Here is a 72,089-nt window from a genome sequence, read left to right as displayed (position 1 = left end):
AGCTCAACATGGCAAAGAGCAAGGAATTGCAATTACAAGGAATTGATAGTGGACTTCAGGAAGACCAGGAAACACTTGACCCCTGTTTCAATCCAGGGGGTCAGTGTTGACATTGTGGAGGACTATAAATACCTTGGAGTACACATTGACGATAAACTGGACTGGGCTAAAAACACCACAGCACTTTACAGAAAGGGCCAGAGTCGTCTCTATTTTTTGAGGCGACTGAGGTCCTTCAACATCTGCCAGAAAATGCTCAGGATTTTCTAGGAGTCTGTTGTGGCCAGTGCGATCCTCTATGCTGTCGCATGCTGGGGGAGCAGGCTCAGGGTCGCAGATGCCAACAGACTCGATAAACTGATCCGTAAGGCCAGTAGTGTTGTGGGGATGGAGCTGGACTCCCTCAAGGTGGTGTCGGAGAGGCGGATGTTGTCCAAGATAAAGACAATGTTGGATAACACCTCCCACCCACTCCATGACATGCTGGTCAGTCACAGGAGCACGTTCAGTGAGAGACTGAGATTACCGAAAAGCACCACTGACCGACACAGGACATCATTTCTGCCTGTGGCCATCTCCCTGTACAACGCATCCACTTAACACACTGTTTACTGCAACAGCTACACCCTTTTTGCACATGTTCTTTTTCAGCTATTTATTAAAAGTGACTTTTATGTATATATCTCCAAAAGTTCTGTTCATCTGGACGTAGCGTTTTGTGGGAGAAACGTTTCGTCACTCATCCAAGTGACTTCTTCAGTCTCAGCTGACTGCAGGTTTCCCCAATCTTATAAACAGTACATTTGCATAATGACTGAAACCAGCCCACAGAAGGAACAATGGGCTGTGAGGTCAGTTCCTTAATCATAATTATGCAAATTCCCATGACCATTGATCAACAATCACCGACCAAAACCCACTGATCAAAGAACACTGATCAATGGCCATGAGTCCCATTCACAGAGAGTTGGGGAATGGCTGCAATCACAGCATTGTAAGATGGCGAAAGATGTACCCTTAGCCCCTCCTCGATTCAGAGATGGTCTTTCCTTTTCACGTAAATGGCCTCCTTGACTCAAGCGCTCAAACCAGCGTTCCTCCCTGTCCAGGATGTGTACATCCTCATCATTGAAAAGAGTGTCCACTGGCCTGTAGGTGTAAATAGCCTGCAGAGTCCTGGCCTGACGAGGTAGCTCTTCTGTGTTGTGCCATCCGCTTCGCTAGAGGTTGTTTGGTTTCCCCGATGTATAAATCCTGGCAATCCTCCTGGCACTTAACAGCGTACACTATGTTACTCTGTTTGTGTCGGGGACCCGATCCTTGGGTGGACCAGTTTTTGGCGCAGCGTGTTTTGGGGTTTAAAAGCCACAGAGACCCAGTGTTTAGAAAAATGCGTCTCAACTGTTCCGATACTCCTGACACATATGGGATCACTACAGGTTTTCGCCTGGGCAGCGGTTGTCCTTCTCTCCTGGATCGGCTGGAGCTTTCTTTAGGTGCCTTCCCAGCTTTGACAAAAGTCCAGCTGGGATAACCACATTTACTCAGGGCCTTCTTGATGTGCTGTTCTTCTGCCTCCCTGGCCGCTGTGTCAGTGGGGATGGTGTTCGCTCTGTGTTGTAGCGTCCTGATGACACCCAGGACTTTGTGCTCCAATGGATGATGAGAGTCAAACCTTAAATACTGATCCGTATGTGTAGGTTTACGGTACACATCAGCTTTTAGATGTCCCCCATTACTGATGGAAATCTCACAGTCTAAGAAGGCTAACCTGCCACTTTTCATATCCTCCCTGGTGAATTTGATGTGTCGGTCCACCGAGTTAATGTGATCCGTGAAATGTAGGACGTCCTGAGATTTGATTTTCACCCAGGTGTCATTCTCCCACAAAACGCTACGTCCAGATGAACAGATTCAACTTTTGGAGATTTACTTTCCTGGATGATTGAGAATGCATCAAGACGTTTATGTATATATATGCCGGTATATATTGTGCTATTCTTAGTTAGTGTATTTATTGTCTGTCTTTGTTAATACGTCTGTGAAGGTTCTCAGTCATCCAGGTCATCGTAGCCTAAGGAGCTTGGAAAGAAAAGTGTCTGGTTTGTTAATGTGTGTTTATAATGGAGCACTGTAACGAAAAAGAATTTCCCCTAGGAATCAATAAAGTATTTTGATTCTGATTCTGATAGATGTATTATATATAAGAGACAAATATTGTTCTTTTATTATGCTGGCATTACTAAATCTGTCTGAACGCTTACATATATGTGTAAAAAGAAAATTTACAGGCTGTGATAACTGTATGTATATTTAACAATCAGAGGGAAAGAGAGAAGGGAAACATGCAGGATCAGGTTTGTACACTCTTACAACAACACAATAGAAGGAGTACTTCCTTTTTGTGTTTTTAGCAGTACTAAATAAGTAGAGAGCTGTGTTTAAGCCCAGTGTGATTTAGTTAGTACCCTGGCCAAATCTGTCTCCTGTGAATAAACTGACGATTTTTTAACTTGACTGAACCGTCAGCTCGTTTCTCCTTAAACAAACGTCAGTTTGACTGAACACCACCAACAGAACCAGCTTAGTTGGCAAAATAAACGATCACACCACCGTCAGTGTAATCGCTCAGAAAGGCCAGAGTTATATTTTCATGCTCTTCCTTATTGGGAACATTTGTATTGCTTCATAAATAAGTGACATAAAACTCACTACTTACTTTGTCAAATTAACTTTGGCTGTTGGCAATTTTTAGAAAAAGGTTATCTACTATGCGTCTGGTCCGTCACATTATAGTGTCCCTAGAAACACTCTTTCTGGATTTTTTTTTCTTTCAGCTTTTCTTTTTCTGAATTCTTTTTCTCTGCTTCTTTCTCTAAGTTGGGAAACCTTTTCTAGTTTTTGTTGTGTTTTTGGTGCTTTTGCAGCATCTTTCTGTTTGCTGATGTTTTCTTCTTCTGTTAATCGGAGAAGTGACTTCCAAACTAGGTGAGTGACTCCAGCAGATCCCGGGAACAACATCAGAGATCTCTGTCCAGAAGAGCGCAGTCCTAGGAACAGCTAAGATACTGCGCAGGAACCTCAAGCTCCCAGGTCTCTGGTAGAGGACCCAAACTTGAAGGATAGACCACCCGCAGGGGCCACTGGGGAATTTTTTGTATGTACCATGCATCAACATAAATATATGAAATTATATTATGATGGAAATATGCTTCGTAATACGTGCAAGTGTAAACATGGTGGTGGTTTGTTTTCTGCTATAGTTTTCTTCTTTGTTTCATTTTTCCTTTGTTATGCAGTTTGAATCCGACCCTCTGCGGACATTCGTGAATATGGTCAATAAAGTTTTAAGTTGCTGCAGACACTCAGAGGGAGGTGGGGACACCTAGTGGCTGCGCGGAGAACATCAGGGTGTCATTAAAGTGACCGATAGTTTGAAATTTCAAAATACAGCCCTCCACACAAAAACATCGCACACACATGATAAAACGATGACTTTCAACATAGACTCTGACCCTCAGCTGTTCCTGATGGGATGAAGGTGAGTTCACATGATCCAGCAACAGTCCACAGTAAAGTCGACTGTAAAGACACTTTAACTAACTTCTTATTTGAGATGCAGCAAGCAGAAGACACATGCAGCTGTATCAGAGTCATTACAGCTGATTATTTTACACAGCTGTTCTCCATTTACTTATTTAGGCTCGAACTCTTTCATGGCATGCATTTTTAATTTCCCTTTGCTATTTGGGCAGATTGAGACCTGATGAATGCAAAAACAACAAATTACATGATTTTTTTTTTCCTGGATTTTTATTTCTGAGAAAAATTAAATCCACATATTAGAACATTCCTTTTAAATTTCGATAGAACAGTGGCAGTATAATGTCCTCGCAAGTGGATATCAGGCCCTTGTAGAGCAAAACTTAGTATTTTGGTCTAGACAACCCACAATGTGATGTCCACATATGTGCACGCCAGGTCCTAGGAGTTTAAACCAGGCATGGGGAACTCCAGGCCTCGAGGGCCGATGTCCTGCAGGTTTAAGATGTGTCCTTGATCCAACACAGCTGATTTCAATGGTTAAATTACCTCCTAAACATGTCTTGAAGTTCTCCAGAGGCCTGGTAATGAACTAATCATTTGATTCAGGTGTGTTGACCCAGGGTGATATGTAAAACCTGAAGGACACTGACCCCTGAGCCCTGGAGTTCCCACACCTGCTTTAAACAGTGCTTGGTGTTAGTTCAGTGTCTGCAGCTGTCATTCTTACTTGGATTCTCAGGATTTTCTTAAACCTTAAAGACCTACCATAGAATCAAGTTCGCCAGAGCTTACTTTATATTTTTACATGCTGTAGTGCCATTTTTGGGAGCATTTCAAGTTGCTATACATCAATACAACTGTTATAGCCCAAATTCTAATAATATGTATGCATTAAGTCCATAGTAACTACATAAATTGTAAAAAAGTGCAATAAACTACAAAAAAAAAATGACACTCGTGTTTGGGTTTCTTTTTACATATATTTCTAGTTAGAAAAATTTAAGAGGTTTTTCCCTCAAAACTTTACTTACAAAAAAGTTGCAAAAAATAGTTTACAACAACAGGAAATTTATTTTGAATGTCTTCATAGTTTTATTTTTGAGATACACCAATTTTTTTATACTGCAGAAAAAATGAAAAACAATCCTATAATGCAAATTTGCAAAGAAAACAGCATGTGCATCAAATTATACTATTTAAAGAAGTGCAATTTGAGTTCTAAGCATCCCAGAAACTATTCTGAAAAGCATAAAGTCAAACATGACTTTTAAAAACACCAGCATAGGCTTATAAGGCCTACAAGTAAAACAACTACATTTTCCGCGAAAATGACATCACTTCCGGTTTCGAACAGGTAATGGCGGACATGGGATAGTTCGTGCTGCCGTTTATTTCAATGTAGGAAGTGTTATGAACAGCTGATCGGATCGGCAAAGCGTGTTTCTGGAATATTGTGTTTTTGTTGCTGCAAGTGCTTTTTATGCAATTTTTGCAAATCTATATGTGGAAGGAAACTGTGACCTAGGACAAGCTGATAGCATAAGATGTAAGTACAACTCCTCCGGTTTCATATGTAAAAAAAATTATTGCGCTAGCTTTTGTGGTTCCAGTTCCATGGGGATTTAAAAATTGTTACTGATAAATGCCACATTTAAACCACCACCACCAGTTTTACTCAGTGATGGAGGACAGAAACAGAGTTTAATTAAAGTTATTTTGTGTCATTTTGTGATTGAAAGGAAAAAAAAACATGAAGTAGCTTTAAAAAGAATGAAGGAACTAGGTCAAAGAGGAGGACAAGTGATGTGGGACACAGGTAAGATGGGACATAAAGTAAAAGAATACATTTTATGATAACAACACTGAGCAGTCTACTGAGCAGAAGAAACCCTGTATTAATGTTCAAACTGCCTTAGTAAGTCCATGAAGGACAGTTCTCATAATCAAAGTGCATCATTACAAACACAGATAATAAATCAATAATATATGATCAAATCATAAACGGCAGTATATCAGCACTGAGCTGAGATGATCAGGTATTAAAGCCAGCTGGTCATCTCAGTTTGGACCTTGTGATGTTTTCAGTTAAACACAGACTGTTTGTTCTAACAGAGTGAATGTAACATCATATTATGATAATAAAGTGATGTAACACAGACAGAGTGCAGTACTAGTAAACTGACTGATGATGAAGTCAAATATAGACTGTAACACATGTCTGATTACGAACTTCTGTGTGAGTGGATCATGTTTCTGATGGCTGGGCCACCTCGTCTCATGGACCTGATTTTCATCATCATGATCAGTGTGTTTAATTCAACCATAGTCATCTCTACGTCCTGAAAGGTCTTCTACATGTGTGCTAACCATGACATCAAAGAGTAACAGTGAGTTTCCCTAATAAATATTCTAATTTTAGCTCTCTGTTAAACTGAGCAGCTCAAGCCTGGACATCGTGCTGTTCTTGATGCTAGTTTTTTGATTCATTTATGGAGGATTTCTTTGATTTCATCATCTGTCTCAATTTTACATTCTTCCGTTTTCTTTTTCCAACCAAACATCAAGTGATGAGTTTGCTGTAATACTCCACCACCAGCTCGTCTCCAATGTCGTGATATTTGATACTATCTGCAAGAGACATATTTCACCAGTTTTTTTTTCAGGATTGTGTTCTCATTTTGTCCTCCTGTTTAAAAAACGCTCCCACAGAAAACAGAAAAGAGAATTGTGATCAGATGAAGTTTTACTCATTAAGGAGACAAAACATTGTTTCCTTGCTGACACACAGTAAATGTAACAGGACTGGTGGTGCAGAGGCTTTGATCAGATCAGCTGCTTTAAAAGACTCTCTGTGTTTTTAGGCACAGCACAGAGCTCATCTGCTAACATAGTGTGGCTATGGACGTGAAGCTGGTCCTCTCTTTATGTGGTGGTGGTGGTGCATGTGTGGAGGTGTACCTGACTATTTATCTGCATTTCTGAGCATGGTGTCCCTCTGAAACAAGTGCTCTTCATGTGTTCATGTGAGAAATGTTCCCAAAGCTGTTATTTACACCACAACTGACTAATGTTATAGTTTACAGATAAAATACACACAATCATTCAGATAAAACTAGTTTAAAGAATGATACACCAACATGTTGGTGTCTATAGATAATTTCCACTGTGGTAACTATCATGATCTATGTGTTATACAAAGCACAACGTCACCGGTAGGTTTGTTGGTGCTAATAGACTTGCATCAGTATATGTTAGCTAACTAGTGACAGAACTCAGTGAAAACAAGGACTGTAAATGTAAAATCCGTCCAAGGGGATCACTTTTGTCATGCTGATGAATGTGTGTAAAAACAAGCATATACGGCGTACTTTACCTTCTGTATCATCCAGTGCTTGAGATTTTGTCTTGCAACTTGCACCTTTTACGAACTGGAGGAGAGAAATAGAAGTTAATAAAAGTTACTTTGTGTAATTTTGTGCTCTTAATTTACAAAATCTGACTGAAAGGAAACAGGTAAACTGGGACATAAAGTAAAAGTACACATTTTATAACAACATGATGTTCTTCATCATCATGAATAGTGTGTTTAATTCAACCATAGTCATCACTGTGTCCTGAAAGGTCTTCTGCATGTGTGCTAATCATGACATCAGAGAGTAGCAGTGAGTTTCCCTAATAAATATTCTCATTTTACCTCTCTGTTAAACTGTGCAGCTCAAGTCTGGACATTGTTCTGTTATTCAGACTTTAGTTTTAGTACTAGTGTATCGAGGATTTCTTTGATTTCTTCGTCTGTCTCAATTTTATATTCTTTCTTTTTCTTTTCCCAACCATTTAATAAAATCTTTTTTTCCTCCTCAATGATGAATTCGCTGTAATATTCCACAAACAGGTTGTCTGATGGTATTTCATAGTATCATCATCAGACACTGAATTACGTTTTTCACTACATGTTGCTTGTCGACCTTTTTGGAATTTCCTTGTTAAGTTGGGAAACCTTTCTGTTTAAAACAATCAAGCAAAAACCTGAAGAGAGACTAATGATGAGATGACATTTTACTCATTAAGGAGAGAAAACATTGTTTCCTTGCTGACACAGAGTAACTGTAACAGGACTGGTGGTGCAGAGGCTTTGATCAGATCAGCTCCTTTTAAAGGCTCTCTGTGTTTTTAGGGACAGCACAGAGCTCATCTGCGAACATAGTGTGGTTATGGATGTGAAGGTGGTCCTCTCTTTTTTTTGGTGGTGGTGCTGCATTTGTGGAGGTGTACCTGACTATTGATCTGCTTTACTAAGCATGGTGTCCCTCAGAAACAAGCGCCCTTCATGTGTTCATGTGAAAAATGTTCCCACAGCAGTTATTAACACCACAACTGACTAATGTTATAGTTTACAGATAAAATACACACAATCAGTGAGATAAAACTAGTTTAAAGAATGATACACAAACATGTTGGTGTCTATAGAGAATGTCTCCCATGGTAACTCTCATGATCTATGTTAAACAAAACATGACGTCACCAGTCGGTTGGGTGTAATAGACTTGCATTAATATGTGTTAGCTAACTAGCAACAGAACTCAGTGAAAAAAAGGACTATAAATACAAAATCAGTCCAAGGGGATCACTTTTGTCATGCTAATGAATGTGTGTAAACACAAGTATATATGGCCCACTTTACCTTGTTTGTAGTTCTGGAGTACGATTTGTAAAACTGGAAGAAAGAAAAATAAGTTAATAAAAGTTATTTTGTGTAATTTTGTGCTCTTAATTTACAAAATCTGACTGAAAGGAGAAACATGAGAAAGCTTTACAAAGAATGGAGGAACAAGGGTCCAAGAGGAGGAGGGCAGATTGATGTGGGAGACAGGTAAGCTGGGACATAAATTAAGAGTACACAATTTAAAATAACAACACTGAATCACTCTACTGAACAGAGATACCCAGTATTAACGTTTAAACTGCCTTAGTAAGTCAACGAAGGACAGTCCAAGTAATCAAAGTGCATCATTACAAAGAAAGATAAAATATCAATAATATATGATCACAGGCACATGCTTGAGCACCCACCCCTTTCCTCCAGGATGCCTGAAGTGCCCCTTTCTTGAGTTTTTTTTGTTTTTTGTTTTTTTTTAATGTGTATGTGCGTATAGAGCCCTGTGTTTGCCCCTCAACAATAAAATGTAACTATTAATCTCCATCCATCCATCCATTCGCTTCCGCTTATCCTTCTCAGGGTCGCGGGGGGCGCTGGAGCCTATCCCAGCTGTCATAGGGCGAGAGGCGGGGTACACCCTGGACAGGTCGCCAGTCTGTCGCAGGGCTAACTATTAATCTCAATTTTGCTAAATAAAAGGATCTGGCTTGCATCAGTCACATGACTACCATTAACCAATGGTCACCCTTGAGGGCAGAGCGCGCTCATTACGAGCCGGGTACGAGTAGGGATGGGTACCGGTGGTTCTGACATAAACGGTAGTAACCAGACTGAAAAGCAGCAAGGCAAGGCAAGGCAAGTTTATTTATATAGCACAATTCAACAACAGGGTGATTCAAGGTGCTTTACAGAAACATTGAAAACAACAGATAAAAAACATGATTTAAAATTGATTAAGACGAGCAAGCAAACAAACAAACAAACAAACAGTATATAAAATCAAAAATCAAAACAGTAGATAAAATCAAATCAGTAGATAAAATCAAAACAGTAGATAAAATCAGGACAGTAGATAAAATCAGTAGTTAAAATGTAAATTTTGAAATTTAAGCTTAAAAGTGTGGATTTGGTGTTTTATTCAAATGCAGCTGAGAACAGGTGAGTCTTCAACCTGGATTTAAATAAACTGAGTGCTTCAGCTGATCTGAGGCTTTCTGGGAGTTTGTTCCAGATATAAGGAGCATAAAAGCTGAATGCAGCTTCTCCGTGTCTGGTTCTGACTCTGGGAACTGATAAAAGACCGGATCCAGATGACCTGAGAGATCTGGAAGGTTCATACTGGGTCAGGAGGTCACTGATGTATTTTGGTCCTAAACCATTCAGAGCTTTATAGACCAGCATCAGAACTTTAAAGTCTATCCTCTGACGGACAGCGCACATTTTGGTGCTTTTTTTTCCTGAGATGTCATACACTTTGGATTCTAGCCAATCATTTTACATTTTGTAAGATTTAAAGAAATTAGTTTACTGCTGGACTGTATATAACCATCATCCTTATCATTGCATTAATTATCATCTCATCAAAGCATTCATTGAAGCTGTTGGCATTATGTTATAATTTGTATTACAGGGGTTATCATAATCAAATATTAACATGTTTATTACAGGTGCAGTTATAACCACTTTAAAATGATTGAGTTAAATATATATATATCAAAACTCATATGCTGAGTATATTGTTACAGTAAAATAGTAGCTGAGCAAAGGCCTGAATGTATTCAGCTTCTTGTTGCATTTGAGTTTGCCTAGTTACAGGTGACAGAAGGAGGACAAGTCCATGGTGACCTCAAAGGCCTGAGATCATCACCATATTCGGAAGAGGATGCCAGAAAGAGGAACTTCTGTGTCTGCATTTATCTCTTAGAATTGATCATTATCTATAGAGGAGGCAAATAATGTTCTTAAGATGCAAATTATGTGACTGTAAACTAGGGGTGCAACGGATCAAAAATTTCACGGTTCGGATCGGATCACGGTTTTTAAGTCACGGATCGGATAAATTTTCGGATCAGCAAAAATAGAAAAAAAAAGACAAAAATTCTACTCGCCATTTATTTATTTAAGTATTTTTTGCCTATTAAAAAACATTCAACTGAAGACTCATTCCACGCACTTATATAAAAACAAATTAAGGTGCAATATGGACATTATGGACCATGCTGGGCAGCCTCTGCATCCTCTGCACACGGCCATAAACAACCAGAGGAGTCTGTTCAGTGACAGGTTGCTTCTCCCAAAGTCAAGGACCAGCAGACTTAAAAAGTCCTTTGTCCCACAAACTGTTTAACTCCTCACTGGAGGGGAAACGGGGACAGAGGGGGGGAACAAGTAGCTGTAGTGCCTTTTCACTGTGCAATAGTTTTTGTTAATATCCAGCGGTGTAATAGACTTACAATACTTAAAATGTATGCGTTCCTTGTATTCTTATTCCTATTTATTCTATTTATCCCTTTTGTATTCTCTGTATTTATAAATGTGTATATATGGTATATTTCTGCTCACATTCTGCAACTTCTGTCGGTGCTGTGCTACTGGAAACTGAATTTCAGTTTGAACCCACCCGAGGGATAAATAAAGTTTCATCTAATCTAATGTAATCTATAGGGCAGTGCAGGGCTTTGTAGCTACCACTCCGCTGTGATATAACGAGGGGTCACGGTCACGTGGCTTTCCGTTGCCCTGGAGCTCCACCCATTTGTAGTTAGAGCAACAGAAGATGCCTGGGACAGTTCAGCCATAACTTTAAACTTCTCCTGCTCATACATGCTTGGAACGATCTTGTCACTGAAGTGGACGCGCAACGAGATATCATAGCGTGGCTCAAGCACGTTCATCACAGTTTAAACCCCTTGTTTTGCACAACGGAGTACGGCCTCCCGTCTGCAGCTAAACACCCCATTAGCTTTAGTAATAGCTTTAGCCCGGTCGGACTGGGCAGCAAAGGGCTGCTTAAGTGCATAAACTCCTCTGCTCCGCTACTTGGACCGCTAGCGCTGACCATAACTACCGCTTGACAGACCCACCGCGCACCATACGCATACTTTTTTTTTCTTTTTCGAATCTTCGGATCACATGCGTACCGAACCGTGGAGAGGGATCGGTTCGGATTTCGGATCAACCGTGATCCGTTGCACCCCTACTGTAAACGCAAGAGGGGGCGTTACAATACCCTGATGTTATAAAAGCAATCTGAAGTGTATTTTGGAGGGGGATTTACAACTGATGGTTTCCAGTGTACGTCTCCCCACGCTGCGTGTATTCATTAAAATCAATTGTTTGATCGACCTCTTCTGGACCATCATTGTTTTACTCTCGTCCTCAATTTCGGACCCTTAACATTTGGTGCATTGGCCAGGGTTGAGGGGAGAGAGAGTTGGAGATTGAGACCGAGAGGGTCCGAGGCACTCGAACGGGCAGACACGAGTCAGTGGTCGAAGTGAGTGGACATAAGCCGGCTTATTCAAAGGTAAGGCACTACCTGTTGAATTATTTCCAAAATGTGCCAATTGGATATCACAAAATTAAAAGTTTACTCACTGAAATTACTGATAAATGTCTGTTTTGATTTTGGTGAAAATCTCATGAGAATTGAAGTTGAAGTAATGATAATGAAACGTTGAAAATAAGTAAAGAGTAAAGAGAATAAGTGTATTTAAAGCAGTTGGACTGCAGAGTGAATTTAGAGTTATAGGTTATTGGCGAAGAGTTTGTGACAGTTAAGTCTCAATTGAATATAAAGCCGGGCTTGGACATCAATAACATTGCTTGTGTAAGTTTATGGGGTGTCTTCAAAAGTAATTAAATTTTTGTAGTACGGGATTCTGGGAATTCTAAGAAGTGCATTGTTCGGAGGTGACGCTCCAAATTTCCTGACGACGGTCAGGATTTTCCTTGGGAAGGGATAGTCCGATTGGCAATCGTGGGCAACTGAGGACGGCCCAAAATAGCTACTGACTAGGTCAGTTTACCGTCCGGGGCGGTGGTTTGCACTTTTTTGGTCAGTAGAAACCGGGTTTCGGGCGTGTAACTTTAACTTAAAACTTCAGGGAAGCCTGGGATGTGAAATGCCCCAAAATAGAGCTTTTCGGCAGGGGTTGAGTTGGTTGACGCTTTTAAATTGTGTTAGGGTCTTAGATATGTGACCACGGTCCGGGGCCGAGACTGGTTAATCGATCGCAAAAAACTTGGAGTTTGTCCCTTGGAGGGTTAATTTAAATTTGTCAAAATTCTGTAGGTTGTGCAATCTTAGGCCTGATAATCTCTGCAGTTGTAATTATAAAGACGTCTGTGTAAAATTGTGTGTGAGAGGAGTCTGTGAGTCAGGCTGGTATTATTTTTAGACTGTGTGTGTGTGTGTGAAAATGCAAATGAGGCAGCTGCGAAGTCCCTAGAGTTTTAGGAAGTTCATAGAGACTGTTACACATTGCTGAACGCCTGTATTTAAGACGCTGGTTTTGTTTATTACAATACTGTAAGTAAAGTTTTTATTTCTTGCCATGACTGTATGACTTTTTGCTGGGTTTTGTGATAGGATACATAAACTGTTGATACTTAGGGTCGTTATTTGGGGCCTGAAAACTGAAATTGACTTTGAAATAATTTCATTAATAAAGATGTCTGTAAGTGATGTCTCTTTTGGTGTGTTCAAGTAAGATGTTTTAGGATTTTTAGATGGGTTTTGTTTTAGTTGAGCTAATATACACAGTTACATTTGGTGTTTCTAATGTATTGTTGACTTTGAGTGATAAATATAGGTGTAAGTCATTTGACTTTTGTTGGGCAGAGGAGGACTTTAGAAGATTGTAAGTGGTTTTTTAGTCCGATAATATATAGGTAGTTAGATTTGACAGACTTGTTTACATTTTGGTTTTATGTTAATATACGTTGCAGCGGGCACAGAGGAAACACAGCACAACATCTTAAGGGTTTAAAATAATAATAAATAAATGAATGAAGTTTCTTAAGGGTTTTTGTGTGTGTTTTTAGGGATAGTTTTTGTGGGTTTTTAGGGGGAGTGTGTGTTTGTGTGTGTCAAACGGAGATAACATGAAAACAGAGGAATTAGAGACTAGAATGTCCTAGAAGGCAATAAAATGCAAATTAAGAAGCTGTGAACTGCTTAAACCACAGTTGGTTTCACAAGTACTGCTGCAAACATTGTTGAATGCGTGTGTTTAAGACGCCATTTATGTTTATTAGAGGGTTATAAATAAAGTTTTGAGTTGCTGTAGTGGATGTATAGTCATTGACTGAGTGTTGACATATGTATATAGATTGAGTGTATTGTACAGTACCTAAGACCATTATATATTTTCATGTAGTAACCTCTCTTGAGCCATAAATGGTGGTGTGTTTTATTTTTTCAGTTATGTGTGTGTGGTGAGAAGCTGTGAGGATGATGAGAGGTTTCAGTTTTTCTTTTCTCTTTGACTTGCTCTTTCTGATTATGGAAGGCATGTCCAAAATACTCGTATGAAAGTGTATTTTCAGTGATTTTAATCGTGTGAATGCTGTCACTCAATGTCTCTGCGTGATTTGTCTGAGTGAGTGAAAAGGTGGGAGTTTGAGAGAAAAGGTAGGGTGTGTGAGACGATTCATGTCTGAAAGAGGTTAGAACGTTTAAAAAAGTGTGTATGAAATAAAGGTGTGAAATATATTTCTTTTGTGATGTAAGGTAGGATGTTTGAAAGTTTGAAAGTGCTTTTAATTCAAGAAACGCATGAGTGATGGTATGAGAGGTTGAGTTTCTTTTTCGTTCAGTTCAAAAACACATAAGTGTATACTAATTATATGCTTTAGTGTGCCAATACAGGAGGACTTCTCTCAACATGGGAACCTTGAGTACAGCGGCATAACAATAGATTAACAGAATTGGGAGAAAATAAGCCAGTCTTTGGCTCGAAATTGTGCGGCTTGATCTCTCACTTTGTCCCTGAAACTGAGAAGAAACTCAAAAGGACAGTCAATCTCCTGATGAAGACCGACAGAACATCGTGGACTTGAAGAATTAACTGGAGCTAAAAGACAGTGCAAGCGAAAGCAGTAACACTGACTGATGAGTCCAGCAGTATGAAAGAAAGCACGTGATGCAACATGCATGCTGGTGAAGAACAGTGTGATGTGTCTGCTTGAAGGCACTGACTCTCATATTTGCCAAGCTTGGAGCAATCTTGGAAGAGAAGACTGAAAAGATGAATGGAGAAGAAAACAGAACAAATGATAATAAGACTGAAGGCACTGAATGTGATATTTTGCCATGCTGGGACTTAACCTAAAAGAAAAGACTGTAAAGAAACAGAGCAGAAGACAACAGCTGAGTTGAGACTGTGTTTGGTGGAGCTTTGAAGCCCGAACAGGACACTGTGAATGAAAAAGGGACCAGTGAGAGGTGAAGCTGGACGAGTTTGATTGCGAGAATACAGGATATGATTGGATTGAAATTGAAGCCGGAACTCATGATTGTTTAGGGATGTCCACCACAGCATAACAAAGAGCTAAACATTAGAAAAGGTAAGAATAATGAAAGAAAATAACTGACAACTATATTAATGAATAGAAAACACACATACACAAGTTGGTACATGTGAAATTATTTTGAAACGAATCAGAAGTGAGATAGTTTGAATCTGGAACTCGGTGAAAAGATGCATAAATTAAATATGAATACATGAAAAATGCAATGAAGAGCACAAATAGGATGCAATGAAGATGCAGCTTACACTTAATTAAGATGATCACATGGCATGCAACGAAGAACACAAGCTTACACTCAATTAACATGAAATGTAACAAGGAAGAACACGCTGACATACATGACATAATTGATATTTCTGACCAGAGAGAGAGAAGTGGGTCGTCTAAACACTCGTGACAATAATGAAAATGTCTTAGTTTTGTTATTTTCAGGAGTAAAGCAGACCCGGACCAATTCTCCAGATGCAGCAGTCGGAAGAAATTATAGGTTAACATCAATGGATATGTTAAGGCAAGTTTCTGGTTGAATTGTTTACAGCAGGATGTGTCCAGGAACCTGAAAGCAAGCCCTAACTGCTGGCGGAAGACCAGGAGTGCTGTTATTTAAGGTGGGAAATTAAAGTTTGGGTTAGCAATTCGGGGAAGGAGAAAACTGACTCTTTAACTGGAGAATGGGAAAGTGTCTGTGAGACTGTGAAGCCATATATGCAAAAATAGCACACACAAACATACGCAATGAAGATCAGCTTGCTACTTGTATGAGTGATAGAATGGTGTGAATGTTTAATAAAATAGACTTAAAGCTTGAAGTTGAAGTTGACTCAAAGGAGTTATATGACAGGGGAGTGAGTTATGAAAAAAAGATAAGTGATTAAAGTAGTTTAAAAAGGGTGACTTAGGAGTGCTGTTGCACTGATTGATAAAAGCAAGTGATTAGTATAGAAAGAAAATGAAAATAATTGAATACTGTGATAATGGCATTAGGTTTAAACATGTATTTCTCTTGCCAAGTTAAATTGTTGAGATATGACTGAGTATGCAAATTAGTTCGAGAGCTCGTGTGAGTGAGGACAGAGGAGCTTGCTGTGTGTGTGATTGAGGCCTTAAAGGAGAAGTAGACTGTTCAGAGGTGCAAATTTGATTAAGAGGTTTATAAATTACTGTTGACACATTGTTATAACGTGTTTATATTTTAGGCTGAATCTGAGTATGGTAAAGTGCTTGAAGGGGGATATTGTTGTGTACAAAACGGTGCAGCTTTTGACGAGGTTTTCAGTGTGTTGAACGGGTGAAATTTAAGATTGTTGAAGATTTTTGAGGTTGTTGTTTTATTTTTAATAGAGGGAGTTTTAATAAAGATGGACATGTTTAAGGGGGCCGATTGGTTTTGTAACAGTGCACTTAGAAAGAAAAAACCTGTCAGGTGATTTTGTTTTGTACTTTGATGAGCTAATACTCAGCTCTCTTTTTCTCATTTTGTTGTAAGCAGGCCTGCAAAGAATGAATAACAGCGCTGACAAAAGTCTCAGGAGAACAAAAATAAGGTGACTTTTTCCAGATTACAATGGGCGAAGGAAAGAGGCCACGTGTGGGGATCGGATCAGATTGTGAGTCCCTGTCTAAAAGGATTGCAGCGAGCCAATCCAGTCCAAAAGTATAAAGAACTATTTTCCTAGAAACAAGTAAAAAGAAAATAGATGATTATAAATAAACTGAGTTTGCGGAAGTGGAAAATCTGATTATTTGTGCGGAAGTCTACCAATACCCGATGTTAACGCGTGTGAGTGAATGTGTGGGAATGGACAGGTGAATGGACGGACCAGGCAGACCATAGGTTGGACCGACTGGACACTGACAAAAGACTGGACTAAGGTTGGACACATGACTGATAACTGTTCTGTTTTACGTTTTCTTTTATAACACAGGTTGGATCATAAGTGGGGAAACTGAGTATGAAATGTGAAGTTCTGGTTAACGCACAGGTTTTTGTTTCTAGGACGTTTCAAGGATGCAGGCTGTGGATGGAGCCAAGAAAAGATTTGACATGATGATTAATTTGATTTCATTCCTTAAACACAGGGTTGAAGGTCCGGAGCATGTACCTAATATGATATGACTAACCTTTTCTTTTAATGCCCTAACCTGAGTGAAGGATTTTGAGTTTGTAACACATGAGATGTGTCACAAAAAGGGGGGAGTTACAGGATTTAAGGTTTAATTTGAAATGGGTTTTAGGATTACTTGATGACATTTTGATAATTTAGGTATGGTAAAACTGAGGCAGAAAGTGTTATTTTCAGGTTATTTTTGATTTCTAGAATAAGAGGTTATAATTTAGGCGTGCACATACAGATATGTCAAAGGAAAATTGTATATATGTGATCAGCTACATGAAATGTGCTCTTTTAGGGTTACTAAGCAAATGTCTACGTGACTTTTTACCTAATAACTTTTGTGATGATAAACTTGTTTACCGACTAGCAGCTTGCTCTCTTGTAGAACATACAGACTTAGGAAAGGGGAACCTCAGCTCTGAGTTCTGAGAATAACTCTGTTAAGTGGACAGGAAACACGTCGAGACCGCCATATAGGGCAAATGTGTTAGCTTGTAATTAAATGGGGGCTTGAAAAGAGGAAGCAAAGTTGGTACAGGACGTGCTTGAGATGATCAGATGAGAGAAGGGGAAGGTCAGGAATAGTTTAAATTAAGATTGAGAAATTAAATTGGGTGAAAGGGGGGTGTAGCAAGTATATTTTATGACAAAATAATAAGGAAACATTGAAAATATACAACACGTTGAGGAGACAGATAGGGTTGGCCAATCGAAAGGTTTTGTTTGTTTAGCATGATCTCTTTTGTTATATTTTAGCGTTTAACATGGAACATGCCTCTCTGGAGCTTCTCTCCTGATGCTACCCCACCAAAGACGCTTATCCATAGAGACTATGTCAGCTCCCAAACAGACAACAACAAACCAAGACTAGCAATAAACAATCTAAACATAAATAATAACAAATAAAGAACAATACAGAATCCAAATTTGAACCGAGGAATAAAATAGTGAAATGTGGATTATTAAATATTAAGTCTCTCTCTTCAAAGTCTCTGTTAGCTCACGCCAAGCGGTCGCAGCAGATGGCTGCCCGTACCTGAGCATGGTTCTGCCGGAGGTTTCTTCCTGTTAAAAGGGAGTTTTTCCTTCCCACTGTTGCCAAAGTGCTTGCTCAATAGGGGGTCACAAGATTGTTGGGTTTTTCTCTGTATCTATGAAGCGCCTTGAGGCAATTTTTGTTGTGATTTGGCGCTATATAAATAAAATTCAATTGGATTGTATTGAAGTAAACTTAAATGTCATAAACTAGGAATTAGTTCATTTCTCAAGGGAGAAATAAAAAAGGGGGACTGGTGTTAGGAATAAAATAAATATTTTTAATGTGTATCTGCTCATTATCTTGTTTTATGTACTTTAATAATGAAGGCTGGCTTGTAGAGCAAGGCCACCTTTTACTCACAAACAAGTGCTCAGCCAGACTGAAAAACAGGAAGTTTTAGTGCACAAGGCATATTAATAGATATAGACACAAAAAGAGGAACTCCCCATATAAACAACGTTCAAAACTGTGTGACGTGTAAAGTACCGAAATAACACCATATAAGTCACAGCTGATGATTCTAATGTTAGAGAGCTCTTGCAACTGGCGTCTGAGCTGTGCAGAGGTCTCTCACCCCGGAAGATGATTAAATAAAAAGCTCCAAATCTGACATTTACACATGAAGGAATCAATATGGCAGATTTAATGGGATTAGGAGAACCTCATGATTGTACTAAGAAAGCAGAACTTGAAGGGAAAGTCAGGGAAGATTTAAAAGCAGGACCTGTTGGGATTTTGGGATTTAGAGATTCTTTTATTGCTATCATATAATCTGCCTTATGATGACTGCATTAATAACATGTTGTACAGTATTATTTTAATAGTATTGAATATGTTTGTCATAACAGGAGAGTTCGTCCGTTAGTCGAACCTCGGATACAGGAGGAACAATGCGGTTTTCGTCCTGGTCGCGGAACACTGGACCAGCTCTTTATCCTCTCAAGGATACTTGAGGGTGCATGGGAGTTTGCCCAACCAGTCTACATGTGTTTTGTGGACTTGGAGAAGGCATTCGACCGTGTCCCTCGGGGTGTCCTGTGGGAGGTGTTGCGGGAGTATGGGGTGTCTGGCCCACTGCTACGGGCCATTCGATCCCTATACAACCGTTGTAAGAGTTTGGTTCGCATTGCCGGCAATAAGTCGGACTCGTTTCCGGTGGGTGATGGGCTCCGCCAGGGCTGCCCTTATCACCGATTCTGTTCATAATTTTTATGGACAGGATTTCTAGGCGCAGCCAAGTGGCGGAGGGCTTTCACTTGGTGGCCTCAGAATCTCATCTCTGCTTTTTGCGGATGATGTGGTTCTGATGGCTTCATCGGTGGGGGCCTCCAGCTCGCACTGGAACGTTCGCAGCCGAGTGTGAAGCAGCGGGAATGAGGATCAGCACCTCCAAATCTGAGGCCATGGTTCTCAGCCGGAAAAGGGTGGAGTGCCCACTCCGGGTCGGGATGAGTTCCTGCCCCAAGTGGAGGAGTTTAAGTATCTCGGGGTCTTGTTCGCGAGTGATGGGAGAAGGGAGCCGGAGATCGACAGGCGGATTGGTGCTGCGGCTGCAGTGATGCGGACGCTGCACCGGTCCGTCGTGGTGAAGAGGGAGCTGAGTGTAAAAGCGAAGCTCTCAATTTACCGGTCGATCTCGTCCCGACCCTCACCTATGGCCACGAGCTGTGGGTAGTGACCGAAAGAACGAGATCGCGGATACAAGCGGCAGAAATGAGCTTCCTCCGAAGGGTGGCTGGCCTCTCCCTTAGAGATAGGGTGAGAAGTTCGGCCATCCGGGAGGGGCTCAGAGTAGAGCCGCTGCTCCTCCACATCGAAAGGAGCCAGTTGAGGTGGTTCGGGCATCTGACAAGGATGCCCCTGGGCGCCTCCTGGGTGAGGTGTTCGGGCATGTCCCACCGGGGGAGGCCCAGGGCAGACCCAGGACGCGCTGGAGAGATTATATCTCGGCTGGCCTGGGAACGCATTTGGTGTTCCCCGGATGAGCTGGAGGAGGTGGCTGGGGAGAGGGAGGTCTGGGCTTCTCTGCTTAGGCTGCTGCCCCCGCGACCCGACCTCGGATAAAGCGGATGAGGATGGATGGATGGATGGATAACAGTGACGTCTCTATTTACAGGTTGAGTTCATTTTATGCACAATGCGTAACTGTGCTTGTTTAGAGTTGATGTTCCGTCCAAGAGGGTTTTAAGCTTCACTGGTGAGAGTGTCCAGGTGATACATGTTGAGGGAAGATGAGGACATAGCAGGTTAATTGCATGCACGCTTACAATACACACATGATTTAAATATAGAAAGACATGATTTGTTTCTGCTTAGCAACTACTGAGGTAAAAGGTGTTAAAGATGAATATGCAATGAGTGAACAGGAAACGTGTGGGGGTGAGACGGGTGAAACAAAATGTTGTAGATAATGGAAACTTGTCTAACTGGCATTAACAGTAACTTTTGCATGTTATGTATATGCTTGAAGCCAAAAGAGGCGTAAATCCTGATAGAAAATTTTGAAGTGTGCTTTCTAGCGGAGATTTAGGCTGACAGGGGGATGGTGTATATTTTACCCGGGGTGTGTTTAATAAAACTAAAAGCGTTGCTCACACACATAAAGAGTATTGAGATTAAATAAAGTTAATATAATGGATAGAGCCCAGAACATGATATTGTGAATCAACTTTGAATAATTAAAGGAACATTAGATGAACACAGTAGGTTAGTGAGGTGTAGCAGTGAGAGGCTGTTTGTTTTCTATCCCTTGCAGGAGAAGATTTCCACTAGAGAGGGACCCAGAAAAGGAGCAGAGACCACTTAAGCATGAAGTGTTTTCAAGCGGGAGCTGGTGCTTCATTACTGGACCACCTAGAGGACATGAGGTTATTGTCTGATTTGCTGAGTCAGGGGGCGGCTAGAGAGGGTAAGAGCGAAGACAGTGGACTTGGGAATGGTGGTTTCGGCGCCCATGGTGCCATTAATGGATCTAGAGGTGACAGAGTGGGTCGAGGAGTGACACAACACACAGTATGGTGACCTCTTGTGGTCAAGAGGTCAAGAGAAGGGATTGTAAGATTTAAAGAAATTAGTTTACTGCTGGACTGTATATAACCATCATCCTTATCATTGCATTAATTATCATCTCATCAAAGCATTCATTGAAGCTGTTGGCATTATGTTATAATTTGTATTACAGGGGTTATCATAATCAAATATTAACATGTTTATTACAGGTGCAGTTATAACCACTTTAAAATGATTGAGTTAAATATATATATATCAAAACTCATATGCTGAGTATATTGTTACAGTAAAATAGGAGCTGAGCAAAGGCCTGAATGTATTCAGCTTCTTGTTGCATTTGAGTTTGCCTAGTTACAGGTGACAGAAGGAGGACAAGTCCATGGTGACCTCAAAGGCCTGAGATCATCACCATATTCGGAAGAGGATGCCAGAAAGAGGAACTTCTGTGTCTGCATTTATCTCTTAGAATTGATCATTATCTGTAGAGGGGGCGAACAATGTTCTTAAGATGCAAATTATGTGACTGTAAATGCAAGAGGGGGCGTTACAATACCCTGATGTTATAAAAGCAATCTGAAGTGTATTTTGGAGGGGGATTTACAACTGATGGTTTCCAGTGTACGTCTCCCCACGCTGCGTGTATTCATTAAAATCAATTGTTTGATCGACCTCTTCTGGACCATCATTGTTTTACTCTCGTCCTCAATTTCGGACCCTTAACAATTTCCAAGTGTAGTATTCAAATAAATTGAAATAAACGAGCGTGCTGTTTGTGCAACAGCGCGACAAACATTACATGTCCTTTTATGAACTGCACAAGTAGTGGTGGTCATTAACCCTCTGGGGTCACTGGACGTGACGGCGCGTCAAAATCACATGACCAATTTAAGACAACAAAGCTACAAGATGCAGCGACTCAGAGTCTCCATTTCTACTTGGATCGAAAGTGCGGACTTCAAACTACATAACAGTTTTTGAATTGTGTCGATGGGCCACGTAAAACCAGAGTTATGATAAAAAATACACGCGATGTTTTTTTCTGAACAAAACAGTGGTGCTTACAGCGGGAAGAACGGTAAAAACGGAGTTTTCTACAGACAGCGCTAGCAAACACTCTCCGCTTGCGAGTGAAAAAAGAAAAAGAAAAAACAGCCCTTCCCTATTGGTGTTAGAGTTTACCATGTCAGCCAATCAAAAACGCTGTAAACGCTGTCTCCACATGGTAAACAGGACTGATGCACCTCCTGCTGTCAGACCTGCAGGGTTTAGGCCTGTGGTGTTCTCCTCTGTCTTATATTGAACACAAACTACATTTTTTGGACTGGCACAAATAATTTGTGTGCCTTCTTATTTGATGCAGCACACCTGATTGTTCTGTAAATAGATTTAAATGGTTATATAAAAAACGCCTGAGGCCTTGGCTGCATTTTTAGGTAAATAGTACCATATAACTTTGTTGTTTGCAAAACTTGTGCATGATTTTTAGAAATGTACAATTTCTATTTGCATTTCAAGTTATGAAAATGATTCGTTAAACATGTTTGTGGGTTTTACAGTAAAAAATATAACTTTTTTCTACTCGGATTTTGAATTTTTTGTCTGAATTTAGATCAACTGTGCTAATATAGTATACCAAAATGAAAAAATAACTAAAATTTCAGATATTTGAGGTTGTGCTGAAAATAATGGTACCAAACAAGGCAAGAAAAACATAAGGTGAAATATAGAGGTAAAATCAAAAGTAGTCAAAAACGGCCAATTACACCCTGGACCCCAGAGGGTTAATTGCTAGCTAACTGGGTAAGGGTGTTACAAGGGGGTCTGTAGCTCTGTCCACAGTTTTAGGTAACATGTTTTGTTTTAAAGTAAGTTACAGGACTTTTCCCTTCTTTTCTGGAGGGCTTTTATTTCACTAAAAACAATCTAATATGGACATCCACATAATTATGGATTATTATATATATGATATTCACCCCCCACACACACACACACACACACACACACACACACACACTGTTTTTAAAGAAAATATATTAAGTAACAGATGATATTAGGTTTATATTTCAAATGAGATAAAATGCTGATTTTACAGCATTAAAATTATTGTATCTCTACAGTTTAAACATTTAATAAGCACAGCATGTGCATGTGTGTGTGTTTTATGTGTATAGATTTTTAAAAATTATTACTAATAATATAACAAATATTCCAGAAATGCCTCGTAAGGAGAGGAGGAAGAAACAGCTACAAAAAGGAGCTGTGTGAGGCTGCTAAAGGCCAGCTGGATTAAAAAGGGCACAGAGGTATTCAAGGATAAAAACAGTAATTAAAACAGTTGCAATGTTTTGGTTCTATAACATTTTCTATCATTACTTTATCATGGACTAGGTGCAAAAGTTGTTAAGTCTAGAAAATTAAATAATATATTAATGAGATGTTAAATTGTGCGTTGTTCTCAGATAAACAGCAAGTGGAGGGTGATAGTTCAGATGAGGAGATGGAAGGAGGAAGCGAGGCAAAAACTGAGTCACAGGCAGAGCCTAGAGAGAATGTAGAGGAAAGGACAAGCCAGGAGAAAGAGACTGGAGTGAGAAAGTCAGAGAGTGAGTCAGAGCCCATAGAGGAGAGTGAAGCTAGTGAAGCCATAGAGAGGACATTCTCAAACCTACTTGGATTTGCACACCCAACTGATCCTGCCCATGTCGTGCAATTCCACATACAGTATGATGAGGCCTTTATTCAAATGTGTGATAATATTGGACCCTGCCAACCAGTACTGTCATCATATCCAAAGAATGGAGAGGGTCGATCGTTTCAAAAGAAGTGGTATGACAAAAATCGATGGCTAGAGTATTCTCCAAGTGCTGATGCCATGTTTTGTTTCAGCTGCCGTCTTTTCTTAAATGATGAAAAGCAAAACCTGGAAGGGTTCAGTCGGTGGAGAAGGGCTTTAGAAAGGATTAAAGAGCACAGTGCATCAGAGTCTCACATGTGTGGTATGGTGAGGTGGAACTCATTTAAAAAAAACCTTGGAGGCAGCTTTTGAAGTAGCTGACCAAGTGTCACAAACTGCAAAAGACAAAGAAAGAGAGAGAAGCAGAAATTTTGTCTCATTTGACAGACATCACTCTTTACCTGGCAAGACAGGCTATGCCTTTCAGGGGAGATGATGAGACCTTGTCAAGCCAAAATTGAGGAGATTTCTTAGAGTTTGAGTTGTTCAGCAAGTATGACGGTGTGATTAAATTACTCCTTGATGCATAAAAGAGTGACAGGGACCTGGAAAAAGACCTCTCGTCTCGCTCCTCTCAAACAGAAGTCAGAACGACATAATCAAAGCTTTGGCCACATCAGTAAGACGTCATCCAAGCAGAAATTCAAGAATGTGAAACCTTTTCTATCATGATGGATGAAACCACAGATGTGTCGCACACAGAGCAGGTTTCCTTTGTTGTCAGATATGTGCACAACATGGAAATCAAGGAGCGCTCCCTTCAGGTGTGTAATGTGGAGTCAACAACTGGAGATGCTCTTGAAAAGCTAGTAATAGCTCTACTGAAAGAAAATAATCTGAAGATTGACAACATCCGGGGTCAAGGTTATGATGGGGCTGCAAACATGAGCGGGCGCTTTAAGGGACTTCAGTCAAGAATACAAAAAAAAAAAAATCCAAAGGCCTTATATGTCCACTGTCAGGCACATTGCCTTAATCTGGTTTTAGTAGAGAGCGCAAAGTCAAACATGTATTTTGTCAGCTTTTTCAACCTAATCGAAAAGCTTTACATTTTTGTGGCCAATTAATCTAAACGGCGCTCTGCATTTATTAAAATGCAGGAGAAGTTGTACCCCGAGCAGCGCCCACTGGAGCTGCAGAAGCTGTCAGACACTAGGTGGGCCTGCAGAGAAGCTGCCCTCAAGACAATGAGGAAGATCCTCCCAGCTGTCATGCAGTTTCTGGAGGAAATACTATAGCAATATCCTACAGACTCTTCAGCAGGTGATGCAATGATCCTTCTCAAAAGCATCAATTTTGAATTCATCCTGTGTCTCGAGATCACCTGTCCCATCTTCCAAGTGACTGCTACTGCATCTGATGCATTGCAGAAGAAAGACATTGACCTGGCTGCAGCATACAAAATTGTTGATGGTGTTTTGCAGAGCCTGGACCAGGCTCTGCAAAACACTGATTACTCCCAGCTGTGCTCTCCTCCTGTGTCCCATCCCCCCGATATCGCTAAGTGTATTGTAGCCCTGTGTTTCTCTCTGTCAGTGTTACCTTTTCCCTGCATGCTGTGTGTGTCTCTCCTCTTGCACTCCCTGAGATCGCCGTCCCTAGTCTTGCAGTGTTTTGTTATAAGTTCCCAGTTTCTAGGTTTTGTTTTAGTTTTGTAAGTCATTTTTTGTGCAAGTTGCCACTGTCACCATGTGCTGAAAGAAAGTTGAATCTGTTCATCTGGACGTAACGTTTTGTGGGAGAAACGTTTCATCACTCATCAACGCTACGTCCAGATGAACAGATTTAACCTTTGGAGATTTACTTTCCTGGATGATTGAGAATGCATCAAGACGTTGCTCTCTATAGAAAACTTTCCCTGTGATAACTATCATGATCTATATGTTATACAAAACATCACTGGTTGGTTGGTGCTAATAGACTTGCATGAGTATATGTTAGCTAACTAGTGACAGAACTCAGTGAAAACAAGGACTGTACAGGGAGTGCAGAATTATTAGGCAAATGAGTATTTTGTCCACATCATTCTCTTCATGCATGTTGTCTTACTCCAAGCTGTATAGGCTCGAAAGCCTACTACCAATTAAGCATATTAGGTGATGTGCATCTCTGTAATGAGAAGGGGTGTGGTCTAATGACATCAACACCCTATATCAGGTGTGCATAATTATTAGGCAACTTCCTTTCCTTTGGCAAAATGGGTCAAAAGAAGGACTTGACAGGCTCAGAAAAGTCAAAAATAGTGAGATATCTTGCAGAGGGATGCAGCAGTCTTAAAATTGCAAAGCTTCTGAAGCGTGATCATCGAACAATCAAGCGTTTCATTCACAATAGTCAACAGGGTCGCAAGAAGCGTGTGGAAAAACCAAGGCGCAAAATAACTGCCCATGAACTGAGAAAAGTCAAGCGTGCAGCTGCCAAGATGCCACTTGCCACCAGTTTGGCCATATTTCAGAGCTGCAACATCACTGGAGTGCCCAAAAGCACAAGGTGTGCAATACTCAGAGACATGGCCAAGGTAAGAAAGGCTGAAAGACGACCACCACTGAACAAGACACACAAGCTGAAACGTCAAGACTGGGCCAAGAAATATCTCAAGACTGATTTTTCTAAGGTTCTATGGACTGATGAAATGAGAGTGAGTCTTGATGGGCCAGATGGATGGGCCCGTGGCTGGATTGGTAAAGGGCAGAGAGCTCCAGTCCGACTCAGACGCCAGCAAGGTGGAGGTGGAGTACTGGTTTGGGCTGGTATCATCAAAGATGAGCTTGTGGGGCCTTTTCGGGTTGAGGATGGAGTCAAGCTCAACTCCCAGTCCTACTGCCAGTTTCTGGAAGACACCTTCTTCAAGCAGTGGTACAGGAAGAAGTCTGCATCCTTCAAGAAAAACATGATTTTCATGCAGGACAATGCTCCATCACACGCGTCCAAGTACTCCACAGCGTGGCTGGCAAGAAAGGGTATAAAAGAAGAAAAAAACTAATGACATGGCCTCCTTGTTCACCTGATCTGAACCCCATTGAGAACCTGTGGTCCATCATCAAATGTGAGATTTACAAGGAGGAAAACAGTACACCTCTCTGAACAGTGTCTGGGAGGCTGTGGTTGCTGCTGCACGCAATGTTGATGGTGAACAGATCAAAACACTGACAGAATCCATGGATGGCAGGCTTTTGAGTGTCCTTGCAAAGAAAGGTGGCTATATTGGTCGCTGATTTGTTTTTGTTTTTGTTTTGAATGTCAGAAATGTATATTTGTGAATGTGGAGATGTTATATTGGTTTCACTGGTAAAAATAAATAATTGAAATGGGTATATATTTGTTTTTGTTAAGTTGCCTAATAATTATGCACAGTAATAGTCACCTGCACACAGATATCCCCTAAAATAGCTAAAGCTAAAACAAACTAAAACTACTTCCAAAAACATTCAGCTTTGATATTAATGAGTTTTTTGGGTTCATTGAGAACATGGTTGTTGTTCGATAATAAAATTATTCCTCAAAAATACAGCTTGCCTAATAATTCTGCACTCCCTGTAAATGTAAAATCAGTCCAAGGGGATCACTTTTGTCATGCTGATGAATGTGTGTAAAAACAAGCATATACGGCGTACTTTACCTTCTGTATCAGACAGTGCTGGAGATTGCCTTTTAGAACCTGGAGGAGAGAAATAGAAGTTATTAAAAGTTATTGTGTAATTTTGTGCTCTTAATTTACAAAATCTGATTGAAAGGAGAAACATGAAAAAGCTTTACAAAGTATGAAGGAACAAGGGTCCAAGAGTAGGAGGGCAGAGTGATGTGGGATTAACGTTAAAACTGCCTTAGTAAGTCCATGAAGGACAGTCCTCGTAATCAAAGTGCATCATTACAAACACAGATAAATATCAATAATATATGGTCAAATAATAAATAGCAGGATATCAGCACTGAGCTGAAATGAACAGGTATTAAAGCCAGCGGATCTTTCTCAGTTTGGACCTTATGATATTTTCAGTTAAACACAGACTGTTCATGCTAACAGAGTGAACGTAACATCATATTACAATAATAAAGTGATGTAACACAGAGTGCAGTACTAATAAACTGAATGATGATGAAGTCAAATATAGACTGTAACACGTGTCTGCTCACTGATTACAAACTTCAGTGTGAGTGGATCATGTTTGTGATGGCTGGTTAAAATGTGCAGCCGTTTTTCACCTTTTATCTTTTTGTCTTCGATTATTTCTTCAAGGATTTCTTTGCACAATTGAGCCACGTCTTGATCCAAGAAAACGTCAGAGAGAAGTTTTTCCAACAGAGCTTCGTTTTTTTCCAACCAATCATCAAGGTTGCCTTCTTTCAACAAATCTTTGTTTTGTTTCAACCAAAGATCAAGTTTGTCTTTTTCCTCCGGAGTGATGAGGTTCTTGTAATATTCCACCAACAGCTTGTCTCCAATGTGATGGTATAGCCTATCATCTTCACCAAACTTCTCTTCCTTGATTGTCATTTTTGACTTGGGAAATATTTCTGTTAAAAAAATCCCACAGAAAACAGAAGAGAGAATTGTGATCAGATGAAATTTACACTCATTAAGGAGAGAAAACATTGTTTCATTGCTGACACACAGTAAATGTTATTGACAACACAGCTGACTAATGTTACAGTTTACAGATAAAATAAACAATCATTCAGATAGAACTAGTTTAAAGAATGATACACAAACATGTTGGTCTCTATAGATAATTTCCCCCATGGTAACTATCATGATCTACAGTGGCTTTGCAAAAGTATTCGGGCCCCTTGAACTTTCCCACATTTTGTCACATTACAGCCACAAATATGAATCAATTTTATTGGAATTCCACGTGAAAGACCAATACAAAGTGGTGTACACGTGAGAAGTGGAACGAAAATCATACATGATTCCAAACATTTTTTACAAATAAATAACTGCAAAGTGGGGTGTGCGTAATTATTCAGCCCCCTTTGTGCACCTGTGTGTAATCTAATGTCAGTACAAATACAGCTGCCCTGTGACGGCCTCAGAGGTTGTCTCAGAGAATATTGGGAGCAACAACACCATGAAGTCCAAAGAACACACCAGACAGGTCAGGGATAAAGTTATTGAGAAATTTAAAGCAGGCTTAGGCTACAAAAAGATTTCCCAAGCCTTGAACATCCCACGGAGCACTGTTCAAGCCATCATTCAGAAATGGAAGGAGTATGGCACAACTGTAAACCTACCAAGACAAGGCCGTCCACCTAAACTCACAGGCCGAACAAGGAGAGCGCTGATCAGAAATGCAGCCAAGAGGCCCATGGTGACTCTGGACGAGCTGCAGAGATCTACAGCTCAGCTGGGGAATCTGTCCATAGGACAACTATTAGTCGTGCACTGCACAAAGTTGGCCTTTATGGAAGAGTGGCAAGAAGAAAGCCATTGTTAACAGAAAACCATAAGAAGTCCCGTTTGCAGTTTGCCACAAGCCATGTGGGGGACACAGCAAACATGTGGAAGAAGGTGCTCTGCTCAGATGAGACCAAAATGGAACTTTTTGGCCAAAATGCAAAACGCTATGTGTGGCGGAAAACTAACACTGCACATCACTCTGAACACACCATCCCCACTGTCAAATATGGTGGTGGCAGCATCATGCTCTGGGGGTGCTTCTCTTCAGCAGGGACAGGGAAGCTGGTCAGAGTTGATGGGAAGATGGATGGAGCCAAATACAGGGCAATCTTGGAAGAAAACCTCTTGGAGTCTGCAAAAGACTCGAGACTGGGGCGGAGGTTCACCTTCCAGCAGGACAACCACCCTAAACATAAAGCCAGGGCAACAATGGAATGGTTTAAAACAAAACATATCCATGTGTTAGAATGGCCCAGTCAAAGTCCAGATCTAAATCCAATCCAGAATCTGTGGCAAGATTCGATGGATGGCAAGTCCATCTAATCTGACTGAGTTGGAGCTGTTTTGCAAAGAAGAATGGGCAAGGATTTCAGTCTCTAGATGTGCAAAGCTGGTAGAGACATACCCTAAAAGACTGGCAGCTGTAATTGCAGCAAAAGGTGGTTCTACAAAGTATTGACTCAGGGGGCTGAATAATTACGCACACCCCACTTTTAAGTTTTTTATTTGTAAAAAATGTTTGGAATCATGTATGATTTTCGTTCCACTTCTCACGTGTACACCACTTTGTATTGGTCTTTCACCTGGAATTCCAATAAAATTGATTCATGTTTGTGGCTGTAATGTGACAAAATGTGGAAAAGTTCAAGGGGGCCGAATACTTTTGCAAGCCACTGTATGTGTTATACAAAACATGACGTCACTGGTCATTGAGTTAGTGCTAAGAGACTTGCATTAGTATATGTTAGCTAACTAGTGACCGAACTCAGTGAAAACAAGAACTGTAAATATACCAGTGCTTGATTTTTGTTTTTAAAACAGGAGGACAGAAATGGGAGAATCCAGCTTTTACCCTGTAATGTTGAGACATTCTATCGACACTTTCTAAATGATGAAAGTGGAGGAGAGCTTGAATAAGCCATGTGACTCAAGCTGGAGTGGACACTTTCCCCTCTGTATTTGATTTTTGGATCACATGATAAGCAGGACATCAGCTGACAGTATTAAGGTGTTGATTAATCCTCAGTCATCCCGAGTACATCCAACTAATTTGTAGCATGTGTCACATGACAGATATAACTGTGTTTGTATATATTGTTGTATCCTCCCTTATGCTTGTGAGCTGCTTGTTTGCATAGTTTAATATTTCAGTCCCAGACTCCTGTGGATTCTGGGTCCACTCCTTACCTTGCACACACGTTTCATGATATTATGAGTGCTATCTCACACACCCACCCACACACACACACACACACGCATATATATATGTTAGTAAAAATCACTTACTTTTAACAATCTTTTTGATGGGTTTTGACACCTCTGGATTTGCTGCCATCAGTGACCATTTTATCAGTTTTTCTCCATGACCAAAAAGAAGGGTACGTTGAAGGATTGCACTTTGAGAAAGAACAGAAGAAAGGAAGTTATGCAGAAAAACAGCACATTGAATTCAACTTAAAAAAAAATATATATATATATATTTCCTCTTACCTGATAGCCTGAGCACATGTAGAGTTGCCATGAGTGAGGCCTTGTTCGTGATGCAATTTAAGAACATTTCTGCATGCCCCGTTATCTCCACTTTCACAAATCAGATCATAAAGAGCCTTGTTTTTAGATATTTCATTTTTAAGTACCTCAAGTTTTATTTCGCTATTCTGGTCAGCTTCATTCAGCCTCATTTTTTCAAGGATCATCTTCTCATACTCATTTTTCACAAAGCAAATTTCAATGGCTTTTTGTTTTGAGGTTTTCTTTTCATTTCTTATTTTTTCAGCCTCTATAATTTTCTTATAGTCGTCAATGGTCTGCTTTACGTCTTCAGAAAGAAAATGTAGAACATCTTCGGGATGTTCGGTATCATGCTGCCACTTTGCCACTCTGTAATAAGGATTTCCATTTAGATTTGTGAAGACACATTTAGGAGGGATATGGTCTGCCTCCACTTCCACAGCCCTGATAGAACACAATGGGCTTCATAAAAAAAAAGCATGCAAAATTGCACTAAAAAGATATGCAAAATGTGAGGCAGGGAAAGGTGAACCGCGTTATAGAGAGGGACCACTGTATACTAATTAATACTTTAATTGCTTTGCTTAAAAATACTTACTCAGAATCCTTTCCAACTGAACCGCATTTGTTGTTCTCATTTTCTGATTCATTCCAGAAATCGTGTAGTTTCAATGTCCCGTCCTTGATACCTTTCGTTATGTCTTTTAACCTTTAGAAAAGAAACACATTAATGACAAGGTTACATTCATGTCAGGACTAAATATCATGTCACAGTTTGTCCATTGATGTTATAACCAATACAGAACCACCAATCATGGCTGTCCCTGCTGACAGTGTGCTAGAAGCAGGTTACACCCTGAACATACAGCAGCATGCTAACTCAAAGAGATAGAAAGCTGGAGGGAATCCACACAGGAACAGGGAATATTTATAATTTAGGCTGCCAGCAGTGCTTAGCACTACCCCACTGTGATGGTCATAACAGCAAATCATCATCTATAAGAATGCTTTTGCATTTATTTTTACTGCACTTTTAAAATATACCAATTAATACATTAAAAGGTTTTCTAAAAAATACTTACACATGATACTTTCCAACCATACCAAGACCATATTCCATAAATATTGGATCTTGAGTCTTCATTTGTTTTTCTTGCCATTTATTTTCCCAATCTTCGAGAATTTTTTTTTTCGTCTTTGTTTGCTCCTCCACAGATATAATATCTTCCAGGGGATGTACATGTTTCTTCAAATTCTTTCTGCAGCTTCAAAACTTCCACGTATCTCGGTAAGTTTTGTTGAAGCTGAGTGGAGATCAGAGAGCAGAGGAGACAAGTTACCTCAGCAGCAAAATTATTCATGCGCATGCATCCTATACTGTGTGCACAGTACAGTCTATGTGAGTGTGCGTAGAAATGACACACTGAAAATAAATACATCACCAGGTATAAGTCAGCTTGCTTTCAGGTGTACAGTCCTCTAATACTCAGAAAGTGGTCTTAACTGAGGTTTTCAGTGTGAGATTTGGGTGTGACCCAGCGTTTTAGTATTAAACCAAGGACAGAAAGACGTGGTGGCAAAGTGCATGATCCAACTTTACTGATCACAGGACAAGACTGGATGTTGTTATGGATATTTGGACATGACAACATGTAAATCCCTTTAATCTTTTACAGGTTCCCATGTGATCAGCTGCAATCCTGTCATTCCAACAGAGACTGTGAAGTGTTATTCAAGCACCAATCCATCCAATCAAGTTAAGGAAGCGGGTCCATAGAGCCTGCAATAGGGAGGAGGTGAAAAAGACTGATGCCATGAGTCCCGGTGTTCTCAAAGGTTGTTTCAGCTCTCTGGGTGTTTGACCACATCTTCAGGATGAGCCTGAATATACAAAGGGTGCATGCAAGAGGTCATGACTCATGCCTTTGCCAAATATATGACACCCTAGTGGCCTTAAGCACTACAGACCTGTGGCACTGACATCACATGTCAAGAAGACCACGGGGGGACTCATCCTGGACCAGCTCCAGCCCAGTTTGTGTACTAGTCCAGATTTAGAGTTGAAAACATTCTTCCGTCCCTGACTCACCTGTCTAAACACACCTGAATGAGCCAGTGAGCACTTTACAAGTCATGGTGAACAGCTGTGAGAGTTGCAGCAGCTCCTGTCGTGTTTTATGTTTGTGTTTAAAGTTGTGGTTTTAAAAAGATTTTACTTTTTATACACTAAAATCTTAGTGTACTGTGTGTTTCTCTGTTTTTCTGGTCCTCATGGCCTTTTAAATAATAATAATGCATTTTATTTGTGGGCACCTTTCTGAAACCCAAGGAAACTGTACAAAGAAAAGATAAACAGTATAAAGGATTAAAAAAAACAGCATTAGACAAGAATTGGACTCAATGTTAAAGAGAGTTAGCCAGTTTTAACAGGTGGGTTTAAATCTGAATAAGGCAAGACAGCCAGTATTCCTGATATCAGGAGGAAGTGAATTCCAAAGTCAGGAAACAGTGTGGCTAAAAGGTTTGTTCTCCATAATGGTGAGACGAGCAGAGGGAACAATTAGGTGAATGGAGGACAAAGATTTAAAGGAACGAGAGGGAGCAGCAATGTGAAGTAAATCACACAAGTAGGGAGGGGCCAGTTTATGGATAGGTATGACAGTGAGAAGCATTATTTTGAAGGAGACTCTGGAGTCTACAGTCAGCCCGTGGAGCTGATGAAGAACAGGGTGATGTGCTCTCTGGAGGGTGTGTGTGTTATGATCCAGGCTGCAGAAATCTGCAGCAGCTGGAGTTTGACTTGTTAGGGAGACCAAAGAGAAGAGAATTACAGCAATCAGTCTGAGAAGTGACAAGGCTGTAGACAAGGATAGCAGCAACATGTGGGCTGAGGAAAGGATGGCTGATGCTGCGTGAGTGGAAGTAGGTGGATGGGTGGTGTCATTAATATGAAACTGAAATGACAAAGTGCTGTTGAGGAGGACACAGATGCTCTTAACCTGAGGGAAGGGAAGGATGGAAGCATCCCTGTCGTTTTAATAGTGCTGCTGTTGTTAATGAATCTGTGTTATTAGTGGACAGAGACCACACTGAAATTGTTCATGTACCCCCACAGACATGTCCATGTATGTCTGTGCACTACAAACTAACCACAGAAGGCAGCACACTAACTACAGCAAGCCAAAATGAAAGAAACGCCTGTAAATGCAGACATGTGAGTTTGTGCTGAAAACAATTATACCAAACATTGGCGTCAAACAGCATGAGATGGGGGGGAAGGGCATCATATTCTCTATATAACTACTTTTCTTCATTTCGAACATTTCATTATCGACAGCAAGATAAATTAGTAAAGCATACTCATTCTGTAAGCATGCAACCTAGTTATGTCACACTTATAACATACTTACAAATTACTCACAAAGTCTGAAGACATGTTTTTCTAAATAGACTTCAAGATTAGACTGTGGTTAAACCTGCTTTGTGGTACATGAATAAGATGATTTTTTAAATATTTGCTTGACTAGAAAACCTCTCTTTTTATTTATGAATAACACTAATTTTTCTGAATGTGTCAACTGATGATCAAATACTTACAGTATGTTTGATTTCATTCCTGAGGATAACCGCCTCATTTCTCATATCACCTTGGTTTTTCCAGGTTGCCTGGACAACAGCATGATAGAGGCAGTTCTGACCATCTGAATTTACAGGGATCAGAGTGTCATCTGGGCTCAGGATTTCAAAGTGACCACTGCATTGGTTCTGTTCACCCCAGATTCCCTCAATCATCTCTGAGAAGGATCCTTCTGTCCTGTTTAAATAAAAAGATTAAAGAATCAACTCAATCAATTAAACATTCAACAGAAAATAGGAAAACTGTTAGAACTTTAACAAATCTACCCGCAATTCACAGCAAGCTATTCTTCAGGCTATTCTAATCTACAACAGCAGTTTATTAGTGTAAAAACTGTGCTGGATCACATATTTTCTAACTTTGTGTAGCTCAAGTCTACTAAAATACAACAGTATGCAATATTTCATGTACAATAATGCTAGGAGCTAATGATTTAAACACTTGACATTTCACTTTTAAACTTTTGAAAAATTGGTGATATACAACAAAGGTCAGTAATGGAGAAAACCTATCTGGTGTTACGGGTTCGAAATTGAGGACGAGAGTAAAACAATGATAGTCCAGAAAAGGCCGTTCAAACAATTGATTTTAATGAATGCACGCAGCGTGGAGAGGTGCAAACTGCAAAGCAGTTGTACATCTCTACCCAAAATACACTCTAGATTGCTTTTATATAACATCAGGGTATTGTAACGCCCTTCTTGCGTTTACAAGCACATAATTTGCATGTACAGAACATTCATGTATTTTAAGAATTAACTGCAACATAGAGGTTCCTCCTTGTGGCATACTCTTCCGAATATAGTGATGACCTAAGGCCTTCGAGGTCACCATGGACTGGACATCCTTCCGTCACCTGTAACTAAGCAAACTCAAATACCACAAGAAGCTGAATACATTCAGGCCTTTGCTCAGCTACTATTTTACTGTAACAATATACTCAGCATATGAGTTATGATATATATATATTTAACTCAATCATTTTAAAGTAGTTATACTGCACCTGTAATAAACATGTTAATATTTGATTATGATAACCCCTATAATATAAATTATAACATAATGCCAGCAGCTTCAATAAATGCTTGGATGAAATGATAATTAATGCAATGACAAGATGATGGTTATGTAAAATAGTCCCTATAATTCTACAATTCCCCCTTTTGGACGTCTTCCAAAGACGTCACTACACCATTCCCAGGTCCACTACCTTCGCTCTGACCCTCTCTCTGCTACACCTTACTAACCTACTGTGTTCATCTCAGGTTCCTGTCATTATTCAAAGTTGGTTCCCAATATCATATCAGGCAAAATCACAAACCCTACTGCCACGTCTGCTTTGTTAAGCTCTTCAGCTAGACTCTGTACCGGTTTGCCAATCTGTGTGTACATGTCTCTACACTTTTAATGTCTAAATGCACATCTGGATGTATGTGCACTTGTATGTCTGTCTGCATCTATGAGTCAGTGGTTTTTCATAAAAAACGCGTTAAAGTGAAGAATGTTTCCTGACTATTAACTCCTGATACTGGAGGGACTTTCCGGGTTGCCCAACCTCTTAGGTTTGGCCTTTTACACTTTTACTAAAGAAATTTTAACAGAGCCCAAAGAGATTTTATTTTGCTCCTGTGCTTGACAGGTTAAGCGAAGTTGTTTTTGTTTTGTTTTGAAATTTTTCCTTCTGTGTGTGTGTGTACATAAGTAAGAATATGATAATCAACATAAGATCCCTGGTTTGGAAATGATTTTCTGCCCCGCTGCAGGGCAACATCATGTGGTGGTGAGTCTATGTTGGCTAGTTTAATACAGATATGTAACAGTTGCTTGATTGCATGGCCCACTCAGAGTTGCACAGTTTTAATGTATGTGGAGAGTGTTTTCACAGTTTAAACATAGGTTACTCACATTTCTAACCTGATTGTTTCCCAATAAAAGTGAAATCAAACATTACATTTGATTTTACTTATGTATTTTCCTGTTCTGGGCTCTATCCATTATATTAACTTTATTTAATCTCAATACTCTTTATGTGTGTGAGCAACGCTTTTAGTTTTTTTTTATTAAACACACCCCGGGTAAAATATACACGATCCCCCTGTCAGCCTAAATCTCCGCTAAAAAGCACACTTCAAAGTTTTCTATCTGGATTTATGCCTCCTTTGGCCTCAAGCATATACATAACATGCAAAGGTTACTGTTAATGCCCGTTAGACAAGTTTCCATTATCTACAACATTTTGTTTCACCCGGCTCACCCTCACACCTTTCTTGTTCACTTATTGCATATTTATCTTTAACCCCATTTACCTCAGTAGTTGCTAAGCAGAAACAAAGCAACCTGTGGTCCACCTTTACCCTGTAAAATAAACCCCTGTCATGTTTGTGTCTGTAAGCATGTTTTGCATTCATTTATTACACTCCCGCCATTCCTGCAAGTTAGAGCTGTAAAGTTGAAAGCTGCATCAAGTCCAGGCCTTTGGCCTGGCCTATATTTAAATCATGTGTGTTTGTAAGCGTGCATGCAATTCACCTGCTATGTTCTCATCTTCCCTCAACATGTATCACCTGGACACTCTCACCAGTGAAGCTTAAAACCCTCTTGGATAGAACATCAACTCCAAACAAGCACAGATATGCAATGTGTATAAAATGAACTAAACCTGTGAATAGAATGAGTGTGATAACAAACCTATGCAATGCAATATGAACTCTGTAAACAATATTACTGGTAAACAATGCTGTAAAACATGTTCTTAATGCAATCATAATAATGCAGATTATATAATAGGAATAAAGAATTTCCCTCAACCCAGGCAGGGTTCGCAACCCTCGCCATTATCTTTACCAACCATCCTCTGACACAAGGAATGATACCACAACTAGCGATGACCAATATTCCCAAAAGTACAGTCAAAGAAAACATCACTGACACTTGCCAAGTTTACTTAGCCACACCTTTCCATTGTCCAAACACAGATGTCATCCAGGACGCCAGCATATTTTCGATACCTGAGTGCTCATGCATGGTTTTAGATAATTCGATTTCGCTCTCCCGTCAGCGAACTCGGACCTAATTGTTCTGCGAACCCCATCATGGCGTCCCTGGTTTGGTCAGAGAGTCTCAGCAGGTTGTAATGAACATAATCGGCCAACATTTTCCTTAGGCGTTACCCAAAGAAATATACTCTCCGATCCTGCAACTACCTGACTTACCAGCTTGCACTCATTAGGAACTCCCTGGGCACTCCTATGGAGTCTATCCAGGTCGGCGAGTTCAAACGAGGATCATATGCATGGGTAGTCTGGGTCCCTCTTTTGGCCAAAATGTATCTCTTACGTATGGCAGCTAAAGTTCACGTGTTATGTTGTGGAATAGCCTTTACCTGGTTTCCAATAAGCATGATCGAGCTCCCAATCGCACCATCGCACATGTCCCTCGCTTCCCATAGGAACACGAATATCTTCCCCACAGTATTAGTAGAGCCCACTTCTTGCCCATGTTCCAATTACCGTGGTAGGGTCGCTTACATTGTTGGTGGTTCGTCCTGTGAGTGTGACAGCACACCTAGTTGGGTCGATCTCTCCCACCTTGTACTTTTCATTATCTGTAGAAAACTTGAAACATGTAATTATCTAATTTTAGCATAAATGGTCCCACTGCTGTCTGCTTTGAAATGGCAGGGAAAAGTCTGGACAACACAGTACAGTTGCCAGTAGTCACTGCACTTCTAGTTAACTGTAACATACAATCATAGCCCCACTCATCCTCTAATGCAATGGTGCGGGCTCTGTAAACAACCGTGACCTAGCTGAAGCACAGGCAACACAGTCAGATACATGTTGTTCTCTAGCATCTTGAGCCACCCAATCAAGCCAGAGGTTACTGTCCTTGAAACCCGTGGCGCGCTTTATCAACTCTTTAAGCTTCAGTCTAAAGTAATCTGTTGTCAGAAGTACTCTCCCTTTTGGTTCCTGTTCCTTTTGAGCTACTGTTCCCGAAGTTACCATCTGATCAGTCAGAATGGTGATTAAGCTTTCTGAGCGGCTTAGACTTTGCATCAACTAAATTTACCCTAAGCATATCATGGGGTGATTGCAGACCCGTACCTCATACGCTCTCCAGCTACTACTAGCTCCTGTACACTTAATGACGTCACACAAATCAAATGTGAATGAGCTGGTAGACCCTTTACCATAATTCAACCCTATGCCCTTATTCCTGCTGAGACACTCATCACCTTTACCTGACCCCTCGCTTTTGTCTTTTTTACCGATCCTGTTTTAGCAACTACAGTCTCAGGAAGTGCTGGGCTGGACTGGCCTCCGTGTTCAGACAAGTGGTTCGGAGTGCCCTGCAAAATATAGACAATAAACAACACAGCCATAGTTAATATCATTGCATACAATAAACATGTAGTTGTAAGGAGCATTCTAATCAGTTTTCTCATTACGTGTCTCTGATTCGTGTGTTTGCATCATGTTATATAAACTTTGTATACTTTGTAGTGCATTATGCTAAACAAACCAACCCTTTCAATTCCCCAACCCTATCTGTCTCCTCAACGGGTTGTATGTTTTCAATGTTTCCTTATTATTTTGTCATAAAATAAATCAAACAAATAACTTAAGCTGTGTGACGGCACCTTGCATTTACGCCAGGCTGTGAACTGCCCTAAATCTACTTGCTACACCCCTTTTCACCTAGTTTAATTTTTTTCAATCCTAATTTAAACTATTCCTGACTTCCCTCAATGCACACTGTAAAGTGTAAAAGATACAGTTAGCTTTCTCCTGGTAAAAGGTCCTACATTATTTTCTCTACCTTTGAAACATCCTCTATCGAGTTAACCCATTTCATTTTTCAAACTTAGGCCTGATTTCTTCGCCCCTTTAACGGGTAGCGCATATCCGGTCTGAACACTGTGTTTGGGCAATTTACTTAATTGTTGCAGGATTTCTATGTTATGTAAAGTTCCTCTCATCCCTTTTATGCTTCCATTATAACCTGTGTCTAACAAGCTTTTGATCTTCTTTGTAATATAAACAACTCGGTGTATTTGTGCTCTGTTCTTCTCCTTTCTCTCATCTGATCATCTCAAGCACGTCCTGTACCAAATTTGCTTCCTCTTTTCAAGCCCACATTTAATTACAAGCTCTAACACATTTGCCCTATACGGCGGTCTCGACGTGTTTCCTGTCTACTTATAAAAATACCAGAGTTATTCTCAGAACTCAGAGCTGAAGTTCCCTTTTCTAAGTCTGTAGGTTCAAGAAGAGAGCAAGCTGCTAGTCGGTAAACAACTTTATCATCACATAAGTTATTAGGTAAACGTCACGTAGACACATTTCATGTAGCTGATAACATATATACAATTTTCCTTTGACATATCTGTATGTGCACGCCTAAATTATAACCTCTTATTCTAGAAATCAAAAATAACCTGAAAATAACACTTTCTGCCTCAGTTTTACCATACCTAAATTATCAAAAACCTAAACATCATCAAGTAATCCTAAAACCCTTTCAAATTAAACCTTAAATCCTGTAACTCCCCTTTTTGTGACACATCTCATGTGTTACAAACTCAAAATCCTTCACTCAGGTTAGGGCATTAAAAAGGTTAGTCATATCATATTAAGTCTACATGCTCCGGACCTTCAAACCTGTTTTTAAGGAATGAAATCAAATTAATCATCATGTCAAATCTTTTCTTGGCTCCATCCACAGCCTGCATCCTTGAAACGTCCTATAAACAAAAGCCTGTGTGTTAACCAGAACATCACCTTTTATACTCACTTTCTCCACTGATGATCCAACCTGTGTTATAACCCAAAATAAACTTACACAGAACAGTTATTAATCATGTGTCCCCTCCGTTCATGGTAACTTAAGTTACATCAATGTTTCCTTTTAGCATTTAACATCCTATAATGTAATAACATAATCCAACCCCAATAAATAATTTTCTCAACGCACACATCAATATCCCAAAATCAGCATCCCCAGATTTAAGTCTCCCACTTGTCCTGTTTGTCAACCTTTTATTTATTTCCCCTCTTGGTCCCATCACTCACATTCACTCCCATGCATTCACACATGATATTTTTGCTGATCTGCAGCCTTCTGCGCACGTGATCAGATGCTCCACATCAGCAAAATGAGCTCAATCATTTGTTTTATTTCGTTTTTCCTTTTTAGGAAAATAGTTCTCTATACTTTTGACTGGATTGACTCGCTGCAATCCTTACTTGGTAATTTGTCCGCGCCGTCAGTTCACTCTCTTCCAGGCCTGCTTAGAGCAAAATGAGAAAAAGAGAGCTGATTGTTAGCTCATCAAAGTACAAAACAAAATCACCTGACAGGTTTTTCTAAGTGCACTGTTATAAAAACTATGGGCCCTTTTAGACATGTCCATGTTTATCAAAACTCCCTCTATTAAAATGAAAAACAACAGCCCCAAAAAATCTTAAACCATCTTAAATTTCACCCATTCAACACACCGAAAACCTCGCCAAAAGCTACACCGTTTCGTACACAACAATAACCCCGGTTAAGCACTTTACCATACTCAGATTCAGCCTAACACCTTACAACAATGTGTCAACACTAATTTATAAACCTCCTAATCAAATTTGCACCCCTGAACAATCTACCCCTCCTTTAAGGCCTCAATCACACACACACAGCAAGCTCCTCTGTCCACATTCACACAAGCTCTCAAACTTTTCCATACTCAGCCATATCTCAACAATTTAACTTGGCAAAAGAAATACATGTTTAAACTTTATCACATTATTTAATTATTTTCATTTTCTTTCTATACTAATCACTTACTTTGATCAATCAGTGCAAGAGCACTCCTGAGTCACTCTTATAAACACTTTTCTTTTGTTTTGTTTTTTTTTCCATCTCTTTTAAATCTTTCCATCAATTTTATTAACCATTCACACCATTCTCTCACTCATACAAGCAGCAAGCAGATCTTCATTGCATATGCTTATGTTCTTAGCCAGGTTTTTAATCAATATCTGTTCATTAAGCTTCAGGAGCTTGTCTTTATAAGGTTAATGCATTTTCTGTTTGTGTGTGTATGGGTATATGTTATTTTGCATCTATGACTTCACAGTCTCCCAGACTTCTTCCCAACTCTCCAGTTAAGCAGTCAGTTTTCTTTTTCCCGAGTTACTAACCCACATTTTGATTTCCCACCTTAAATTACCGCCTCCTCCTGGTCTTCAGCCAGGAGCTGGGGCTTGCTTTTCAGGTTCCTGGACACATCATGCTGTGAACAATTCAACCAGAAACTTGCCTTAACTTATCCATAGATGTTAACCTCTAACTTTCTTCCGACTGCTGCTGTGGAGAGCCGGTCCAAGTCTGCTTTACTCCTGAAAATAACAAAACTAAGACATTTTCATTATTATCACCAGTGGTTAAATAACCCATTTCTCTATCTCCGATCAGAAACACCAATTATGCCAGGCATGTAAGCGTGTTCTTCCCTGCATTTTATGTTAATTGGGTGTAAACTGCTTCTTCATTAAATTAATTCATTGAGTTTCTCATTGCATTTCTATGTATTCATGTTAATGTACACTACGTGTAAGCTGTTTCTTCATTGCATCCTATATATTCATATTTAATTTATGCATTTCACCACTGAGCTTTAGATTCAAACTATCTCACTTCTGATTCATTTCAAAAATATCTCACATGTAACAATTTGTATGTGTGTTTTCTATTCATTAAGGTAATGACAATTATTTCTTTCATTATTCTTACCTTTTCTAATGTTTACCTCTTTGTTATGCTGTAGTGGACATCCCTAAACAATTCATGAGTTCAGGCTTCAATTTTCAATCCAATTATATCCTATATTCTCGCAGTCAAACTCGTCCCAGCTTCATCTCTCACTGGTCCTCTCTGCACAATGTCCTATTCGGGCTTCAAAGCTCCAGCAAACACAGTCTCAACTCAGCTGCTGTCTTCTTCTCTGTTTCTTTACAGTCTTTTCTTTCAGATTAAGTCCCAGCGTGGCAAAATATCACTCAATGTCCAGTGCTCTTCCACAATTCTTTATCCCACTGTTCAACTGCCCAGCCTGTATTTTCACAGTACATGTTGCATTAGTCTTACATGCTGCTGCTGGTCGTCAGTCGTCATCAGTGTTAATGGATCAGTGGCCCTGTCGTTTGCCTGCTGTATTCAAGTCCACGATGTTCTATCTGTCTTCATCAGGTGATTAACTGTCTTTTGCGTGTCTTCTCGGGGTGAAGGACAAAGTAAGAGCTCAAGCTGCACAATTTCGAGCCAAAGACTGGCTTATTTTCTCCCAATTCTTTTAATCTACTTTTCTGCTGCTGAACTCAAGGTTGCAAAGTTGAAAAGACGCCCCACCTGTATTGACACACTAAACCATATAATTAGTAATATATGCATTTTCTTAAAGGCTTCATTTGCTTCATGTGCCTAGAGTTAAATCTCTCTCTCTGTGTTCTTTCTGTACACACTCAGTTCCCATATATGGGCATGCACAGTTCCTGTTCACTATTTCCTGTCGCTGCAGCCCCGGTAGACAGAGCAATATTTCCTGTTCCTCAAACTAATCTAACTCCTTTGTTTTTGTTTTTTGAATTAAAAACACTTTCAAACTTTAGCACATCCTACTTTTCATCACACAAGAAATATATTCCACACTCCTTTATTCCATACACACCTTTTAAATGCTCTAACCTCTTTCAGACGCCATAAATCGTCTCACACGCACTGCCTTTCTCTCTTTTCAAACTTCCCCTTTTCACTTACTCAGACAAATCACACAGTCACTCAAATCAAATACTGACAGCATTCACACAATTAAAATCACACAAAATACGCTTTCATACGAGTATTTTGGACATGCCTTCCATGATCAGAAAGAGCAAGTCAAAAGAAAAAAGAAAAAGAAAACTGAAACCTCTCATAACCTCACTGAAGGTCAAATATCTTCATAGACCCAAAAGTAAGCATATTATTTCCCTAGTCAAAAGTCAAACCGTTACTCACAGTAATTTTTAATCTCACAGCCTTTGTGTTTTGAAACTAAAAAGAGGAAGGAACAGCGCCCAATTTAAACTGCGCATGTTGTCACTCAACGACACACACAGAAAATGTAACTGTATATATATTATCTCAAACTGAAACAAAACCCATCTAAAAATCCTAAAACATCTTACTTGACACCCCAAAACACACATGGCTTGCAGACATATTTATTAATTAAATTATCTCAAATTCAATTTCAGTTCTCAGAACCCAGATAACGGTCTTAAGTATCAACAGTTTATGTATCCTATCTCAAAACCCGCAAAAGTCATACAGTCATGGCAAGAAATAAAACTTTACTTACAATATTGTAATAAACAACTCCAGCGTCTTAAATACAGGCATCAGCCATGTGTAGCAGTCCCTATAAACTTCCTATCAGTTTTACACAGTTTTACCTAGTACAGACACGTGTCAAGCAAACCCCATACTCATATTCTACAGTTATCATGAAATACTTATCATAATCAACAACAGTCACACAAATATAATAAACATAAACTGCATTTCTTCCCTTAAAACACAGATTGAAGTCGTCCTTAACCCTGGCTCTGCAGTCAGTCATTAGCCACTCATTAGTAAACAGGAAATGTCACTCTAAATAAGTCACAGGCATCTCATTTACATAAACACAGACACACTCTCAAAATAAACAGCCTGCTGCAGTGCCCGTGGCAGACAGAGCCTATATACAAACATAAAAATTATAACACAGAGACGTCTGATATCTTAAAAATATTTACAAGGCCTGAAATTGCAGAACCTACCGAATTTAGACAAAACTTTAACTTAACCCTCCAAGGGACAAACTCCTGAGTTTTTATGATCAATTTAACCAGTCCCGCCCCGGCCGTGGTCACATATCTAATGCCCTAACACAATTTAAAAGCGTCAACCAACTCAACCCCTGCCAAGAAGCCCTGTTTTGGGGACACTTCACATCCCAGGCTTCCCCGAAGTTTTAAGTCAAAAGGTAGACGCCCGAAACCCGGTTTCTACTAACCAAAAAAGTGCACACCACCGCCCCGGACGGTAAACTGACCCAGTCAGTGGCTATTTTGGAGTGTCGTAGTTCTCCACACTTGCCAAGTGAACTATCCTCCCGAGGTAGCTGTCGATCGTCACCGACAACTTGGAAGCGTCACCTTCCGACAAATGCACTTGTTAGACTCCCAGAGTCCCGCTCTATACAATTTAATTATTTTGAAGACACCCCAAAAATCACAAACCCACCATATCGGTGTCCAAGCCCGGCTTTATATTCAATTGAGACTTTAATGTCACAAACTTCACCAATTACCTATTATTCTAAATTCTCTTTATTCTAAATCCTCTTTATTCTAAATCCTCTTTATTCTTATTCCTTTGGGACTTTAACCCGGTACCTTTAGTGAGACTCTAACTCACTTTTACTTATAACTTATCATTACTTCAACTTCAACTTCTCATGAGATTTTCACCAAAATCAAAAGAGACATTTACCAGTAATTTCAGTAAGTAGACTTTAATTTCTCATGTCCAATCTGGCACATTTTGGAAATACTTCAACAGGTAGTGCCTTACCTTTGAATAAGCCGGCTTATGTCCACTCACTTCGACCACTGACTCGTGTCTGCTTGTTCGAGCGCCTTGGACCCTCTCAGTCTCAACCTCCAACTTTTCTCCCTCAACCTCGGCCAAATGCACCAAATGTTACGGGTTCGAAATTGAGGACGAGAGTAAAACAATGATAGTCCAGAAAAGGCCGTTCAAACAATTGATTTTAATGAATGCACGCAGCGTGGAGAGGTGCAAACTGCAAAGCAGTTGTACATCTCTACCCAAAATACACTCTAGATTGCTTTTATATAACATCAGGGTATTGTAACGCCCCTTCTTGCGTTTACAAGCACATAATTTGCATGTACAGAACATTCATGTATTTTAAGAATTAACTGCAACATAGAGGTTCCTCCTTGTGGCATACTCTTCCGAATATAGTGATGACCTAAGGCCTTCGAGGTCACCATGGACTGGACATCCTTCCGTCACCTGTAACTAAGCAAACTCAAATACCACAAGAAGCTGAATACATTCAGGCCTTTGCTCAGCTACTATTTTACTGTAACAATATACTCAGCATATGAGTTATGATATATATATATTTAACTCAATCATTTTAAAGTAGTTATACTGCACCTGTAATAAACATGTTAATATTTGATTATGATAACCCCTATAATATAAATTATAACATAATGCCAGCAGCTTCAATAAATGCTTGGATGAAATGATAATTAATGCAATGACAAGATGATGGTTATGTAAAATAGTCCCTATAATTCTACACTGGTAACAGGCAAATCATTAAATAATTAATTTCCTGTGAATACGGGTGCTATTAGTCCATGGATCCTGAATTAGTTTCTTGCCAAAAGGAAGGCTAATTTTGTTGATACTTTAATTAAAAAAGAGGAAAGAACAGGATAAACTACAAACAGAACAGAAGACCATAATAGCTACAACGTCTACATGCTTTGACTGTGTGGGGATGATTACTAATGGCTTTGCCCTATTCTATTAAGTTTAGAAGTAGAAATCTATGATGTAAAGAAAGGGGAAAAGGTGGACAAAGCTTCCAGGCCTGTGGTGGAGGACCCTTAAAGGATAGACCGGCAAATTTTTGTGAGAGTCAGAGGGGCGAGCTAAGCGAGCTGAGTGTTTTGTATACGTATATATATATATAAAAACACCCAGCACGCCCCTACGGGCGGTTTATCCTTCAAGCTCGGGTCCTCTACCAGAGGCCTGGGAGCTTGAGGGTCCTCTTGCAGTATCTTAGCTGTTCCCAGGACTGCGCTCTTCTGGACAGAGATCTCCGATGTTGTTCCCGGGATCTGCTGGAGCCACTCGCCTAGCTTGGGAGTCACCGCACCTAGTGCTCCGATTACCACGGGGACCACCGTTACCTTCACCCTCCACATCCTCTCGAGCTCTTCTCTGAGCCCTTGGTATTTCTCCAGCTTCTCCTGTTCCTTCTTCCTGATATTGCTGTCATTCGAACCGCTACATCGATCACTACAGCCGCCTTTCTTCTGTTTGTCTACCACCACTATGTCCGGTTGGTTAGCCACCACCATTTTGTCCGTCTGCATCTGGAAGTCCCACAGGATCTTAGCTCAGTCATTCTCCATCACCCTTGGGGGCATCTCCCATTTTGACCTTGGGACTTCCAGGTTATACTCGGCACAGATGTTCCTGTACACTATGCCGGCCACTTGGTTATGGCGTTCCATGTATGCCTTGCCTGCTAGCATCTTGCACCCTGCTGTTATGTGCTGGATTGTCTCTGGGGCATCTTTACACAGCCTGCACCTGGGGTCTTGCCTGGTGTGATAGACCCCAGCCTCTATGGATCTTGTACTCAGAGCTTGTTCTTGTGCTGCCATGATTAGTGCCTCTGTGCTGTCTTTCAGTCCAGCTTTGTCCAGCCACTGGTAGGATTTCTGGATATCAGCCACCTCCTCTATCTGCCGGTGGTACATACCGTGCAGGGGCCTGTCCTTCCATGATGGTTCCTCGCCTTCCTCCTCTTTCTTGGGTTTCTGCTGCCTGAGGTATTCACTGAGCACACTGTCAGTTGGGGCCATCTTCGTGATGTATTCGTGGATGTTTCTTGTCTCATCCTGGACTGTGGTGCTGACACTCACCAGTCCTCGGCCCCTTCCTTCCGCTTAGCGTACAACCTCAGGGTGCTAGACTTGGGGTGAAACCCTCCATGCATGGTAAGGAGCTTTCTTGTCTTGATGTCAGTGGCTTCTATCTCCTCCTTTGGCCAGCCTATTACCCCAGCAGGGTACCTGATCACGGGCAGGCGTGGTGTTGATGGCCCGGATCTTGTTCTTACCATTCAGCTGACTCCTCAGGACTTGCCTGACCCTCTGCAGGTACTTGGTGGTTGCAGCTTTCCTAGCGGCCTCTTCATGGTTCCCATTCGCCTGTAGGATCCCCAGGTACTTGTAACTGTCCTCTATGTCTGCAATGTTGCCTTCTGGTAGTTCAATCCCTTCAGTTCTGACTACCTTCCCTCTCTTTGTTACCATCCGACTACACTTCTCCAGCCCGAATGACATTCCAATGTCATTGCTGTATAGCCTGGTAGTGTGGATCAGTGAATCGATGTCTCGTTCACTCTTGGCATACAGCTTGATGTCATCCATGTACAGGAGGTGGCTGACAACCGCTCCGTTCCGTAGTCGGTATCCATAGCCAGTCTTGTTAATGATCTCACTGAGGGGGTTCAGGCCTATGCAGAACAGCAGTGGGGACAGAGCATCTCCTTGGTAGATCCCGCACTTGATGGTGACTTGTGCTATGGGCTTGAAATTGGCCTCTAGTGTTGTGTGCCACATTCCCATTGAGTTCCTGATGAAGGCTCTTAGGGTCCTGTTGATCTTGTACAATTCTAGGCATTCCAGTATCCAGCTGTGGGGCACTGAGTCATAGGCCTTCTTGTAATCAATCCAGGCTGTGCACAGGTTGGTCAGTCTGGTCTTGCAGTCTCGGCTGACTGTTCTGTCTACCAGTAGCTGGTGTTTTGCGCCTCTGGTATTCTTGCCAATCCCTTTCTGTGCCCCGCTCATGTATTGACCCATGTGCCTGTTCATCTTAGCCGATATGATGCCTGACAGGAGCTTCCATGTAGTACTGAGGCAGGTTATTGGTCGGTAGTTGGATGGGACCGGTCCGTTCTTGGGGTCCTTGGGGATCAGGACCGTCCGACCTTCGGTTAGCCATTCCGGGTGTCTCTCGTTAACTAGCAGCTGGTTCATTTGTGCTGCCAGACGCTCGTGGAGTGCAGTCAGCTTCTTCAGCCAGTAGGCGTGAACCATGTCGGGCCCTGGTGCTGTCCAACTCTTCATACTGGAGACCCTTTCTTGGATGTCTGCCACTGTGATGGTTACTGGACCCTTTAGTTCTATATATATATACATATATATATATACATATATATACATATATATATATAACACTCAGCTCGCCCCTGCGGGCAGTTTATCCAAGCTCGGGTCCTCCTGGGAGCTTGAGGGTCCTGCGCAGTATCTTAGATGTTCCCAGGACTGCGCTCTTCTGGACAGAGATCTCCGATGTTGTTCCTGGTTGTCACCGCACCTAGTGCTCCGATTACCACGGGGACCACCGTTACCTTCACCCTCCACATCCTCTCGAGCTCTTCTCTGAGCCCTTGGTATTTCTCCAGCTTCTCCTGTTCCTTCTTCCTGATATTGCTGTCATTCGGAACCGCTACATCGTTCACTACGGCCGTCTTCTTCTGTTTGTCTACCACCCGTGTCCTTGAAACCCGACACAGAGCTCCACTTCGACTCAGACGCCAGCAAGGTGGAGGTGGGGTCCTGGTGTGGGCTGGTATTATTAAAGATGAGCTGGTTGGACCTTTTCAGGTTGAAGATGGCATGAAAATCAACTCCAAAACCTACTGCCAGTTTTTAGAAGACACTTTCTTCAAGCAGTGATACAGGAAGAAGTCTACACCTTTTAAAAAGGCCATTTTTATGCAGGATAATTCTCCATCGCATGAATCAAAGTACTCCACTGCATGGCTAGCCAGTAAAGGCCTTAATGATGAAAAAATAATGATGTGGCCCCCTTCCTCCCCTGACCTAAACCGTATTGAGACCCTGTGGGCCCTGCTTAAATGGGAGATTCACAGTGTAGGGAAACAGTCCACCTCTCGGAACAGTGTCTGGGAGGCTGTGGTTGCTGCTGCACAAAAAATTGATGGTCATCAATTAAATCCTATCCAACTTTATTTATAGAGCACTTAAAAAACAATAAAGTTGACCAAAGTGCTTTGCAATAACAATACAGAGATAAAAGTTAAAAACCATAAATTAAGCAGACCAAGAAATGAATATAAATAACAATAAAATAAATACATAAATGATAAAAAAAAAAATCAGTACATATATTAAATATTAAAACATGAGTAAAATAGACAATAAAATATAAAATTAATAAAATTAACAAAATAAAAAGATTAAGAGTGACCAGCAGCTGACTAAAACTGAGTACAAACTGACTCTGATACTACTCCTAAAACTAAAAAACTCCACTTTTAAAGTAAAGTGCGTTTTTAAAAGTGAACATTTCAAGTGTTGGGGCCAGCCTGATATGGAGGGGCAGCTTATTCCATAGCTTATCCCCCCCCCGGTGTTTCAGTCTCGACATGGGGACAGCAATGAGTGACTGGTCAGTTGATCTGAGAGACCATTTGTAAGCGTGATAGTGAGGCCTGATCAATACCAATATAAAGTCTATTACAATAATCAAGGCGAGTGGTCACAAGAGCATGTAAAACTCTCTCTCTAAGTCACAAAAAAGAGATAAAAGGTTTGACTTTAGAGAGCTGCCTCAGTTGAAAAAAGCTATTTCTCACGACTGAATTTATCTGTTTGTCCCATGTATGAGCTGTGTCAATTTTCACTCCAAGGTTGGTGACAATTGGTTTGACACAGGATGTGAGAGGACCCAAGTCAGATGGAGGGACACCAGGTCCACTTGGCACAAATATAATGATCTCAGTCTTCTTTTCATTAAAATTAAAAAAATTCAGAGCCACCCACATTCTGATATCAGGCCTATTTTAGACATTCTAAAAAAGGCCTGAGGGGGTTAGGTTCGTTGTGTTTCAGGGGTAGATAAATCTGACAGTCGTCTGCATAAAAATTAAATGAGACTTTATGTTTTTTTAATTATATGGCCAAGGGGAAGTAAATACTAAATACTACTTTAAATACTAAAAAGAAGGGGCCGGAGGATGGATTCTTGAGGTAATCCACATTGGAGGGGGGTGGAAGATGAATAAAATTTACCAAGTGAGACAGAAACTTCTGTCAGACAGGTCTGACTTGAACCACTCCAAGGCAGAGCCACTAATTCCAACATGATGTTCTAGGCGAGAAATTAAAATGATGTGAACTATTGTATCAAAACCTGCTGTGAGATCCAAAATAGATGTGGGTTTTTATAATTGATTTATCTTCTTCTTGTTCTTGTTCTCATTGTCTCTGGAGGTCTTTTATTTCATTTTAAGTCAGGTGAGTGTCTCCTACTGCACTACCCATAATGCCGATGGTTAGCAGGTAGGGGTGGGTTTTGATTAGTGATTAAAATCGATTCTGGCTTGGATAACGTGATATCGATTCATTAAAATCCTGAATCGATTTTTTAATATAAATTTATTTTGCCCGAAATGCCAGAATCTCAGGTGAAACCTCACAAAATTTCAACAACCACCAAACAGCTAAGGCAGTAAATGAGAGCAGGTACACGGATTCTGCACAAAGACGTAAACACACAGCGCGGACCCGCGGATCAGAATCAGTGAGATGTCGCCTTTCTCACCCGATGGCACGGACACGGTCGGGGCTGAAAGTCGACAGCTCGCTGATTCTGATCTGTCGGCTGGTCCGCACTTTGTGTTCACTCTCTTTTTGCGCTGATTCTAAAGCTGTTAGTTTTATCTCTCTCCAAACAATATTGACCGAACCAGCAGCAAAAGAAGCTCCAAACTATGCTTCACATAAACATCGTCATGAATTCTCTCTGACTTTTACTGTTTTGCTTCCACCATGATAAAATCACACTTCATGCACAGCTCTCTCTCTCTCTCCCTCTCTGTACTGTTTTCTGCATTATTCGCTTGCTTGTTACGCACAAGTCTACCGTTGTTTACAGCGCTGTCGGCTGCTGTTGTTTTTTGTTTTACATACTTCCGAAAAGAAAACCTAATTTCTGCCGTTCAATACTGAACAAATGTAAACTTTTTAAAATTATGCAAAATGCAAAACGCTTAACCATGTCTCTAATAAAACCGCTGTAACGTCAGAGGTTTTTTTTTTGCCTGTCCCATTTGGTTCTTTACCCGTCAGAATTGTTGTCTGACGACCAACAAGGATACCCAATTGATTTATTTTGCCAAATGGATCATCATGGCATTGCCGTATTGGTCCATTTGATCGACCTTTGTTTTTATTATTTATTTTATTTTATTTTCAGTTGTTACAGATGGGACAGACATGAGTGGGGGATAGGAAAAGGGGAAAGAAAGAGAGGAAGGAAAAGAAAAACAGAAGGGAAGTGGGACAGTGAGAAAGGGAAAAAAAAAATCACCTGGATCACCTGTTGAGAGAGAAAGAATAGAAAACAAGCAAAAAAACAGAGCAACATACTAAACACAACACCATCGCATTAATCTAGCTAAGTGTGAACAGCAGTAAATACTAAATATTGAATGCTGTTGTGCAGCATGCAGGACAGACAGCGCACAATGTGCTTTGAAGTAGCAGCCAAGAAAGGTGTAGTTTAAGTCTACGAACAGTGAACACCCGTGTGCACACCTGTGTGGATCAGCGCGCTTGTAGTCAAATGGTTTCCCCATGTAATGGTCTGCTAGAGGGTATAGAGGGCCATAGCCCCGTCCCCCAGGGCATGAAGCAGGTATGGAGGAGATCCAGGCCCCAGACATCCAGAGGCCCCAGAGTGCGAGAGCTCAAGGAGGACCACCGGAGGGGCATCCGTGCCACCCTCCTGGGAAGGGCTGAGGAGAGCCCCAGACGAGGGGTCACCCAGTAGCCACCAAGCAGAAGCCAGAGGGGGCTGCACTGGCGTGCCCGCCGGCTCTGCCGGCAGCCAGCTGTGCCAAAGTGAACCAAGCCCCAGGCCTAGCGGCCGGAGGCCCGAGGGTCCCCCGCCCCCCTGGAAGAGGCCCGACCGAGCAACAGGCGCCAGGCCCTGCCAAGTAGCCACCGGGAGTGAGCTGGTGCATACCTGAGCGCCCAGCCCCGGACACCAAGAACCACCAATGCACCGACCTCTGAGGGCATCAGTCACCGGCAGGGAGTGTGGTGAGGGGAGATAGGCCTCCACACTTTGGAGGGCCTGGGAGTTCCCAGGGAGGTGGAGTCTAAGACCCGACTTGACATATAGACACAGACAAACAGGCACACACAGACATAAACATGCATTCCCACCCTCATGCACACATATACTGCTTGCTCATAGGGGGTCATATGATATGATTGTTGGGTTTTTCTCTGTATTTATTATTGTGCTATCTACTGTACAATATAAAGCGCCTTGAGGCGACTTTTGTTGTGATTTGGCGCTATATAAATAAAATTGAATTGAATTGAATTGAATTGAATTGAATATACAAACACTCAGCACTCACCCAACGTAAGGATTGACATAAATGGACAGGTACACACAATCACACTCCCCAAACATACTCTATGCCCCGGGTCCAGGTACCCTTGCCCCCAGAGGGGGAAACGGCACCCAGACCCAACAGATGTTACCCTTTGCCCCGGGGTGGAGGCAAGCAGACCGCCCCAGGCAGCAGCAGGGAGGCCAATCGGACAGCCAACACCTCCTCCCAGCCCCCCGCCCCGATGGCTAGTAGAGAACGGGAGAGTGTGAAGACCCCATACCTTCCTCCTCCCGCTCATGTGTAGTGTTGCTGCGTGTTGATCTAAAGTGCATTTAAAACAAGGTGCTGTCAGAGAGCAGCAGGTGTTAGCACGGCCCCTCCCGAGAACCCTCAATGTCTACATGGATTTAAAATTGAGAGGTGGGCACCGGCACCAGAGGTAGGTTTGATGCCTCCCTTGCACCCTGGTGACACACCCGCACCCCAAGGCCCTACCTGTGTGGGTGGGTGTGGTGGAGCGGGGAGAGGGAGGCAGCCGGGGATGGGGAGGAAAAGAAGGGAGGGGCAAGATGCCCCTCCCTAGGGCCAGCTCCCCCGCTGACCCCAGTAGGCACCCCCGTCCTCTGGTACCCACCAAGGCAAGTTTTCTTTCATTTTTGATGTACTGCAGAATATTTTTATAAAATCCCAGGCCAGGAAAACCACCTTCATGTTTTTCTGTGTTTTATCTTCAGCTACTTTGACACAAAGGCATCTGCTGTGACGCTCACACCTTTGATAAAGTCTTGAAAGTGTCAGCTTCCTTTTTATAGATACAAAAATATGTAAATGTACTGATCTGAATTGTAATATTTCTGACTGTCTGAGGCAAAATTTCCCAGATTCAAATCGAATTGAATTGAATTGAATTGAATCGAATCGAATCGTGGATTGAATCGATTCTAGAAATCAGCGATGATACCCAGCCCTAATCCAAAAGCACAAGTAAGACGGAGTTCCCAGAGTCAGCAGTTAGTAAAATATCATTAAAAACTCTCAGAAGTGCAGACTCTGTGCTGTGAAGTGCTTTCAAACCTGATTGAAATACCTCAAAAATATTCTGACTGTTTAAAAAAGTCTGCAGATGTGAGGACACTACTTTTCCAAAATTTTGGAGCCAAAAGGAAGCGATCGTGGCTCAAGAGTTGGCAGTTTGTCTTGTAATTGGAAGGTTGCCGGTTCGAGCCCTGGCTCCGACAGTCTCGGTCGTTGTGTCCTTGGGCAAGACACTTCACCTGTTGCCTACTGGTGGTGGTCAGAGGGCCCGGTGGCGCCAGTGTCCGGCAGCCTCGCCTCTGTCAGTGCACCCCAGGGTCGCTGTGGCTACAATGTAGCTTGTCACTAGTGTGTGTGAATGGGTGGATGACTGAATGTGTAAAGCGCTTTGGAGTCCTTAGGGACTATGTAAAGCGCTATACAAATACAGGCTATTTACCATCTTTGAAATAGGTTTGAAATTACACAACAAAGACGCATCCAAGCCAGGGCGTCTCAGCAGAGGCTGGACCACTGCCTGTTTAAAAGTTACAGGTACATCGCTTAAAGTCAGGCTGCTGTTTATAAGCCTTTGAATATAAGGTCCAATAGTGCCCCAAACTTCTTTAAAAAGCGAGGGGGAAGGACATCAGTGGGAGAGCCAGACTTAATTTAGGTGACAATTTTACCAGATACGACAGAGACTCTGGTTCAAAATGGCTAAAAACTGCTAAAGGCGTAAAAATAACAGAAGGGTCATAAGATGGGGGTCAAATATGTGCTCTAATAGTTAAAATCTTGTCCACAAAGGAATTTAAAAAAGCTTCACAAGTTTCAGCAGAAGCTTGTGTACAGTTGGATTGGGGAGGGTTAAGAACAGAGTTTAAAATACTAAATAAGACACGGGGCTTATGGCTGTGCTTAATAACACCTGCAAAATAGGCAGATATCTGGTTCTTAACAGTTTTCTGATATTTATGCCAGCGATCTCTTAAGATATCATAAGACACTTGTAGCTTGTCTTTTTCCCTTTGCGTTCTGCTTTTCTGCAGAATGATGTCGTTCAGCCACGGCTCAGACTTTGATTTAGGCCGCCTGACCTTCAGAGGAGCAACAGAGTCCAGAATGTTTTCACAAGTAGAGAAAAACTTTGCAGTCAGCTCCTCAGTGTCAGCACAAGCTGAGAGCTCTGAATCAACATTAAAGGCCTTATTAAAGGGTAGAAAACTGGGCGGCACTTGATGGTTTAAACATGCGAGAAACAGTAGGAGGACACAAGTAGTGATATTACAGGAAGAGAAGTTTCAAACAATACAGGCTCAGAAAAGACGACATCATGAATTTGAAGATTATAAACAGGTAAACCATGAGACAAAACCAGAGTGTGTCCATGTTTATGAGTGGGACCAGTGACAGACTGCAACACATTAAAAGCATCAAGTAGGTTTAAAAAGTCCTTTGCCAGAGGTTCAGTAGGACAACACACATGAATATTCATATCACCGAGGATTAAGACCTTGTCATACTTTGGCATTATTTCAGCCAAGAACTCAGAGATGTCATGAACAAAGTTGCTGTTATATTTAGGTGGACGGTAGATCAGCGCACAGAGAACAGGTGGACCACAGTGAAAAGCAAAGATCAGATCAAGAAACTGACAGGCAGGCAAAATTCTGATGGGAATGAACCAAACGGGACAGGGGGAAAAAAAGAAAGAAAGAAAGAAACTGACAGGCTTGTGACAGTTATTGAAAAGAAGAGTGGCTATATTGGTCACTGATTATTTTATATATTTTTTTTATTTTGAGATGTCAGAAATGTTTATATGTGGATTGTGAGTAGTTTTATTATTCTAACTTTAACATTTGCAAATAAACTAGTGAGATGGGAAAATGTTAGTTTTTTTCAATTAGTTGCTTAATAATTCTGCACATAAATATATATATATATTCTCTTGAAGACAAAAATTCACTTTTACATTTTTAAACATTTGAGTTTAGGTTCATTAATATTTTGGATTGACCGAGAGCACTGTCCTTGATCCGTAATTAATCCTCAAAAATACAACTTGCCTAATAATTGTGCAAACAGTGTATTTCAGATTCCTGTAAGTAGCCTCCCTTTGTTTTGTTGACAGCGCTGCAAACCCTCGGCCTTCTCTCGGTGAGCTTCATGATGTAGTCACCTGAAATGGTTTCACTTCACAGGTGTGCCTGTCAGGGTTCATTGGTGGAATTTCTTTCCTTCTTAATGAGGTTGGGACCATCAGTTGTGTTGTGCAGAAGTCAGGTTGGTGCACAGCTGACAGACATATTTCACAATTGGATCAGTGTTGGGCAAGTTACTTTGAAAAAGTAATTAATCATAGTTACTAGTTACTTCTTCAAAAAAGTAACTGAGTTAGTAACTGAGTTACAAGATTCTAAAAATAATTAATTACTTGAAAAGTAATTATTGCGTTACTTTAAATAAACATTTAACCCTCTGGGGTCCAGGGTATAATTGGCCATTTTTAACTACTTTTGATGTTTCCTCCACATTTCACCTTTAAAAACTATTTACTTTGCCTTGTTTGGTATCATTGTTATCAGCACAACCTCACATGCCTGAATTTACAGTCATGTTTTCATGTTGACATACTGTATTAACACAATTGATCTAAAATCAGAGAAAAAACATAAAATCAGAGTAGAAAAAGTTATATTTTTTACTGTAACAACCACAAACATGTTTAATGAATCATATTTCATAACTTTAAATGCAAATATAAATTGACAATTTTAAAATTATATGCACAATTTTTGCAAACAACATGACAAGCCTGATACCTGCAGGTCTGACAGCAGCAGGTGTATCACTCACCTCATTGTTCTGACACACAACACAAAACTATCCACAACACTACACACTAACTACACAAGACAACACGTCACTCCTAAAACTTCCCCCTATTCCTAAACAACCAAATGTCATGTTGCCATATCTTTTTTGATTGGTCGCGCAGCTGCTTAAAGCTGTAGTGCCCAGATTACTTACATAGACAGCAACTTTCGTGCAACTGATATAAGATGCGGTAAGCTGAACACAGCTTCAACCGTCTGTTTGTTGAAAAATAGTAACGCGACCGCACCGCATTTTCTTGTTAGTAACTGTAACGGCGTTGTAACGATAGGAATAGCAATTAGTTAGATTACTCGTTACTGAAAAAAGTAACGCCGTTATTCCCATCACTGCTGAGGATACATTCATCTGAGTCACCAGCCTCAGAAATCACAAGTTAACAGCAACTCAGATTAGAGTCCAGATAAATGCCACACAGAGTTCCAGTAACAGACTCATCTCTACATGTTCAGAGGAGACTGTGTGAATCAGGCCTTTATGGTCAAATAGCTGCTACAAAACCATGACTAAGAAAAAGCAACAAGCAGAAGAGATTTCTTTGGGCCAAGAAACACAAGGAATGGACATTAGACCAGTGGAAATCTGTACTTTGGTCTGATGAGTCCAAAATTGAGATCTTTGGTTCCACCCGCCATTTCTTTGTGCAGAAAAGGTTCCGACTGTGAAGCATGGAGGAGGAGATGCAATGGCACACTGAACCAGCATGGCTACCACAGCATCCTGCAGTGACATGCATCCCATCATTTATTTTTCAACAGAACAATGCCCCCGAACACACCTGCAGGATGTGTAAGGGCTGTTTAACCAAGAAGGAGAGTAATGAACCAAGTCGAGATGGTTTGGGATGAGATGGACCACAGAGTGAAGGCAAAAGGACCAACAAGTGCTAAGTATCTCTGAGAACCCCTTCAAGAACATTTCATCAGGTGACGACCTCATGAAGCCCATCAAGAGAATGCCAATAGTGTGCAAAGCACCAATCGAAGCGGGGGGCGGGGGCTACTTAGAAGAATCTAAAATATAAAACATGTTTGAACTTATTTCACAAATTTGTGTTTACTACATATGTGTTCATTCATAGTTATGATGCCTTCAGTGAGAATCTAGAATGTATAGAGCCATACAAATAAAGAAAACCATTAAATAAGAAGTTGTGTCCAAACTTTAAACTACTATTTTGCATGAATGTTAAAGGATTATAAGGATTTAAACTGTTACGGAATAAATATATATTCTTAGTGCTTATTTTCTGATTATATTGTTTTATGTATTTTAATAATAAAGGCCTGTATAAAGCAAGGCCAGCTGTGAGAGAGAACCAGGTCAGAGGGTGACAGGTCGCCTTAGCAACAGAGTGGAAGTTTAAGAAACAGGAAGTTTAGAGCAGAGCTGCAGAGGCATGTTAATAAAATACAGGAAACCAGACAGAAAAAGCAGAACTAGTAACACAGAATCAGTTGTTTTTATCGAAACTATGTGTGACGTGTAAAGGACCAAAATAAAATAACACCAACAAAATAACACCTATATGATATACATTTTTGGTTTCTAATGCTAGAGATCTGAAAAATGGCTTTGGGCTGTGCAGGTCTCTCTCTTCCAGAAGATGATTAAATAAAAAATTATAAATATTTTGACTAACTGAGCCGTGTTCTCTCTATTCAGTAAAAGAATGGCAAGAACCAGATTTAATAAAACCGAGCATTAAAATTGCACATTGCTTTTAAAGTCTATGAGATTATAACATCTTGAAATGAATGCTTTTAGTCTTTGTTACAATTGAAACTAGCAGTGAAGTGGAAACTTTATGAGGGTCCTGTCAATATCTGATGATTTTAGAATAAAACATTTTAGTGATGACTTATATGATTTCAAATAATTAATATTTGTCACTCACTGTGTTGGATTTTTTGGCTCCTTCTTCAGCTGGAGGACTATATCACCTGCTGAGTCCTCCTTCCCTGGAAAATAGTCTTCTGAAAGCTTCTTCCCATCGTTGTCCACCGTAACCAGTTTGATGCCTTTGCCTTCCAGAGCATCACTTTGTGTGAGGACATGGATGTCCAAAGCTGTAGCAGGGTGGTTAACATCAGAAATTTTCTCTATGTAAGACTCCAAGTCCCTCTTCTCAGACTGTGACAACAGCTCATGTGCACTTTGGATTGCCTTTTTCATATGATGCTTATAAAGCTGGTTTTCACAGAAACTTTGGGCATCGACACTGCTGAGAATGTTTCTAACAGCACCACCAGCAGCATGGTTTATTTGACTCATGCATATTTTGCTCATGATGGAGGTCATTTGTCTGAAACAGGCCTCAACATAAGAGCTTGAAGCACTTTCTGCAATCATGTTGATGAGTTCATGTTTAAAGCGTTTCACATCTGATAGACCACGTCTTCCATCCTGGCCATTCCTTTCTTGGGGTAGCTTTTCCATGCTTTGCAACAGCTGAGGAACAAAAGTGTTGTTAATGACCTTCTCCATAGGTATTGAATCCAGTGTTTGTACATTAACTTGTACATTTTCAGCTGATTTTTCCATTAGATCCACCCCTTTGAGGCCTCCTGTGTGTTGTGTTACAGCACCACACAGTTCTGAAAGTATATTAAAAACCTTAACAACCATGGTACAATTCATCATCAGGGCAGGAATGACTTCTGTTGTTATCAGATCCACTGACTGAAGCATTTGTTCCTCGCACCCTCTGTCAATTCTGAATTCACTGGACCCATTCTCCAGGGCAGTCTTTGGTATCCCTGAACAAATGAAGTTTGTGAGAACTTCATCCAGCTCACGGTTGGCTTTTATCAGTGAAAACACCTTTTTCTCAAAGATGTCCTTCAGAACCTTTTGGAAAAAAGCATCAGTTTCCCTCTCAACAGTATGAGTCACATCACTGATACATCCTTGCTTCCCCAGTTCCTGAACTGCATACTTTCCCACCTTCAGAAAACACTGTTTTACTGTACAGACAGATGTACTCTTTGCTCCTGTGATCAGACTTTTTGTGCCACTTCGCACTGCACTTCTGGCTTTCTTTAGTCGGCTGAATCCACCAGAGATCAGAGACAATCCAATAGTGATGGCCTTGGAGACTGCCCATTCAGCCCAGTCAAAGCCTCCTTGTATCATTCCCTTGATCCCTTCAATCATGTCAGATACCCCCTCACAAGTCAGCCCAAGTCCAAACTGACTGGCACCACCACATGACAGAGCACAAACAAGAACACCTGCTGCAACTTGAAGGGCACCAAGAACAAAACAAGCAAGGGCATCATAGCAGAACTCGGGCTTCTTTTTAACCTCAAAGACTATGCTAAGGCCATTTTCACAGAGCATCATCAGCTCATTGGTGGTGATTAAATCTTTATCTTTTGAAAGATGGTACACACTGGAATCCTCTACTTCTGCATCACTTTCGCTGCCGTCGAGCTGTCTCAGAGTTGTCAAGGCACTTTCAATGTATCCTTTCCAAGATTTGAAGATATTCATCCTGGCTTGCATTTGGATCTGGAGGTTGCTGTTTGTGTTGTGTGGAACAAAGGCACTCATCACTGAAAAATTACAAAACATCATCGTATTTGTTGATTCTGAGAGATAGACATCCACTGCAGTCTGTGCTTCCTCCAATAATTTCTTTGCCTCAGCTATGTAGTCTTCTGTTCTGAGGTTGAGTGTGATGTAAGCTTGATTATAAAGCGCCACAGCACTGTAGAAATGATCACACTCTGCAGCTTTCTGCCAGTAAGTCTTTGCTCCAAAGTCACATTTAGTTTTGTTCATGCAATGCAGGTCAGTTCTGCTTGTTGCCTGTTTGATGTAATCATAGAAATTACAGCTGGTCCCCTGCAGGAGGAAGTCACCGGTCTTCTTCAAGTCTTTGGTGAGGTCTTCTCTCAGCTTGCTGATGTCATCATGTCTGCTGATGTGCTCTTCATGAAGGATGAGCCACAAAGCCCAAGATTCTTTCAAAGCATTCAGTGCAGTCTGATAGTCAAACTTGTTCTGGTGGATCTTAAAATATTCAGGAACATCCTTCAGCTTCATCTTGGACAGGTCACTCCTTTCTTCCACCGTGTAATTCTTGTCAAAGTCACACAGAAATTCACAAAATGTGGAGAAGAGAGCTTCTTTAATTTCAATGTCACACTTATATTTCTCCATGCTGTCTAAATGTCTGAGCTCATACTCCTCTCTGAGATGCCTCATGGTTTCGATTGAATGGCCTTGGTACGCTGGTGCAAGATGGCCCTGGTTGAGAACCATCTGGACCATCCCTGGGTTTCCTTTCCGGGCGGTGCGTCCAAAGACCTGTTGCTCCACACGGTGACTTCTAGGAAAGTATGAGAGGAGCACAAAGAGACCTCCACACTCGTTTACCTCCTGCTGAACATTAATGTCTGTCCCTCGGCCACCGAGGTTTGTAGCAATGATAATGTTTCCCCGGCTAAAGTTTTGTTTCTCGATGTTGTGCTTCTCACTGATTGTGTACATGGTGATCTCACTGGCTTCTCTTTCTGGAAGATCCATTTTTGTCTTCAGCTCATCTGCAGTGTTGACATCTTCACAAATGATCAAAACAACTTGCCCTCTGTCTGCGGCTCTCTGTGCAGTTTCACAGATCACCTGGATCCACTGAGTGCTGCCTCCACTCACCTGAACTGCTGGCAACTCAACAAGCTTCGTATGGCGGTGAGCTGGAATGACATAGCTTGCTGTTTTGTAATGCCGTTCTAGAAATACTTTCTCAGCTTCATCCCCCAGTGTCCCAGAAACACCAAAAATGCCTTTTCCACTGAGGTACCTTTTAAAGAAATGGACATTGGACATGTAATTTGTCACATTGGAAAGCTGTGAAATGGCCAGCTGGTGCTTCATCTCCAGACACTGTTGTAGGCCCTCACCCCATCGCTTGTTTTTCTCCAACATCCCACTGGACTCAAAGTCCACAGGAATTATGGCATCATACTGATGACTATCAGCATCACTGAAACCACCAGTGTCAGCTTCAGGTGCTTTTTCAATCATGTACTCTCTTCCCGGAGTCATTCTGATGGCTTTTAAAGCATTCTCTGCAAAAAGTGGTAACCGATTCTCAATGTAAGTTTTCAAAAATGAAGGGACGATGATACATCCCTTACATTCATCCAATGATTTCACAGAACACTGGTCAGAATATTTAATTGTTGATTTTAATTTGTCCACAGCTCCTTGGATGAGGGATTCCTCGGACATGATTTCACAGGTACAGCCATTCTCCAGGAGAAGCAGGCTGACGTCAGGGTCTCCATGAGAGCTGTCCTTCCTGTAAAGTTTGGCTTTGTTGTCCATTAGTGAGTAACAATCTACAGACACATTCTTTTCTATTTTTGTCTCAAGTTGTCTCAGAAGCTTACACTGTTTTTCCGGTCCAATGTTGGCCATGATGTTCTCTGTGGCTGTCCACTTGGCATCCTTAAAGCTGTCGGTCTCTGTTTGTGTCTGACCCTCTGCTTTATTTAATTCATCCACATCCTCCTGTGAATAAAACCCCAGCTGTGCACCAAGCATCAGTAGGTCAGCTACTGAAAAATCTTCTGATTCTGAGCCAACCACTGCTTGCATTACAGCCTTGTGGAAGTGCTGGATCCTGGTTCCCCACCTGATCTCCCCCGTTTCAAACATTTCTATTGGCCAGCAGGCAGACATCATGGCCCAGATACTTGCCAGGACTTGCTCCACGTGTCTTAGGCTACGGGCTTGGTCTGACAGATATGTGACCTGCACTCCACAGTCTAGTGTCATGTAGTCCACCTCATCTGCTACCACACATTCAAACCCCCTCAGACCTCGAGTAGTCTTCTTCTCAAACTCTTGCCTCAGTATGTCTGCTGCAAAGGTACCAACTGTACCATAAACGACCTGCTGGCTGTATGCATCCTCAAGCAGCTTGTCATGATCTTTAAAAGAGCAGTTATCGATGTGTGTTGGAGGCACCGTGGATGATGTAATACCAAACATATCATATAATTTTCTCCACTCATCCTGATCACGACTTGCTAACAAAGAAGAGTTTGTCACAATGTCCACCTTTACGCCTCGTGTGGCCTGTATTGTAGCAAACATGGCTAAAATACAAGTTTTGCCCTCTCCGGTGCCAATTTCCAACAGACTACCTTTTTTATCCCCAGACTGTGGCAGCAGGAGTAGCAGCAGTGAGGCCAGCTGGCTGAGTCTTGGGAAGTAGCCCTGAACTTGTTCACCGCTTTGAGTGGTAAAGGTGGTGCATTCCTTTACAGCTCTGGATACGATGATCAGGACTTTCTTCAGAGCATCAATCTTATGATTGTTAAAATCAAGAGAATTTATTATCTTTTTACAATCTTCAATCTTCTTCACCTTAATGGGCTTACTTACATATTTGGGTAGCTCTTCTTCAATATACGTCAGGACTTTTCGCAGGAGTGACAGGATACACTCTGGATAGTTTTTGTCTTCCAGTTCAGCCAATAGTGTGTCAGCATCTTTGTCACGCTCAGCTCGGTCCACACAATGTTGGATGTAGTCTACAGGATTTTTCTTTTTCAGGGCAGAGAGAGTGTCGTTACAGCTCAGCCTGTAGGTGCACGCTTTGTGGAGGATTTTTGCGACTGTTTCCTGATCCACTCTCGAGGTCTGTCTAATGAAAAGCCTGATTTCTTTTGGTGTCCAGATGTTGTTGAAGACTATGTGACAGAGGATCTCCTTACATGATTGGGACAGCTTTGAGGACAGATCCAGAACATTTGCTAACACGTGTCTGGCCAGTGTTGGATTTTTAGCTTGTAGCTGTTCCTGCAAATTGAAGAGGAACTCAGTCTTCCTGTCTTGACCAGTCGTGAGGAAACATTTAATATCAGAGTCACCATCTAAGGTCAACTTCACAACTGACTTCAGAATGTTGAACCGCTCAGTCAGAGACAGGTTCACATATCCAGTAGCCTGATCCAAAGCCCACTGTAATGAAGTGGGGATGTGGTGCTCTTTAAAATATTGTAATGTCAGCTCATTTTGGAGAGTTTTCATCCTGTTTTTCAGTGGAATCTTCACATTTTGATCCTCTCTGATGTCATACTTTGATAATAGTTCTTTAAACTTGTCATTAACATCAGTGACCTGTATTGAAAAGGAACACAGAGCATAACATTAGTCTCAGTGAGCAAAACTGGAAGCATTGATATTATGTATAGTGTTATAGCCTATGTAACTTTTAATTGTCCATAATGTTAGTATTAAAAGGAGGTCAGTTTTAAGATGTAGGAAAAGCAAAACAAAATAAAACAGTAATTATGGGATATCATGCAGTACCCCATCTGAATAGCAGTTAAAGTGTATGCTATGCCTTCTGATGATACTGCCTATGGGAAGCATGTATAATGTAAATAGAATTGGTCCTAGCACTGAACCCTGTGGAACTCCATAACTGACCTTAGTGTGTGAAGAGGACTGTCCTTTTACATGAACAAATTTGGAGTCTATTAGATAGATATGATACAAACCACTGCAGTGCAGTACCTGTAACACCTGCAGCATGTTCTAATCGCTCTAATAGGATATTATGGTCAACAGTATCGACCCCTGACAGTGGACTCATGTCTGTGCTGATCCTGCTAGACCTCAATGTAGAGAACAAGAGATCTTTTGTAACCTGTGATTAGGACTGTTTGATGTGAGGAAAATTTAACATTGTGATATACAATATATATCGCAATATGTCTTGAGCCCCAGTGCCCCCAGTACTGAAGGCAAAGGAGGTGAGCTGCAGTTTAAGCCTCACCGAAGTCAGGTTTTTTATGTTTTTTATGTAAATGCCGGCATGTGGTATCCACAGAAACCTAGGGATGGGTATCAAAACCCGCTTCTTGTTGAGAACCGGTTCCCACTGTTTCAGTTCCTTGGAATTGTTTGGCATTTTTGCAAACGATTCCCTTATCAATTCCAGTCGCCCCGAATGACGTCACCACGTTGTGGAGCGTCATTTACCTGGCAGGAAACATGTCGCCTAAGCTGCTCAAACGCTCAAAAGTTTGGTTATACTTTACGAGGACGGATGACAAAAAGGCAACTTGCAATACTTGCAAAGTAGATATTTCATTTAAAGGAGGAAACACTACGAATATGCAAAAGTATTCGCTCACAAAACACGCGATGACCTTAAATGAATGTCATGTTTTTAATTCCGCTCTGGACTCGTGAATCTCAACCCAGCAGCAGCGGTAACGTTTGCACGTCCTCTCCCGTTAATGTGGCAGGTAAATAATCAACTAACAGTGCATATTATGTTAGCACGATCTGCCTTATTACAAAACCTACCATTACTGTGCATTTAGGTGACCATGATGAGACAGACAGACAGAGTCTGGCTGGAGTCTGGTTCTCACTGCAGTCTACCGGTAGCGTCTCCTTTCAGGCCCGGAGAGACGAATGTCACCGAGCAGTGACTAAGTTTGTGGTCAAAGGCTTGCACCCATTTGCCACAGCAGATGCCCCCGATTTTCAGTAAGTGAATGTGTTTAATTGTAGGCAGGGACATTACTGGATATTCTTGTGTAATTGCTACAGAATAATTTATGTTATACTTTGTTATTGCTACAGAAGAATATTTATTTTATTATTTTACATTTACAATTTTTTTTCCTGGGGACCCTGTGACACCCCATTGAAGAGCCAGAGGCTGTGGATCTCTTAAGATCTCACTGTTGGGTTTGTAAGGCCATGTTACTCCTAAATTTCTATCTTGTTCAAAGAGAAGATATAAAACAAAGTTCTAAGCTAGTCGACCTTAGTGTTCTCCTTTTTTAAAAAGAATCGATAAGAGAATCAATAAAGAATCGAATCGTTAAACAGAATCGAAAATGGAATCGGAATCGTGAAAATCTTATCAATTCCCATCCCTACAGAAACCTCTGAATCGCAGCTAAAACTCATATAAACCATTTCTACAACCACAGCAAAAACAACAAACAATTAATTAGTCAAAAGAGCAGTTATGTAATTTTGCAAAATGTCAACACAAACAGCAAAGCCACAAACTCAGCAAATGGCACATTGTGTAAAAGCAGAGATCTCACAGATTATTAAAGTACAAGTTCAGTTTTGGGCCCTTTATTCTTTTTTATTGTTTTTAATATATCTTCTCCCCCTCCAGCATATAATGGGCTCCTTTGAGGACATTTCTTATCACTGTTATGCTGATGAAATTCAGTTGTACATTTCTTTTAAGCCCCAGGATTTATCTAAGCTTCAGCTTCTGAATGACTGCTTAGATTCCATCAAATGTTGAATGGCTGCAAACTTGCTTCAACTCAACGAGGGGAACAGATTTTTATCCCAGATAGTGGAAGCCCTTGGTCCTCTCTCGGTGTATGTTAAATCCTCTATCAGGAATTTATGTGTTACTTTGGGCTCGACTCTCACATTTAATGGGCATGTAAAATCTCTGGTTCAATCTTGTTTTTATCATTAAAGAAATGTGGCTAAGTTAAACCCTATTTTCTCTCGCCCTTTTCAAGATGGCGCCTGTGTGTGCAGCTTGCCATCAGATTTTACCCGTTTTGTTTTTGCTAACTTTATTAACCCCTGTTTTTTTCAAAATGTCTCTGCTCTTCTGGTTCATGACTTCCAATCACTACTAAATATCCAAGCCACTTTTGAAGAGCAGTCCCGACTGGCCCCAGGATGCGAGGATTTTCGCATTCCACCTGTGCTAGAGACTGTACCACTGTTCCTCTGCTGCGATTCACCCTGCCATACCTCCAGGAAGAAATGCCACAGAAGGCAAGGGAAACAGGGTGGTATATTGGTAAAATTTAAAACCTACATGGCTGCATCACCAATGACTAATCCTCGCGCTCTTCTGGACAAACTTGCCCCGGACACCAAGTTGTTAATCTCCTGGCGATCCCTGGAATCAGTTCACCGATGGATCGTACCAGTGGCCCCGCATCTCAGCATCCGGCATCACGGCATCTGTCCCCTCGCCTTCGCAGAGGGGGACTGGATCACCAGAATCTCCGTCCTCTGGGTCGATCACCCCAGCCAGCTAGCAAGACTGTGTTTGCTAGATTGGCTCTGGTTAATGCTAGGTTGCTAGCAAACAAGACCTTCCAAGCGACGACCTTTTGAATGACTTCTTCACCGGTCGTCGCTTGGATTTTCTTCTGGTGACAGAGACTTGGCTAAACTTGGGTGAGTTGAGCCCACTTTCTGAACTTATCCCTCCAGACTGTAACTATCTCAACTCGCCTCGGACTACCGGCCGGGGTGGAGGGTTTTTTTATAAAAAACTGTTTCAACTGTCAGTAGCTAACAGCTGATGCTTATGCTCACTTTGAACTGCAGCTGTTTGAAATTCAGCTGTCCACTCTGGTGCTGTGTGCACTGGTGTACCGACCACCAAAGTACAATTAGAATTTTATCAAGTACTTCTCTGAATTCTAGGCAGGAATTATGCCACGGTATGGCAGTGTTTTAATTGTAGGGGATTTTAATATCCACATTTGCTGCTTAAATACACCGCTGACTAATGACTTCTTAAATCTTATAGACTCTTTTAATTTTGTTCAGTCAGTTAAAGGCCCAACACCCGAACATGGGCATACCTTGGACCTCGTACTGTCTAGTGGCCTGACTCTCTGTGACACTGAGATCTGCAACATTAATTTCTCTGACCACATGCCTGTAATATTTCCCTTTTTCATGTCAGTCTGTTAGACCTGATGTACCCAAATACCGATCTCGCATGATTACCTCAGATACAGCTGATCGTTTTGTTTGTTCTTATAAAAACTCTAATCATGCCTTACTTTCTAATGAGTCCTCTCAATTGACCACTGATTGCCTACCTTTTCTGTTTAATTCAACCTGCTTGGAAATACTCGATTCCATTGCTCCCATCAATACCAGGTGTCTAAAACCTAAAACCCAGCCTTGGTTGAATAATGCTACCAGGAACTCAGACAGGTGTGTAGAACAGCTGAGCAAAAATGGAAAAAGGACAGACTTCGGGTATCGTTTCATGTACTTACTCGTTAAATTATCAAAAGGCCGTAAGAGCAGCAAAAACAAAGTATTTCTCAAAGATTGTGTCTAATAATTGTCACAAACCTCATATTTTATTCAGCATTATTAACTCTGTTCTTAATCCGCCTACTGCTGCTCCCCATGTGGCATCAAAAGCAACATGTGAAAACTTAATGAAATTCTTCATTAATAGGACTGTGGATATCAGGTCTCATATTATCCCTACTGCTACCGACCCATCTGTTCACACACCAGCTTCAGTTGCATTTGACCATTTTGAGACTGTGTCCTTTTCATTACTGAGTGAAGTGGTCAACAACTTGAAACTCACAAGATGTACTTTGGATATTGTTCCATCCAATTTACAGAAAGATGTGTTTGAAACTGTGGGTGCAAGTTTGCTTTCTATTGTCAATAGCAGTCTTCAGTCTGGGTGTGTCCTTGCTGACTTCAAACATGCTGTGGTGGAACCTATTCTGAAAAGGCCGAACCTGGATCCAGCAGTTTTATCCAACTACAGACCAATTTCTTTCTAAAGTCCTGGAGAAAGTTGTCTTCTGTCAGCTTTCTAGATAAAATGGCATTGGTGAAGTATTCCAGTCTGGTTTCAAAGTGCACCACAACACTAAAACTGCTCTTTTAAAAGTTTTTAATGACCTTTTAACTTTTACTGACTGGGGAGAATTTGCCATGTTAATACTATTAGACCTCAGTGCTGCCTTTGATATCGTAGATCAGGGGTCACCAACTCCAGGCCTTGGTGTCCTGCATGTTTTAGATCTCACCCTGGGTCAACACACCTGAATCCAATGATTAGTTCATTACCAGGCCTCTGGAGAACTTCAAGACATGTTGTGGAGGTAATTTATACATTTAATTCAGCTGTGTTGGATCAAGGACACATCTAAAACCTGCAGGACACCGGCCCTCCAGGCCTGGAGTTGGTGACCCCTGCTGTAGATCATAGGATTGGAATGGTTTAAATCCTACCTGTCCAACCAAAGCTTTTCTGTTAGACTGGGGGATACATCATGCCTCACTTTCTTGTGGGGTCCCCCAGGGGTCCATTCTTGATCCAGTTCTCTTTTCTATTTACATGCTCCCCATGAGTTGAATTTATAAAAAAAAAAACCCATGGCATCTCATTCCACGGACGGGCACAAGCTTAAATCTCTGATCTTCTACAGCCCTATGTCCCTAGCAGGTCCCTGAGATCATCTGATCAGGGCTTACTTGCTATAAAACAGACTAAGATGAGAACTAATGGTCATACAGCTTTTGCCACTGTGGCCCCAAGACTGTGGAACTGTCTCCCTAAACCTTAAGAACTGTGGACTCAGAAGTTGTTTTTTAAAAACAACTCAAAACTTGCCTTTTTAAAACTGCTTTTGGTTATTTTTTTGCCTGTTTTATATTGTCTGTTAAACTTTTTTATGACTTGTTATCTTATGTGCAGCACTTTGTATTTCTATAGCACTTTTCTAGACAGAATCACAATGTTATTGTTATTATTATTATTATTGTTGTTATTATTATTATTAAGTTTCTTCATGCACCTACCAAAATTCACTGAACCAGTCACAAAAGAGGACAACAAATATACTTATAATAATATCAGTATACTACTGATATTATGATAGTATACTAATAATATAAGTCCTTAATGTATTTCGGGTTCGATAAACATTAATATGGAATCAGATTTATGCGTGTCGTTTTTCTGTGTTTCGGCCAATAGTTGTTGTAGCTCATTTCACAGCTGGTTTATTTAACCTTTTCTTTGGTGTGTGGGGAGACCTTGACGCTGAGTTTAAAACAGTCTTGGATTTGCAGTGGATGACCTTACAGCTTTGTGGAAAAAATCCATGGTACTGCTACATTTTGCGGCAATAATTTTCTTAGCATGTTTTTCGAATAATTTTGTTTGACATCCTTCTTGTGAAATTCAAAAGAAACTCCTGCTATCAGCTTCTATTTCTCTATCTTTTGTATATAAACACGCATGCTCAGCACGGTGTGCCAAGTAGAAAATTTTCTCATTGGGGCGAATTAGTGACGCATACGCAGCATGTGGAAGAACCCCCTCCCCCGCCCACATACAGTGAATCATTTGCAGAGAGCTTAATATTTCCATGGCAAGCTATACCTATACTCAGTGGTTACAATAAAGCCATTTTAACCATGGGCCATTTTCCCAATCACCTGACCTGGTCCTGAGGATCATTGTTTTAAAATCAAAAACTTCAAATACCTGCACGCCCCACCTAACTCACCCTTATTTCAAATGCATTTACATGGGTTACATTTACATTTCCAAAAAGATTAAGATCTTAGCTTACAACCCTACCTCATCCCGTTCTATTCCATGCTCCTCCGCCACAAGCTCATGCAGGACTTGAGAGTGCTGCTGGTGGTAATGCTCCTGGGCTTTGAGGTTTAGCTCCAGCTGAAGCCTGTCGTGTGCTTCAGAAAGCAGTTCCCTCAGTTTTTTATTCTCCTTTTCAATCTGCTCTTGGATTGTCCTCTTCCGGTCCAGCGCTACCTGCCGCCTCGTCTCATCTTCTATTTTCCTGCGTTTCTTCTGTTTTTGGCATCTCTCATACTCTTGTTTCTGGTCATCAATTCTTCCTGCAGGGAAATGAATGACTCTTATAGTTAATGAAGTTTGCTTTAAATTAGTAAAACAATAAAGATTTATTTGAACTTGTAAACTGGTCTCTACCACAAGCTGCACTCTGCTGTGTTCTATTCAGTTGAATTAAATTCAGTTTTATTTATATAACACAAAATAAGTATCACACTAGAAGGTAACCTGTAGGATGGCAGGCGGAACGAGACACATGCCCTTTTGTTCACATGTAAAATACACATAAAAGGAGGGACTGTTAGGGTTGAACATTTTTCTTTTTTCTATTAAATAAAGCTGTTTTAATTATGTTATTTATACACAATGCAGTTGTGCTCATAAATAAGTTGGCACTCCATGTTTTGAGAGTAAAGAGCTTCATTCAGCATTATTGTCTGGATTTGAAATATTGAAGAGTGGACGCTGAGTGCAGAGGGGTATTTTGCAACACGCTTACACACACTGATAGCGTTTATAATAGGTCTCTGTGTCAGAGAGTCCGGACAAGATATCCTGAACCAGACCTAAAATAAGCAGAAGAACAATGAATAAAAACATTAGATAATCAAGGCTATGCAGGGTGTTTTTGTGTCCATGTCTCTCTGAGTTCAGGAAAAAGAGCAGATAGGAGGTCGAGGAAGTAAGCGGATGTGGACTGAATGAGGAGGATTCGGAGCAAACTGCCACGTTTGTGTTGGGATAAGACAGCCATAACAATCTTTGTTATTGTCTCACTATACAAGCTGTAAGGCCAGTTTCAAGGTTATCTTTGATAATAATAATAATAATGTATACTTTATTGATCCCCATGGGGAAATGTGAGGCAGACTATTATATCACGCAAAGGTCCAGCGCTGTAAACTTGTAATTTCATTTGTTCATTTTTTAGGGAATTATCTGATTCTTGTGTCAAGTTTTGGTGCTTAACGTTATATTATTTTTATTATATTCATGTAAAAACTGTTCAGACATTTGTTTAGGCAAAATGATTGATTAGGTTTAGGTGATAAAACCTAAATAGTCGTATTAACAAATCTTCAGCCTTTCCTCTTAAATTTCAAATCACTCTCTCCAACGTGTGCAAACACACAACCAGGCACTTATTACTCATACATACCAAAGTTTGCACAGCAGTCAGCAATGACATTCAGTCTTCCATTGACCAGTTCAATTTTTTCACCGTCATCGCTTTCTCTTAAGGTGTACGGAGCACTGTGACCTGCACACCTGAGGTCCCACTCTGAGTGATCTCCATATCTAAAATGGAGGCCCTCAGAATTGAATGGAGGTATTGGATGTAAGTACTTTCCTGTGCTATGGCCATGCACTGTACGAACACCCTGTAAACAGAGAATGGTGGGCATATAGAGACGCATAACATCACAATGGTAAAATCATTTTATATACTGTTTTCTAACTTACCCCTCTACCCACACTAGAGTAGTGAAAGGCATAGGGAGTCTTATTATGTATTGTAAAGGAGCTCCCCATGGTCCAGGCTCTGTAAGAAAACAAACAGATTATAGTTATTATTCTTAAAGTAATATTTATTTATGAAGTGGTTCTGTATATATCACAAGCTGCTCCTCAGAAAACAAACTGAGTTAACAGAAAACCTGTTTGTCTGTTCAGCAGTTGTCATGAGTAGCCAACACTGGAGCTGTGTGAAAAATAAAATCTTATCTGGAACTTGGGAACAGATATGTTTACTCAGGTTATGGTTCAGCAGCAAACTCTGGGATCAGCTGGCAAGCTTAAAACCCACTCTGTGGGAATCAGTGGATTAGCCCTCTAAGGAGAAACCAGAGTTT

At 40.9% G+C, this 72,089-nt stretch overlaps 1 protein-coding gene across 1 annotated transcript; it reads right to left on the bottom strand.

Annotated features, from left to right (window-relative positions):
• Positions 1–57,968: 57,968 nt before the first annotated feature.
• On the bottom strand, positions 57,969–71,784 carry LOC120438064. Its single transcript, XM_039608515.1, has 4 exons — positions 71,701–71,784; positions 71,396–71,618; positions 70,000–70,280; positions 57,969–63,746 (listed from the first exon to the last, which is right to left on the bottom strand). Exons 1-4 carry the CDS (start codon positions 71,767–71,769, stop codon positions 58,503–58,505), a joined length of 5,817 nt encoding a protein of 1,938 aa, XP_039464449.1. The 5' UTR covers positions 71,770–71,784; the 3' UTR covers positions 57,969–58,502.
• Positions 71,785–72,089: the final 305 nt, after the last annotated feature.

Source organism: Oreochromis aureus, linkage group 3 (genome assembly GCF_013358895.1).
Source record: "Oreochromis aureus strain Israel breed Guangdong linkage group 3, ZZ_aureus, whole genome shotgun sequence".
NCBI lineage: Eukaryota > Metazoa > Chordata > Actinopteri > Cichliformes > Cichlidae > Oreochromis > Oreochromis aureus.
This window is presented reverse-complemented; position numbering and strand designations above follow the sequence as displayed.

Coding starts and splice junctions, on each gene's coding strand:
- LOC120438064 (XM_039608515.1), bottom strand. CDS start 71,769: ATGGGGAGCTCCTTTACAATACATAATAAGACTCCCTATGCCTTTCAC. Junction 71,619..71,700: donor ACTCTAGTGTGGGTAGAGGG/GTAAGTTAGAAA, acceptor CTCTGTTTACAG/GGTGTTCGTACAGTGCATGG. Junction 70,281..71,395: donor TGACTGCTGTGCAAACTTTG/GTATGTATGAGT, acceptor ATTTCCCTGCAG/GAAGAATTGATGACCAGAAA.